Below are 72,089 nucleotides of genomic sequence, written 5' to 3' on the forward strand. Positions count from 1 at the left end.
TTCTGGTCCTGTAACCTTTAGTCCACAGGCACAAGAACTTAAAGAGCAAGAGGAAGTGAAAGGAAAATTAGGGCAAGCAAACAGATAAAAGAAATCACTCATGAGGAAGAATCAGCAGAAAACTCCAGGCAACATGAAGAACCAGTCTAGAACAACCCCACCAAGGGACCATGAGGTAGCTACTGCAGATGATTCCACCAGTATAGAAATGTTAGGAATGACAGAAAGGGAATTTAGAATACACATGTTGAAAACAATGAAAGAAATGATGGAAACAATGAAGGAAATTGCTAATAAAGTGGAAAATAACCAAAAGGAAATCCAAAAACAGAATCAAATAAGAGATGAACGATATGAAGAATATAAAAAGGATATAGCAGACCTGAAGGAACTGAAACAGTCAATTAGGGAACTTAAAGATGCAATGGAAAGTATCAGCAACAGGTTAGACCATGCAGAAGAAAGAATTTCAGAGGTAGAAGACAAAGTTCTTGAGATAACTCAGACAGTAAAAGAGGCAGAAAAGAAGAGAGAGAAAGCAGAACGTTCACTGTCAGAATTATGGGACTTTATGAAGCGTTCCAACATACGAGTTATAGGAATTCCAGAAGGGGAAGAAGAATGCCCCAGAGGAATGGAAGCCATACTAGAGAATATTATAAAAGAAAATTTCCCAAACATCACCAAAGATTCTGACACACTGCTTTCAGAGGGATATCGGACCCCGGGTCGCCTCAACTCTAACCGAGCTTCTCCAAGACACATTGTGATGAACCTGTCCAAAGTCAAGACAAAAGAAAAGATTCTGCAAGCTGCCAGGAGTAAGCGCCAGTTGACCTACAGGGGCAAATCCATCAGAGTTACCACAGACTTCTCTAATGAAACTTTCCAAGCAAGAAGACAATGGTCATCTACCTTTAATCTACTTAAACAGAACAATTTTCAGCCCAGAATTCTGTACCCTGCTAAGCTAAGCTTCAAAATTGACGGAGAAATCAAATCATTTACGGATATACAAACATTGAGGAAATTCGCCACAACAAGACCAGCTCTACAGGAAATACTTCAACCTGTTCTGCACACTGACCACCACAATGGATCAGCAGCAAAGTAAGAACTCAGAAATGAAAGGACAGAGCCTAACCTCCACACTGATGCAAAAGATAAAACTAAGCAATGGACTCTCACCAAATAAGACGAATAGAATACTACCACACTTATCCATTATCTCAATAAATGTTAATGGCTTGAATTCCCCACTGAAGAGACATAGATTGGCTGACTGGATTAAAAAACACAAGCCATCCATTTGCTGTCTGCAAGAAACACACCTGGCTTCAAAAGACAAATTAAAGCTCCGAGTCAAGGGTTGGAAGACAATTTTTCAGGCAAATGGAATTCAAAAGAAAAGAGGAGTTGCAATCTTATTTTCAGATACATGTGGATTTAAAGCAACTAAAGTCAAAAAAGACAAAGATGGTCACTTTATATTGGTCAAGGGAAAACTACAACAAGAAGACATTTCAATTCTAAATATTTATGCACCCAATTTAAATGCTCCCAGATTCTTGAAGCAGACCTTACTCAGTCTGAGCAATATGATATCTGATAATACCATCATAACAGGGGACTTTAACACACCTCTTACAGAGCTGGACAGATCCTCTAAACAGAAATTAAACAAAGATGTAAGAGATTTAAATGAGACCCTAGACCAACTATGCTTGATAGACGTATATAGAACACTCCACCCCAAAGACAAAGAATATACATTCTTCTCATCACCCCATGGAACATTCTCCAAAATTGATCATATCCTGGGACACAAAACAAATATCAACAGAATCAAAAGAATTGAAATTTTACCTTGTATCTTTTCAGACCATAAGGCACTAAAGATGGAACTCAACTCTAACAAAAATGCTCAATCCCACCCAAAGGCATGGAAATTAAACAATCTTCTGTTGAATAACAGATGGGTGAAGGAAGAAATAAAACAGGAAATCATTAACTTCCTTGAGCATAACAACAATGAAGACACAAGCTACCAAAACCTGTGGGATACTGCAAAAGCAGTTTTGAGAGGAAAATTCATCGCTTTAGATGCCTACATTCGAAAAACAGAAAGAGAGCACATCAACAATCTCACAAGAGATCTTATGGAATTGGAAAAAGAAGAACAATCTAAGCCTAAACCCAGTAGAAGAAAAGAAATATTCAAAATCAAATCAGAGATCAATGAAATTGAAAACAAAAGAATCATTCAGAAAATTAATGAAACAAGGAGTTGGTTTTTTGAAAAAATAAATAAAATAGATAAACCATTGGCCAGACTAACTAGAAATAGAAAAGTAAAATCTCTAATAACCTCAATCAGAAACGATAAAGGGGAAATAACAACTGATCCCACAGAGATACAAGAGATCATCTCTGAATACTACCAGAAACTCTATGCCCAGAAATTTGACAATGTGAAGGAAATGGACCAATATTTGGAATCACACCCTCTCCCTAGACTTAGCCAGGAAGAAATAGACCTCCTGAACAGACCAATTTCAAGCACTGAGATCAAAGAAACAATAAAAAAGCTTCCAACTAAAAAATGCCCTGGTCCAGATGGCTTCACTCCAGAATTCTATCAAACCTTCAAGGAAGAGCTTATTCCTGTACTGCAGAAATTATTCCAAAAAATTGAGGAAGAAGGAATCTTCCCCAACACATTCTATGAAGCAAACATCACCCTGATACCAAAACCAGGAAAAGACCCAAGCAAAAAGAAGAATTTCAGACCAATCTCACTCACGAATATAGATGGAAAAATTCTCAACAAAATCCTAGCCAATAGATTACAGCTTATCATCAAAAAAGTCATTCATCATGATCAAGTAGGCTTCATCCCAGGGATGCAAGGCTGGTTTAACATATGCAAGTCCATAAATGTTATCCACCATATTAACAGAGGCAAAAATAAAGATCACATGATCCTCTCAATAGATGCAGAAAAAGCATTTGATAAAATCCAGCATCCTTTTCTAATTAGAACACTGAAGAGTATAGGCATAGGTGGCACATTTCTAAAACTGATTGAAGCTATCTATGACAAACCCACAGCCAATATTTTACTGAATGGAGTAAAACTCAAAGCTTTTCCTCTTAGAACTGGAACCAGACAAGGTTGTCCTCTGTCACCTTTACTATTCAACATAGTGCTGGAAGTTCTAGCCAATACAATTAGGCAAGACAAGGAAATAAAGGGAATCCAAATGGGAGCAGAGGAGGTCAAACTCTCCCTCTTTGCTGATGACATGATCTTATACTTAGAGAACCCCAAAGAGTCAACCACAAGACTCCTAGAAGTCATCAGAAAATACAGTAATGTTTCAGGATATAAAATCAATGTCCACAAGTCAGTAGCCTTTGTATACACCAATAACAGTCAAGATGAGAAGCTAATTAAGGACACAACTCCCTTCACCATAGTTTCAAAGAAAATGAAATACCTAGGAATATACCTAACGAAGGAGGTGAAGGACCTCTATAAAGAAAACTATGAAATCCTCAGAAAGGAAATAGCAGAGGATATTAACAAATGGAAGAACATACCATGCTCATGGATGGGAAGAATCAACATTGTTAAAATGTCTATACTTCCCAAAGCAATCTACCTATTCAATGCCATTCCTATCAAAGTACCTACATCGTACTTTCAAGATTTGGAAAAAATGATTCTGCGTTTTGTATGGAACCGGAAAAAACCCCGTATAGCTAAGGCAGTTCTTAGTAACAAAAATAAAGCTGGGGGCATCAGCATACCAGATTTTAGTCTGTACTACAAAGCCATAGTGCTCAAGACAGCATGGTACTGGCACGAAAACAGAGACATAGACACTTGGAATCGAATTGAACACCAAGAAATGAAACTAACATCTTACAACCACCTAATCTTTGATAAACCAAACAAGAACATACCTTGGGGGAAAGACTCCCTATTCAATAAATGGTGTTGGGAGAACTGGATGTCTACATGTAAAAGACTGAAACTGGACCCACACCTTTCCCCACTCACAAAAATTGATTCAAGATGGATAAAGGACTTAAATTTAAGGCATGAAACAATAAAAATCCTCAAAGAAAGCGTAGGAAAAACACTGGAAGATATTGGCCTGGGGGAAGACTTCATGAAGAAGACTGCCATAACAATGGCAACAACAACAAAAATAAACAAATGGGACTTCATTAAACTGAAAAGCTTCTGTACAGCTAAGGAGACAATAACCAAAGCAAAGAGACAACCTACACAATGGGAAAGGATATTTGCATATTTTCAATCAGACAAAAGCTTGATAACCAGGATCTATAGAGAACTCAAATTAATCCACATGAAAAAAGCCAACAATCCCTTATATCAATGGGCAAGAGACATGAATAGAACTTTCTCTAAAGACGACAGACGAATGGCTAACAAACACATGAAAAAATGTTCATCATCTCTATACATTAGAGAAATGCAAATCAAAACAACCCTGAGATATCATCTAACCCCAGTGAGAATGGCCCACATCACAAAATCTCAAAACTGCAGATGCTGGCGTGGATGTGGAGAGAAGGGAACACTTTTACACTGCTGGTGGGACTGCAAACTAGTACAACCTTTCTGGAAGGAAGTATGGAGAAACCTCAAAGCACTCAACCTAGACCTCCCATTCGATCCTGCAATCCCATTACTGGGCATCTACCCAGAAGGAAAAAAATCCTTTTATCATAAGGACACTTGTACTAGACTGTTTATGGCAGCTCAATTTACCATTGCCAAAATGTGGAAACAGCCTAAATGCCCACCAACCCAGGAATGGATTAACAAGCTGTGGTATATGTATACCATGGAATACTATTCAGCCATTAAAAAAAATGGAGACTTTACATCCTTCGTATTAACCTGGATGGAAGTGGAAGACATTATTCTTAGTAAAGCATCACAAAAATGGAGAAGCATGAATCCTATGTACTCAATCTTGATATGAGGACAATTAATGACAATTAAGGTTATGGGGGGGGAAGCAGAAAGAGGGAAGGAGGGAGGAGGGTGGGGCCTTAGTGTGTGTCACATTTTATGGGGGCAAGACATGATTGCAAGAGGGACTTTACCTAACAATTGCAATCAGTGTAACTGGCTTATTGTACCCTCAATGAATCCCCAACAATAAAAAAAAAAAAAAAAAATATATAAAAGAGAGCTACCATTTGGTTCAGCAGTCCCAGCACTCTCTATCTACCCCAAAGAAGAGAAATCTGAATATCAAAGGGATACATGCACTCACATGTTTATTACAGTACTACTTACAATAGCTAAGCTAGCAAATCAAAGGTAAACGTCCATCACTGGATGACTGGATGAAGAAAATGTGGTACATATACATAATAAAATACTATTCAGTCATGAAAAGTAATTAAATTATGTCATTTTAAACAACATAGATGGAACTGGAGATTGATATCTTCAGAGAAATAAGCCAGGTACAAACAAGATAAATATTGCATGTTCTCACTCACATGTGGACGCTAGAAAATTTGAACATATGGAAGTAGAGAAGGGAAAAATAGGTAACATAGACTAAAACAGGTGGGTGGCATGTGGATGAAGAGAACTGGGTTAAAAGGCACAAATGTACAATAAGATAAAATAAATTCAAAGTTTGATAATAGATTAGCATGACCATACTTAGAAAGTATATATATTGTACTCAGATGATGAACAACCTGAATACCTTGATTTGGTCAGTGTGCATTATATTACATGTATGCAACACATTTTCTCATGTACTCATATTTGCACAAAGAAAAAATATGGCTATTTATTGATCTTTAAAAAAAAGTCTAAACTATCTGGTTCGTGTTTGATTTTATTCTCCACATATTCCTGCAATGTTGAGTTTGCATTACGCGTTCTTATATCTCATGTTAATATTTTTACCAGATTTCCAACTGACTGAGAGTCATTCATTTTTATGGTAATTTACTAGAGTTGGAAAGGAACATGAGAGCATATTATTATATTTGAAATCTACTGGAGTCTCTTTTAATAACCAGCTTTATTCCCTTCTTTTAGATCATCCTTATTCCCAAATGGAATTTTGCTAGAAATAGAGTTTAATCATTTCTAATTCCCTTAAGAACTGAACAACTGAAGTAATATGGGGAGGTTTTAGATACAACTCTATTATTTCTATAATAAGTACAATTTTACCAGCTTGTTATACAAGAATGTTATTGAAGAACTATTGAGTCATTGGACTTGAATTATAGAAAATTTTCGAACAGTTGGCATATTAACAGATAAATGAAAGCCTAAATTTTCTTGTAAAAAAGTTAATTTAAAAATAGCATTGTTAATTATAAAACAACCTGCAGCTTGCATGTTATTATTATCTCAGTATTAGGAATATTTTTTAATAAAGGATCTTATAAATAGGTTATTTATCCTAGCATAGGCTTTTATTAAAAACAGGTATCTTGACCATTTGAAAGAAAATTGTCTATTCTAACCATAGAACAGTATAAAAGAGGTAAAAACTTAATTTTTAAAAAATAGTCTACTGTTCTTTCAATGTTTTATATTTGCAAAATTTTGAATGTATTTGAATAAAAATAAACTAATTTTCCTTTATAAAAGTTTAGGGATAGTGTTAATTAAAAAGAAAGAGATATAAAACATTTTGAACTCAGATTTCTCATTTTACCATTATAATACCGAGTTTACTAAATTATTAAGCTGTGTTAGCTAAGTTACTAGCACTGGTGCTTAGGAGTTAAAATTTGAAAACTACAACATGATAACAAGACTTACAACATGAGAATTTTATAGCAGAAAAATGAAAAAGTGATGACTCATCAAAAGAAGATTCTAACATACATTATATATGAAAAATGTCTAATTTCTAAATTTTATATCTTTCCAATTTTTGATATTCACTCTTCTGAAAATATGGCCCCTAATTTTCAAATTGTTTCATTGTTCACATTAAAATTTCCCACAAGTTGTGCACTCCCTTAAATCATCAAAATTAAATGACTTGGATGTTAGATTAACACTTTAATAAACCTTATATGTTACTGAGCTCAGAGCCTCCATGATTGTGACTTTGAAAGTGTAGCTGTGTGAGAATTGGCGTTGACAGAAGTAATGAAAGCTGGAAGTGGGAATTATCTAAGGGATGCCAAAACAGAGAGTTTTGATGATTTCTTTGCCAATCTACAATGTAGTAAAACTCATTCCAACTATTGCTATTCCAACTTTTACCTTCAATGAGAAATTGATTTGCACTATATTAAAATAGTTTAATTGCCAGGCACAGTGGTGGCTCATGCCTTTAATCTTAGCACACTGGGAGGCCAATGCTGGAGGATGCTTTGAGCTCAGGAGTTTAAAGACCAGCCAGAGCAACAACAAGACCCTGTCTCCACTGAAAATGTGAAGCATCCCCTCCCCCACACTACTTTACTGTGCATAAGGCTTCCCTCTGCTCTAAAAAGAGTAACCAAGAAATAAGCAGAGCTTCTGGGAAGAGAAAAATGTGAGCAAATCTGGCCTGGGTATCCTGAGAGTGGGTCATCAAATAGCAGCTCTAAGTAACTTTCAGTGTCACACAGCATTACCCACATCTTTAGGTAGTATTCTAAAGTGTTATAGGCTGTGTTGATTCAGGGTAGAGGTCAGCACACTTTTTTTTTTTATTACAAAAGGCAAGATAGTAAATAATTTAATTTTTGGTTAATTTTAAATTATGGTTTCTGACTCAACCAACTAACTTTGTTATTGTAGCATGAAAGCAACGATAGATGATATACAAATAAATACGTGTGCCTGCATTTCAGTATAACTTTATAAGAACGTGGTAGGGCTGAAAGGCTATAGTGTACCATCCCTTGGTTTGGAATGAAGCTTGTTCAGTGCTTAGGACAGAATGGCAAAGAACATTTGACCCCAGATTCTAATGCACCATTTTCTGTTTGTGGCCAGGAGAACTGCAGGAGACGGTCAGTGGAGGTGCGATGTAGTGGTCAGTCCAGGGAGGCCACAGGAGGTCAAAGGAAGCTTCAGTCTCTGAGGACTCCCTAAAACCTACCAGAGGAGGTAGAAACCAACTGTTGACATTAAAATTCTAAATTTAGATATCATTTAGAATTTAAAAAACATATTCCTTTTCTAGGGTATATAATATGCCACAATCCTTGTTTAGTTCTACTAAACCAAAATATTCTGAGATATTTTAATATTTTCACTTCCCTGCAATCTGAAATGCCTTTACATTGTACATGTATGATGATCTAATTGGTGTATTTCATTTGGAGTTACTGACAATCATTATCATTGATCTATGTGATCAGCCAGACTGTTCAGTTAATAAAATGATCCACAAATATTTACACTGTTGCTCTGATGTGCTTAGCATAAGGCAAGGCGTGCAGGACGGTTCAAAGCAGAAGCTCCAAATTTGACTGAAGCAGTTGGTAGTGGGGGAGAGGAGGTATCATGTTGGTGTGTATGTTATTTTATGATTTTCCCATGAGCTGTCTAGGATCCTGCTACTTCTGTTATGAGTAAAAGGCTGCTCCTGCATCCCTGTCCCACTCAGGGCTGGTCACAATGCTGGAGGAGATTGAACTGAACCTGGACAGCCAGACCTTAGTGATTCCTACAGAAATCTGCTGGGGCAGCAGTTGTTGCCTTTGGCCTTACCCTTTTCTCACTTTGCTAAAATCTTGCCTGTTAACATTTTACTTTCTCTTGGTTTGGGAACTTGACTTTTACCTCAAATAACTGAACTTTACTCTTTAAATAAGAGTCATTGGTGGGGTCCTAACATTTTGCTATTGGACTAAAGCATTCAGTTGACCAGTGAATGACCTTTTGAAAACAGCCACTTCCTAGGAAGGGGACTACTGTCCCTGGATAACTGCCTCTCTTCCTTATTTTGTGTTGAAAGAGGATTTATAAGATGGACTGATGTGAGATTTCTATTTCTGATTTCCTACAAAATAAATTAATTTAAAATATTCAAACTCAGAATCATATTTTTGAAATAGAAAGGCTTTTAAAGACTGTCAAGTCCATCTTTTAGAAATGAATTGATAGTAATAATGATTTCAGATTTTTAAAATAATCATACTGAAAGGATACAATAATTTTGTTTGTTATGGGCCCTCTCATAGCCCTGGAAAATTTTCATTACAGGAGCCAAAGGATCCACTAAAATATAGTCAGGATTTTAAAGGTCATAAAACACACTAAGAAAATTCAGTATATGCTCAACGAAGAGTTTATAATTGGTAGTGGTAGGGATTCTGATTTTCATCTTTTAATATTATTCTATAAAGCATGAAGATAAAAATAGGGCAAAATCATGCAATTTCAATTTTAGTGCACGTTAATGACAGTAGTTTCCAAAATGTTATATATGCTGATAAAAGGAAATAAAATTTCCAAGTACTTGAAATTCAGGACTGTATCATTAAAGTATTTTGTAGCTCATAAATTATAGTTTTCTACAATTAGAATATGCACTTTGCTATTTTTATTTTCATTTTTTTTACCACCTACATGTTATCATTTTTAATAAAGCCAAGTATGTTACATATTCTCAATAATTTTATGTTAAGATATGGTCTTTAAAAAAAATTCTCCCTAATCCAGATTTTTAATCAACTTTTTTATTTCTAAAAAGGAAAGCTACATTACATCTCATTATGTTGAAAGTTCATAAACTTGTGTAGAATGAGAGCAGATCCCCTCCTTCAGCTTTTACATCTATGGCTTCCCCACACAGTAGCAATGCTAAGGAGTACATAGCCATACGTTATGGAAATTTCTGTTAAAATCACTCTTTGTTCCTATTATCGCATGGAAACCACAAGTTGTAGCAAAATCCAATGGGTAATGAAACCACAAATTTCATTTTGACACCATAAAACCACAAATTTCATTTGACACCATTATTTTTAGCACACATTTCATAATTAATTCATTAATTTGTCTGCTGACCTTTTGGGCATCTTTGTTTATTACCAGTGACTGTGCTCACTTTCAGATCTCAGTAGCTATAATGTGATGCTATTGAGTACCTCTGTGATATACTTGTTGACAGCAAGAAATATTTTTCTTAGAGATATATGAAACTAATTTAGAGGTTATAAGTCATGTTATTTTCTTTTGCACTGTAAAAAAAAATAGAAATGAACACCAGAAGACTCTCTAGAAACACATTAGAGAATGATACTGAAACAAAACATTCATTTTTGTCTTCTGGCTTATTGTTTTCTTTAATTTATTTCCCACTGCTTTGAAATGAAGAATAATGGCCTCCAGAAAATGACTACCTACCAATTCTAGGAAGTTGTGAACCTGGTACCTTACAGGGAAAACTGACCCGACTGATTCGTCTGAATTATCTCACGTAGGGCTAATATAATCACCACGGTACTCCACATTTTAGAACAGTGTTTTTCAATCTTTTTTTATCTCATGGCACACTTGAACCTACAGTTAAACTTCCGTGCCACACTTAAATTATGTTGATCAAGAAAAAAAAAAAGGAATAAATTTACTGTGCTTTAAACTTCTTTTAAAAATAATTTAATTAATAATCTTTAAAAATTTTCGTGGCATGGGCGGCGCCTGTGGCTCAGTGAGTAGGGCGCCGGCCCCATATGCCGAGGGTGGCGGGTTCAAACCCAGCCCCGGCCAAACTGCAAAATAAAAAAAATAGCCGGGCATTGTGGTGGGCGCCTGTAGTCCCAGCTGCTTGGGAGGCTGAGGCAAGAGAATCGCTTGGGCCCAGGAGTTGGAGGTTGCTGTGAGCTGTGTGACGCCACGGCACTCTACCCGAGGGCGCTACAGTGAGACTCTGTCTCTACAAAAAAAAAAAAAAAAAAAAAAAAATTTTCGTGGCAAACCAAAGATCCTGTCATGGCTCACTAGTTCAAAAAATCACTGCCTTAGAACCTCAAACTCCATCTGGGCTATTTTCAGGGGAGATGTAACTATGGAAGAATCGCCAAACAGATACCATACTGGTAGCATTGAAGATGAAGGAAAGGGTCACAAACCAAGAATCTTGGGTAGACTTCTGAAGCTAGAGAAGGCGAGGAAAGAGATTTTTCCCTTAAGCCTCCTAGAAGGAATATTGTCTATCTATTACTTTGATATTATCCCAGAAAGACATATGTTGAACTGCTGACCTACACAAATATATGATAATAAATTTTATACTATTTTAAGCCACCATGTTTGTGGCAATTTGTTAGAGAAGCAAAGAAGAAACGAAAAACTGCTCGTGGTTGTTTTCTTCTTAATCATCCAATTATCGCTTTGACCTTGGAAGGTATTCAAAGACTTTACAGTTCTTCATCTTTTAGTCCAGGGGTGTCCCATCCCACTACCCATGGGCCACCTGTGGTCTAGGATAGCTATGGATGTGGTTCAACACAAAACTGTAAACTTGCTTACAACATGAGATATTTCTGTAGCTTTTTGGTGGAACTAGATTGTGCAGTTCTCCAGCATGATGACAATGTCATGTAACATGAGGACACATGTGCTCTTGCTGTTTGAACACATGCCTGGCTGCAGTTTTAGCCAAATTGACGTGCTTGTGGTGACTTGGTAAGGCAGTGATTATCAATAATATTTTACCCTACCACTGCAATGTTAGGTGTTTAATATTATTTAGAAGTCAGGTAAGCATTCTCATTTGACTATTAAGAGTACTTCCATACCTCCGCAGCACCTTACACATTACCTTACACGTCACCCACCATGCTTTACAATTGGCCTTCCACCTCATCCTGCTTGGGCAGGTGAGATGTGGAAGGACCCAAAGATTGCTTTCTGTTTTCCTATCAACGAATTTTCATAATAAAAGTAAATATAGTCCTATTTATATTATAATTATTTCTTTAATCCCAGCATGGCTTCTACATCTCATAACAAAACAGAACTGCCAAAAAAGATGAATTATGGATGAAGGAAGGTTGTTCAGTGAAAAGTAAACAGATGACTACCTTTTTGTTGAGGCAAATAGTAAGGCATTCTGCTTAACTAGTAGGGAATTTGTGCAAATTTTCAAAGACTGTAATTTGAAAAGGCATTAAATTCAAAAACACACTGTCAAATTTGATGCCTATGAAGGATTATTTTGTAAGGACAAAATAGCAAACTGAAAAAATGTCTGTCTTCTAAATGAAATTTTTAGAAAAAGTTACTACTCAGATAGATTCCATTGTAAAATCTAGTTATGTTGTAGCATATTTAATAGCAAAAAAACCAAAAAGAAACCCAAATCATTTTACTGATGGTAAGTTTACTAAGCAATGTATGAAAAGCAACACAGATATAATTTTCCCTGAAAACAAGGGGCATCTTTCTAAAATCAGTCTGTCTCACAAGACTATAACCAGACAACTTGAAGAAACTGAAAAATCTGTCAAAAGAAGTTTGGAGAGTAAAGCTGCTAGTTTTAAATATTATAGTTTGGTGATAGATGACAGCATTGGTGCCACAAATACAACTGAATTTGCCACTTTTATTAGAGGTATTGATGACAAATATAACATTACTGAAGAAATGGCTTCTTTAGTGCCATTAGAAGACACAACTGAATTAAGAGATGTATATGATGTAGTTAAAAATATGTTAAAATTATTTTTGTCAACATATCTGGCATAGTTCCTTGGCAATGGTAGGTAAGAGAGGGATCTGTCAAATTAATAGAAGATGATAAAATTGCCACCCAGACCTCACATTTGATGAGGTACCATTGCATAGTACATCAAGAAAATTTATGAACAAAAACATTAAAATGGATAATGCCATGCAAATCATTATTAAGATTGTGAATTTCATAAGGGCCAAGGGATTGAATCACTACCAATTCTAGGAATTTCTTAAAAGTATTGGTGTTAATCATGGCAGGTTCTGTTTAAGTCTCTTGACTACTTATAAATGGGTTGTTTGCTGTTTTCTTGTTGATTATTAATTTGAGTTCTCTATAAATTCTAGTTACCAGGACTTTGTCAGATTCATAACATGTTAAAATTGTCTCCAATTCCAAAGGCTGACTATTTGCTTTGGCTGTGGTAGTCTTAGCAGTGCAAAAGCTTATCTTGATCAAATCCCAATTATTTAGTTTTGGTGTTGCTACAATTGCTGGGTGGGGGGAGTGTTCCTCATAAAGATTTTTCCCAGGCCAATATTTTCAAGTGTTTTCTCCACACTCACTTCAAGAATATATATGTATATATATATATATATTTGCTGGGTAAAGTCTCTCTATCAATAGTGTCCCACCCCCAAGAGGTGTGTCACACACAGTGGCCCCACACCCCTCACTCTTTCTTTCTCGCCCCATCCTCCCCACCATGTACTAACATCAATTGTCCTCATATAGAATTGAGTAAATTGGATTCTTGCTTCTCCATTTTTGTGATGCTTTACTAAGAAGAGTATGGAGAATCCTCAAAGAACTCTTCTAGAATTTTTATTTTTTCGTGTCTTAAGTTTAAATCTTTTATCCAGTGAAAATCAATTTTTGTTAGTGGTGATAGATGTGAGTCCAGTTTCAGTCTTCTACCTTTGGCTAACCAGTTTTCCCAGCACAATTTGTTAAATCAGTATTCATTTCCCCAGTGTATGCTTCTGTTTGGTTTATCAAAGGTCAGATGGCTATATATGGCTGAGTTCATCTATCTAGTCTCTATTCTATTCCATTGATTTAAATCTCTATTTTTGTGCCATTACCATGCTGTTTTGATCACTATAAACTTGTAGCATAACCTAAAGTTTGGTAGCATAGTGCCTCCATATTTGTTTTTATTTCTTAAAATTACATTGCTATTTGAAGATTTTTCTGCTCCCACATGAAATGAAGTCCTATTTTTTCAAGTTCTTCAAAGTATGACCTTGCTGTTTTGATGGAGATTGCATTAAATCTATAGATTGATTTGGGTAGTGTGGTCATTTTAACGATGTTGATTGTTCCTAGCCATGAGCGTGGTGTGTTTTTCCATTTTTTAGCATCTTCTGCTATTTCTTTTTTTTTTTTTTTTTATTGTTGAGGATTCATTGAGGGTACAATAAGCCAGGTTACACTGATTGCAATTGTTAGGTAAAGTCCCTCTTGCAATCATGTCTTGCCCCTATAAAGTGTGACACACACTTTATTAGTGTGTGTAGTAATAGTAGATAATAGTAGATAATAGTAGATATAGTGTAGATAATAGTTATATATATATAATGTAGATAATAGTATATATTATATATATATAATGTAGATAATAGTCTCTATTCTATTCCATTGATTTAAATCTCTATTTTTGTGCCATTACCATGCTGTTTTGATCACTATAAACTTGTAGCATAACCTAAAGTTTGGTAGCATAGTGCCTCCATATTTGTTTTTATTTCTTAAAATTACATTGCTATTTGAAGATTTTTCTGCTCCCACATGAAATGAAGTCCTATTTTTTCAAGTTCTTCAAAGTATGACCTTGCTGTTTTGATGGAGATTGCATTAAATCTATAGATTGATTTGGGTAGTGTGGTCATTTTAACGATGTTGATTGTTCCTAGCCATGAGCGTGGTGTGTTTTTCCATTTTTTAGCATCTTCTGCTATTTCTTTTTTTTTTTTTTTTTATTGTTGAGGATTCATTGAGGGTACAATAAGCCAGGTTACACTGATTGCAATTGTTAGGTAAAGTCCCTCTTGCAATCATGTCTTGCCCCTATAAAGTGTGACACACACCAAGGCCCCACCCACCTCCCTCCTTCCTTCTTTCTGTTTCTCCCCCCATAACCATAATTGTCATTAATTGTCCTCATATCAAAATTGAGTACATAGGATTCATGCTTCTCCATTCTTGTGATGCTTTACTAAGAATAATGTCTTCCACGTCCATCCAGGTTAATATGAAGGATGTAAAGTCTCCATTTTTTTTAATGGCTGAATAGTATTCCATGGTATACATATACCACAGCTTGTTAATCCATTCCTGGGTTGGTGGGCATTTAGGCTGTTTCCGCATTTTGGCAATGGTAAATTGAGCTGCCATAAACAGTCTAGTACAAGTGTCCTTATGATAAAAGGATTTCTTTCCTTCTGAGTAGATGCCCAGTAATGGGATTGCAGGATCAAATCGGAGGTCTAGCTTGAGTGCTTTGAGGTTTCTCCATACTTCCTTCCAGAAAGGTTGTACTAGTTTGCAGTCCCACCAGCAGTGTAAAAGTGTTCCCTTCTCTCCACATCCACGCCAGCATCTGCAGTTTTGAGATTTTGTGATGTGGGCCATTCTCACTGGGGTTAGATGATATCTCAGGGTTGTTTTGATTTGCATTTCTCTAATATATAGAGATGATGAACATTTTTTCATGTGTTTGTTAGCCATTCGTCTGTCGTCTTTAGAGAAAGTTCTATTCATGTCTCTTGCCCATTGATATATGGGATTGTTGGCTTTTTTCATGTGGATTAATTTGAGTTCTCTATAGATCCTGGTTATCAAGCTTTTGTCTGATTGAAAATATGCAAATAACCTTTCCCATTGTGTAGGTTGTCTCTTTGCTTTGGTTATTGTCTCCTTAGCTGTACAGAAGCTTTTCAGTTTAATGAAGTCCGATTTGTTTATTTTTGTTGTTGTTGCAATTGCCATGGCAGTCTTCTTCATGAAGTCTTTCCCCAGGCCAATATCTTCCAGTGTTTTTCCTATGCTTTCTTGGAGGATTTTTATTGTTTCATGCCTTAAGTTTAAGTCCTTTATCCATCTTGAATCAATTTTTGTGAGTGGGGAAAGGTGTGAGTCCAGTTTCAGTCTTTTACATGTAGACATCCAGTTCTCCCAACACCATTTATTGAATAGGGAGTCTTTCCCCCAAGGTATGTTCTTGTTTGGTTTATCAAAGATTAGGTGGTTGTAAAATGTTAGTTTCATTTCTTGGTTTTCAATTCGATTCCAAGTGTCTATGTCTCTGCTTTTGTGCCAGTACCATGCTGTCTTGAGCACTATGGCTTTGTAGTACAGACTAAAATCTGGTATGCTGATGCCCCCAGCTTTATTTTTGTTACAGAGAACTGCCTTAGCTGTACGGGGTTTTTTCCGGTTCCATACAAAACGCAGAATCATTTTTTCCAAATCTTGAAAGTACGATGTTGGTATTTTGATAGGAATGGCATTGAATAGGTAGATTGCTTTGGGAAGTATAGACATTTTAACAATGTTGATTCTTCCCATCCATGAGCATGGTATGTTCTTCCATTTGTTAATAGCCTCTGCTATTTCCTTTCTGAGGATTTCATAGTTTTCTTTATAGAGGTCCTTCACCTCCTTCGTTAGGTATATTCCTAGGTATTTCATTTTCTTTGAGACTATGGTGAGGGAGTTGTGTCCTTAATTAACTTCTCATCTTGACTCTTATTGGTGTACACAAAGGCTACTGACTTGTGGACATTGATTTTATATCCTGAAACATTACTGTATTTTTTGATGACTTCTAGGAGTCTTGTGGTTGAGTCTTTGGGGTTCTCTAAGTATAAGATCCTGTCGTCAGCAAAGAGGGAGAGTTTGACCTCCTCTGCTCCCATTTGGATTCCCTTTATTTCCTTGTCTTGCCTAATTGTATTGGCTAGAACTTCCAGCACTACGTTGAATAGTAAAGGTGACAGAGGACAACCTTGTCTGGTTCCAGTTGTAAGGGGAAAAGCTTTGAGTTTTACTCCATTCAGTAAAATATTGGCTGTGGGTTTGTCATAGATAGCTTCAATCAGTTTTAGAAATGTGCCACCTATGCCTATATTCTTCAGTGTTCTAATTAGTAAAGGATGCTGGATTTATCAAATGATTTTTCTGCATCTATTGAGAGGATCATGTGATCTTTATTTTTGCCTATGTTAATATGGTGGATAACGTTTATGGACTTGCGTATGTTAAACCAGCCTTGCATCCCTGGGATGAAGCCTACTTGATCATGATGAATGACTTTTTTGATGATAAGCTGTAATCTGTTGGCTAGGATTTTGTTGAGAATTTTTGCGTCTATGTTCATGAGTGAGATTGGTCTGAAATTCTCCTTTTTGTTTGGGTCTTTTCCTGGTTTTGGTATCAGGGTGATGTTTGCTTCATAGAATGTGTTGGGGAAGATTCCTTCTTCCTCAATTTTTTGGAATAATTTCTGCAGTACAGGAATAAGCTCTTCCTTGAAAGGTTTGATAGAATTCTGGAGTGAAGCCATCGGACCAGGGCATTTTTTGGTTGGAAGATTTTTTTATTGTTTCTTTGATCTCAGTGCTTGAAATTGGTCTGTTCAGGAGCTCTATTTCTTCCTGGCTGAGTCTAGGGAGAGGGTGTGATTCCAAATATTGATCCATTTCTTTCACATTGTCAAATTTCTGGGCATAGAGTTTCTGGTAGTATTCAGAGATGATCTCTTATATCTCTGTGGGATCAGTTGTTATGTCCCCTTTATCATTTCTGATTGAGGTTACTAGAGATTTTACTTTTCTATTCCTCATTAGTCTGGCCAATGGTTTATCTATTTTATTTATTTTTTCAAAAAACCAACTCTTCATTTCATTAATTTTCTGAATGATTCTTTTGTTTTCAATTTCATTGATCTCTTATTAGATTTTGGATATTTCTTTTCTTCTACTGAGTTAAGGCTTAGATTGTTCTTCTTTTTCCAATTCCATAAGATCTCTTGTGAGATTGTTGATGCGCTCTCTTCCTGTTTTTCGAATGTAGGCATCTAAAGCGATGAATTTTCCTCTCAAAACTGCTTTTGCAGTATCCCACAAGTTTTGGTAGCTTGTGTCTTCATTGTTGTTATGCTCAAGGAAGTTAATGATTTCCTGTTTTATTTCTTCCTTCACCCATCTGTTATTCAACAGAAGATTGTTTAATTTTCATGCCTTTGGGTGGGGTCGAGCATTTTTGTTAGAGTTGAGTTCCACCTTTAGAGCCTTATGGTCTGAGAAGATACAAGGTAAAATTTCAATTCTTTTGATTCTGTTGATATTTGTTTTGTGTCCCAGGATATGATCAATTTTGGAGAATGTTGCATGGGGTGATGAGAAGAGTGTATCTCTTTATCTTTGGGATGGAGTGTTCTATATGCGTCTATCAAGCACAGTTGTTCTAGGGTCTCATTTAAGTCTCTTATATCCTTGTTTAATTTCTGTTTAGAGGATCTGTCCAGCTCTGTAAGAGGAGTGTTAAGGTCCCCTGTTATTATGGTATTATCAGATATCATATTGCTCAGACTGAGTAAGGTCTGTTTCAAGAATCTGGGAGCATATAAATTGGGTGCATAGATATTTAGAATTGAAATGTCTTCTTGTTGTATTTTTCCCTTGACCAATATAAAGTGACCATCTTTGTCTTTTTTGACACTAGTTGCTTTAAATCCACATGTATCTGAAAATAAGAAAGCAACTCCTCCTTTCTTCCGAATTCCATTTGCCTGAAAATTGTCTTCCAACCCTTGACTCAGAGCTTTAATTTGTCTTTTGAAACCAGGTGTGTTTCTTGCAGACAGCGAATGGATGGCTTGTGTTTTTTAATCCAGTCAACCAATCTATGTCTCTTCAGTGGGGAATTCAAGCCATTAACATTTATTGAGATAATTGATAAGTGTGGTAGTATTCTATTCGTCTTATTTGGTGAGAGTCCATTGCTTAGTTTTATCTTTTGCATCAGTGTAGAGGTTTGGTTCTGTCCTTTAATTTCTGAGTTCTTACTTTGCTGCTGATGCATTGTGGTGGTCAGTGTGCAGAACAGGTTGAAGTATTTCCTGTAGAGCTGGTCTTGTTGTGGCGAATTTCCTCAATGTTTGTATATCCGTAAATTATTTGATTTCTCCATCAATTTTGAAGCTTAGCTTAGCAGGGTACAGAATTCTGGGCTGGAAATTGTTCTGTTTAAGTAGATTAAAGGTAGATGACCATTGTCTTCTTGCTTGGAAAGTTTCATTAGAGAAGTCTGCAGTAACTCTGATGGATTTGCCCCTGTAGGTCAACTGGCGCTTACTCCTGGCAGCTTGCAGAATCTTTTCTTTTGTCTTGACTTTGGACAGGTTCATCACAATGTGTCTTGGAGAAGCTCGGTTAGAGTTGAGGCGACCTGGGGTCCGATAGCCCTCTGAAAGCAGTGTTTCAGAATCTTTGGTGATATTTGGGAAATTTTCTTTTATAATATTCTCTAGTATGGCTCCCATTCCTCTGTGGCATTCTTCTTCTCCTTCTGGAATTCCTATAACTCGTATGTTGGAACGCTTCATAAAGTCCCATAATTCTGACAGTGAATGTTCTGCTTTCTCTCTCTTCTTTTCTGCCTCTTTTACTATCTGAGTTATCTCAAAAACTTTGTCTTCTACCTCTGAAATTCTTTCTAATGATGCTGATACTTTCCATTGCATCTCTAAGTTCCCTGATTGACTGTTTCATTTCCTTCAGCTCTGCTATATCCTTTTTATATTCTTCATATCGTTCATCTCTGATTTGATTCTGTTTTTGGATTTCCTTTTGGTTATTTGCCACTTTATTAGCAGTTTCCTTCATTGTTTCCATCATTTCTTTCATTGTTTTCAACATGTGTATTCTAAATTCCCTTTCTGTCTTTCCTAACATTTCTGTATAGGTGGAATCCTCTGCAGTAGCTACCTCATGGTCCCTTGGTGGGCTTGTTCTGGACTGGTTCTTCATGTTGCCTGGAGTTTTCTCCTGATTCTTCCTCATGAGTGATTTCTTTTATCTGTTTCCTTGCCCTAATTTTCCTTTCACTTCCTCTTGCCCTTTAAGTTCTCGTGCCTGTGGACTAAGGGTTACAGGACCAGAAGGGTGAGAAGGTTTAAGAGCAAAAAAGGGATGAAAAAAAGGAGGACCGAGTGATAAGGAAAAAAAAAAAAGAAAAATAGAGAAAGGAGAGGGGGTGGGTAAAAGGAATATTGACAAAAAGAAGAGAGGCACAGAAAGAGGGAGACAGAGCAATATAGGTGTACAGTAGGGTACTTTGATACAACCTTAAAAAATAAAACACCTTCTGGGGGTGCCCAGTTGGGTGGTTCCCTTGAGGTCAGCAGCTCTTTGCTAACCTGATCATACACAGTACCCCATCTCCACCAAGTAGAGAGGAAAGACAAAAATGCTATAAATCAAACCAAAACAAGCAAACAGAAAACTTTACGGGATAAAATTGGCTGGAAAAAACAAATAATAGCGGTAGAAACTCTGACAAAAATGAAGTTCTAATTATTGAAATAGGCAGCAATGGGAAATTATAATTAAACTAGAGAAATTGAGAAAGAAAAAGGTTCTGTTTGGAAAAGGTTGAACTTAAAAAACAAAACAACAATCCACAACATCAAAATAAACAAAAAAACCCAACCAACCAAACAAACAAACAAACAAAAAACAACCAAAAACAAAGCAGTATGTATAGGTTATTGAATATTGTCTGGGCAACACGTGGTCTTCTGGGGTATGAGATGTTAATCACAGTTCTGATACGACTGGAGGCTGCTAGTTTTTCAAACCCCAGCAGGTAGACACCCTAAATCTCTCTTCAGCCCACTTAAAAGGCACTTTGAACTTGTTCATTTACTGAGCAGAAGATTTCTCAGGGAAGTTCTTGTGGCTGGAATCACTGCTGAAGTGGCTATCCACTTACCCTGTGTGTCAAAACTGGTCTCCCTCTGCCCCCGAGGGTTAGGGCTGCAAGGCGGCTCAGACCCCGCCCTTAGGCTACTTGGTCGCTGGGTTACCGGCTCCCACCCAATTCCAGTTCTGCGACCCTGAGGGCGGAGCTTGCCGGGGCAGATCGCTCACAATGTCTGCCTGTGACCCAGAGCCAAACACTATTAGCTCCGTCTGGCTCAGCGGCTCAGACTGGGGCCCTAGACAAAGGCCAAAGTTCTCCGCACTCCCGCTCAGGCTCTCCCCAAGGCAGTTCAGCTGAGTGCCAAGTCCAAAGACACCAAAACAGTTCACAGTTAAGGCCTTTCTGGTTTGCAGTCTCGCTGCTACTGAACTTACAGTTGCGGGCGGGTTTAGACGGATTGAACACACATGACCACTTGCCGGTTTTCCACTGTTTCAGTCCTCCTCTTGGGTCCAGAAGTCTCTCGCTGACTCCCTGTATCCTCTCAGGGGTGATGATAGGCAGATCCCACCAGCCAGAGATGCCTGGAGTCCTATCTCTCCAGACTCACGGTGCCCAGATGCAAGGAAGCTGTTACTCGGCTGCCATCTTGCTCCACCTCCTTCTGCTATTTCTTTTCTCGAGGTTCTCTTTATAAAGATCTTTAACATCCTTTGCTATATATATTCCCAGATATTTCATCTTCTTTGGCACTACTGTACATGGAAGAGGGTCTTTGATTTTATTATTGGTTTGACCATAGTTGCAATATACAAAGGCTACTAATTTGGGGGTATTGATTTTGTATCTCAAGGCTCTGATCTATTCTTTAATCACTTCTAAGAGGTTTGTAATTGAGTCCCTGAGATTTTCAGGTATAAGATCATTTCATCTGTAAAGAGTGAAAGTTTGACCTCCTTAGTCCCCATTTGAATACCTTTGATCTCCTTCTCTTGCTGATTGTGATGGCTAGGACTTCCAACACTATATTGAATAGTGGTAGTGACAGTGGGCATCTTTGTCTCGTTCCAGATCTAAGTGGAATGGTTTCAATTTTACTCCATTCAATATGATATTGACTGTGGGTTTGCTTCACATGGGAAATATCTCACCTAAGCCTATTTTCTTGAGTTTTTTTATCATGAAAGAATGCTAGGTATTATCAAATGCCCAGAAATTTAAGAACAAAGCTTAGCTTCCACAAGGGTGAAGGGGATAAAAACAAGCTCTGACCTTCTGGAAAACATGAGCGAAACTTCATCATGCCTATCAGTTCTCTCAATTAATGGGAATGAGTTGAATTCTCCTCTAAAAAGGCACGGGCTGGCTGATTAGATACAAAAACTCAGGCCAGATACCTGTTGACTCAAGAAACTCACCTTACCCCAAAGGATAAGACAAAACTCAGAATGTAGGGATGGGCAATTGTAATCCAGGCAAATGGAATGCAGAAAAAGCTGGGGTTGCAATCTTATTTGCAGATACAATTGGATTTAAACAACAAAAATTAAAAAAATACAACGATGGACACTATATATTTGCCAAAAGAAGTACACAACATGAAGAGATTCAACAATTAATATTTATTCACCCTACTAGAATGCTCCTTGATTTAAAAAACAAACCATAACTGATATGATAAATATGATATCTTCCTGCACTACAATAGTTGGAGATTTTAACACCCCACTGGCAGTTTTGGACAGATCCTCTTAGCAGAAACTAAATAAATAATGGACTTAAACATGGCCATAGAACAAATGGACTTAATAGACATATATAGGACATTTTAGAAAACTAAATAAACCAAGAAAACTAAATACACATTCTTCTTATCAGCCCATGGATTATCCTCCAAAATTGATCATATCTTAGGATATAAATCTAACCTCAACAAATTTAAAAGAATAGAAATTATTTTTTGTATCTTCTTGGACCATGATATTATTAAAGTTGAACTCAACAGCAATAGAAATCTTCATACTCAAAGTCATGTAAACTAAATAACCTTATGCTGAATGATAGCTTGGTCATAAATTTTTCCTACTTTTGAACTGCATGATTATCTGTAATCATGGCTCAATCTTTCTGTTACATTCAATATTTTTAAAATGTAAAATAAAATGTGATAGTCATATTGTTGTTTGAACATAGAGACATTGTTCCTCTTGGGAGAAAACATTGGTAGGTTATTGTTATCCAGAATGATGACAGCCATGGGCATTTTTATAGTGTACTAATATGACCTAGAAGGTTCAGAAACAATGAAAAAACCATAATAAAACATATTCTGGGATCAGAATGTAAGTATTGTTTTCTGATATCCATCCTATTAATAAATTAAAATTGATTCTTATAGGAATCAAATGATTTTAAATGATGCAAGTAATTTACTGAACAAAACTCTGCTTCAGGATAGACTTCCAACCTTCACAAAATCTTGAAAATGTAATGTCAATGTCTATTACATTCAAATAAAGAGCTAATTAAAATAATGTTGCACTGACAAAGTAAAGTTAGTGCTTTAATTTTCCTGGATACTATTAACATTGGAGATTATTAAAACTAAAAGACTTTCAGAAATATAATTTATTTTCATCCTTTAAAGTCATCACTTTCTTTTTATATTCCTCTGATGTTGGGTTCTGAATGAAGGCAGACACTTTTTTTCTTATCTCATTTATTTTCTGTTTTTTATGCAGTGTATAAAATTGTGTGTTTATACACAAAGCTGTAAAAATGTTTAAATAAATAGCATTTCCATAGTAATGTTTAAAAATATTACAGGAACATTTTTTCAAACTGTTTAAAAGATATTCATTGATTTCTTCCTTTACTTTGCCTAAAAAATTATAATATACCAAATAACAAGAAATAAAAATATTTATGATAACAAGCCACCTAGAGTTTGAAATATAATAAAATGCACTTAAGATAAAATAGAAACAAACCTCAATTTTCTCATTGTCAAAAAGAAAAAGCAAATTTAAAATATTTTAGCTCTACTTCTCTGACCTTCAATTTCTTCCACCATAGGAACAAAAGTCTGGGAGTCTAGGCTACTCATTATTCTATAACCTGTTGTTCATTCGTCAATGGAGATCCAGATCCATACAACTCTGTGGAAATTTCTGCGTTATAACTGTGGTTATGCACTGGCATTGCTGGATTATTTGCACACTTGTAATACATTTCATTACCTAGAAGTAGATAAAAACTGGGATGGTGGCAGAAAAGTCTAATAGTAGAATGTGTTAGAACTATTCTTTTTAGATAGTACTACAAGATCTGACAATTAAGTTTGCAGACTCATCCTAGGAAAAGTGCTACATATCTCATTGCTGAATATCATTATGGTCACCTTCAGACTATGTGCCTTGTGGAGCTATGCACTGATGCTAGCACCTAGTCCGCTCTTCAAAGCAATTTTGGAACTCTCTTTCTGGAATAATCATCAGAGTTATTGTCTCATGACACACAAAGACAGACAACAACAATAAGGAACACCACTCAGCAAGAGACTGACATGTGTCAATGTGAGCACAGCTGTGAGGTTATGAAACTTTACAGTTATTTGTACAGTGCTACCAATGCAAGTGCACAACCTCGTATAGAAGATAATCAACTACAATATTTCTTCTTGAAATTCTTTAACAGCTTCTCCTCCATTTAGAATAAAATATCAACTTGTATTATGACATAACAGAAAATACTATGAAGTGGCCTCAACAGCAGTCTCTAAGGTCATCTCATATCCCTTCTTTTCTTTTGTGAAAATTCACCTTTGCTTCAGCCTCATTTGCTTTTTTTCAGTTCTTAAAATATTGCAAGTGGGCGGTGCCTGTGGCTCAAAGGAGTAGGGCTCCGGCCCATATGCCGGAGGTGGCTGGTTCAAACCCAGTCCTGGCCAAAAACTGCAAAATAAATTTAAAAAAATATATTGCAAGCTCTATCTTGACTCCTGTTTATAAAAATATGCTCCCATTCCAAGAGAGTACTACTCTCAGTCTTTTCTTAGTTGCTTCATCCTTGATACCTCAGCCTGAATGACATCTCTTTGAGTGATCTCCATGACTTTTCCATCTGATTCTGGTTCTCTCTCTCCTTTTGCAGAATTTTGAAACTTTACTCATCTTTTCTACTTGTTTATGCATATTTACTTTTCAATTTTGTCTTCTAAAGATCATAGCTGTCTTATTCATTGTCACATTCCTTGTGCCTACCATAATTCCTGGCACAATATGTGGTGGAACCTAGACACTTGAAAATATGTTTTGAGTGAGTTAACAAACAGTGTTATCTTATCTAGTTCATAAATGGTAGATTCTGTGCTCTGAACTTTGCCTACCTATGGAGTGTATGGTATTTGAATTCTATCAGTGTATTCTCAATTGATCTCGAGTCTCACAGTGAGATAATTCAAAAACATCATTAAAAACTGAGAAGTAGTATAATGGCAATGGTGTCCCCGAGGCAAAGTTAAGAAGAAATATGAATAGCTTCTCTACAAGTAACTCATCCCTTTTTAAATATTTTCCCATTTTTTAAAATGCTGAAGAAAATGTCACCGTGTTATTCATACATATGCCTGAAGTTACATTTTGTCAAGGTGCAAATTTAATTTAAAAGTCAGAAATATCCAACAGAGTCATTTTGTCATTTACATTGATTTAATCTGAAGAAAGGATTAGAAAGTTTGATTTATTTTCTATATTAGTTTAAGTTTAAATTGACTGTAGTTTTTAGTCCAGATTCTGTCATATGTCGCAAAACAGTGTGCAAATACCCTCATTTTATTACTTGGAATTTACTCAGATTTTCAAAGAAAGGGAGCTACATGGATATATGGACTGAGGATTAGAAATCATTTTAAGTGATGTACCTATGCTGTAAAGAAAAAATAAACCTAATGGAATCATATGTCTTGGAAAGGGAGGGTTATTGATGTGGTATTTCTCAGTTGGGGGAGTCTGGCATAATCTTTCAAACAAATCACTTACCAGACTTCCACTAAGATGAAAGAAACTGCATTTGAGCCTAAGGGAAATTTTTTACAGCTTTTCATAGAACTTTTTCCATGATGTGCACCATTCGATATTTTGCTTTCTTTATCCATAGTGGTATAGCTGCCAAGGAAATTTTTCTCTTCCTATTTTGTCCATTCCATATCCATTTAATCAAGTGTCTTCTTAGCAATTGGTTACATCTAATCCTATTTCTTCTTTCCCACTGTTTTTTTTTTTCTTTTCTAATAAGGGCATAGCTTTGAGGAAACTTTATTAATCATAATACCTATGATTAATACTTCATAGGTATTAATCATTATAAACTATAAATAAAAATTGCCAGGATTTTATAAATAATCTATCCTAAATATATATTGTTTTTTTTTTTTCAACACAATTTTGGGAACTGAACCTCTGTATTTACATTTAAAGGGGAAAATGTGCAATGCTTTGTATTCACCACAGACAATGTCAAACATATCCATTTATGCTCTGCCAATTTATTCTTGGGTTATACATAATGCTTTCCATATTTTCCACCTTTTTATAATTTATTCTAAAGTACATATGCAAACTGTGCTATAACCTTTGAAGTAGGAAATTTGTCTCTAGGTAATACTCTCATTCTGTCAGAGTCATCCAGCTAAGTGATATTGATGGGACTTTAATGATAGAAATTAATTACAAGGTTGAGTTGTTTCTCACCATTGTGTGCCACCGTGTTGTCACATTGCTTTCAGCGTCAGTGCTCCCTGCCACTTGTCTTTCAGGAAAGTTTTGCTTATAATTGAAGCATGTGCATGTTTATCTTGGTTTGAACATAAGTGTATGCATGATAGAGAAAATTCCATTTCGTTGATCACAGCTTGTGATGACTATTCAGCTCTTCAGATTGCATTTATTTCCCAAGGTCTATTTCTTCCTTCCAGGAAATATTTCATTGAAAGGAACATTTAAAACACCCAAAGCAGGTGACCTAGAGCTGTTACTAGCCATACACATAACAGAGTAAAGAGAATATAAAGCTCATTAACTTTGAATATTATATTTATAATATGGTATATTCAAATGGACCTATATTCAAGTAGAAAATATTTCTACAATTAATCTGTGATCAGAGAAATTGTATTATAATTTGGTCATCCTTTAACAGCAAAGAATGTTGAAGTATCTATGAGCAAGGATAGGTGAGGGGTTAATAATAATAAAAAAAGAATAAGAGAATAGCCTATGTATCAGGATCTTTGTAAAATGTGTTAAACAAAAAATTCAACTATTAAAATAATTGAAATGTAGGTGATATTTACTTTTTTTATTTTAAAACCAGGGAAGGCATAATAAAATCAAAGGTGAACAAGACTTAGAAAGAATCTCAGAAGACATCTACAAAAAAGAGAGTGTTCTTTTTTTACCAGGGATCAAGGTGAGAAATAACATTTTATTTTGTTATGTGTGCACATAAACCTACAAACACATGCAAAGATGCAGACGTGGCTACTGAAACATATCTCAAGAACCATAATTATACTTACTACATGCTATGTACTCTGACCTATTTTTTTTTTCTTTTTTGTTTTTAGAGATTTATTCTTGCTGGACTAGAGTGATCATACCTCAATGAGGGTGACTCCTGGGCTCAAATGATCCTACTTTCTCAGCCTCCCAGGTTACTGAGATTAAAGGCATTCACAATGTGCTTGGCCTATTTTTTTTTTTTTAATTTATAAATTTTACCAGGCCTGGTGGTGCATGCCTGTAATCTCAGCTGCATAGAAGGTAAAAGAGAGATGATCTCTTGAGCTTAGGAGTTTGAGGGACCAGCCTGGGTAACATAATGAGACACCATTTCTAAAATAAAGAAATTAACATGTTTTAATTTTTTACAGAAGTTTTTGATTCATAGAAATATGGAACATAAAGTACAAAGAGTTTCCATACACCCCCTGATTGCACACAGGTGAAACCTCTCCCACTGTCAACATCTGCACCAATGGTACATTTGTTACCACTGAAGGACCTACAATGAGACCACAGTTTACATTACAGTTCACTCTCCGTGTTGTACACCCTGAGGGTTTTGACAAATATAACGACATATTATATTCCCATTGTAGTATTATGGTATTGTATGGAATTGTCTCAACTACCCTAAAAGTCCTCAGTGTTCTGCCTCTTTATACTCACTACCTCTTGGCAACCACTTATCTTTTTATTACCTACATAGTTTTGACTTTTCCAGAACATTACATAGTATGAATTATAAAGCATATAGCCTTTTCAGATTGGCTTCGTTCCCTTAATAACGTGAACTTATGTTTCCTCCCTGTCTTTCCATGGCTTGAGAGCTCATTACTTTTTAGCACTGAGTAATATTGTATTGTTTGGATGTACCACAGTTTATGTATCCACCACTCAAGGACATCTTGGTTGCTTCTGTGATTTGTGAATTATGAGTAAGGCTAGTATAAACATTTGTATGTAGGTTTTGGTATGGATGTAAATTTTCCATTCATTTGGGTAGATACCAACGAGTATAACTATTAGATCATATTGTAAGAGTACTTTCAGTTTTGTAAGGAAGTGTCATTTATCTTTCAAAATGGCTGTGCCATTTTGTATTCCTACCAGCAATACATCAGAGTTCATGCTGTCCCACATCCAAGCAGAGTTTGGTGGTCTCAGGATTTTCACCACTCTAATAAATGTGTAGTGATATCTTATTGCTGTTTAAATTGGCAATTTCATAATTAGATATATAGTTGAACATCCCCTCATATTTGCTGTCTGTATATCTACTTCAGTGAGGTGTCAGATCAAGTTTTCTCCCCATTTTTAAACTGGATTTTTTTTTTAAATTTTGAGTTAATGTGAGGGTATTAATAATTAGGTTACAATGTTTGCATTTGTTAGGCAGAGTCCCTCTTGTGGTTGTGTCCTGCATCCAAGGGGTGTGCCATATACCCTCAACAATGTCACCATTAAGTGGGAGCACATCAATTCCCCTATCCCTCCTCTCTTCTTCTTCCTCCCTCCTCCTCCCCCCAACTTGAACTGAATTGAGTTTTTCTCTTATGTGGGTGTGTATTAGATTGATTACTGGCTTCATATTAGTATTGAGTACCTTAAGTACTTGCTTTTGCATTCTTGTGATACTTTACTAAGAAGAATTGTGTCAATTCCATCCAGGTTAATACAAAAGATGTAACCACCATCTTTTTTATGGCTGAATAGTACTCCATGGTATACATATACCACAGTCTGTTAATCTATTCCTGGGTTGATGAACATTTAGGCTGTTTCCACATCTTGGTGATTGTAAATTGAGATGCGGTAAAGTATCTAGTGCAAACGTTCTTATGATAATATGATTTTCTTCTTTTTGGTAGATGCCTAGTAATGGGATTACAGGATCAAAGGGGAGATCTGATTTGACTTATTTGAGAATTTTACATACTTCTTTCCAAAGAGGCCGCATTAGCTTGCTGTCCCACCAACAGTAAGTAAAAGTGTTTTCCTCTCTCCACATCTGTGCCAGCATTTGCAAATTTGGGACTTTGTGTGTATTTTGAATAACAAGTAAATGATAATTTTTTGGCACATATGTTCTCCTAGTCTGTGTCTTGCTTTTTCATTGAAATTACCATTCACAAACCAGCAGTTTTTAATTTTAATTAAATACTTTTTTTTTTGAGATAGAGTCTCATTCTGCTGCCTCAGGCTGGAGTGCCAAGATGTCAACCTAGCTCATAGTAACCTCAAATCTTGGGTTTAAGTGATCCTCTTGCCTCAGCCTCCCAAGTAGTTTGGATTATAGGTGCCTGCCACAACATAAAGTTAATGTTTATAGTTTAGTTGAGACAGGGTATTGGTTTGCTCATGCTAGTCTCAACCTCCTGAGTTCAAGGCTCCCACAGTGTTAGGATTGCAGGCATGAGCCATCACACCTCACCTAATTAAGTAAACTTTGTCTATGATTTTTGACATAGATTTTCCCTTTGGTGTTCAAAAAAGTCATAACCACACTCAAGGTCATCTGTTTTTTCTCTGTTATGTCCTAGAAATTTTACAGTTTTGCATTTTATATTGGGGTCTATAATTCATTTTGAGTTAAATTTTATGATGGATTCGAAGTCTTTGTCTAGATACCCTCTTTTTTTCACATGGATGTCCAGTTGTTCCAACACCATTTGTTGAAAGACCATTTTTTTCTGAATTGTATTTCTTTTGCTTCTTTGTCAAAGATCAGTTTATTTATATTAGTCTATTTCTAGGCTTTCTGTTCTGTTCCATTCATCTATTTTTCTGTTCTCTCACCAATACCATGCTTCCTTGATTACTGTAGCTTTACAGTAAGCCTTAAACTTAAGAATCTCAGTCCTCTGGTTTTCTTCTTCGCCTTTAATATTTTGTTGGCTATTCTGTGTCTTTTACTTCTTTATATAAAGATAAAATTGAGAAGAACTGATATCTTGACAATATTGAGTCTTCCTGTCTTTCTATCCATTTATTTAGTGCTTCCTTGATATCTTTCATTAGTTTAATAATAATTAGTGTAATAATATCTTACACATATTTTGTTATATTTATCCCTAAATATTTCATCTTTTGAGGGCAAGTGATAATATGTCTGTAATTAAAAGTACACTTATTCATTACTGCCATATAAAAAAGTGATTTTTGTACTACATATTTAACCTTGTATCATACAGCCTTGCTATGATCTTATAAGTTTCAAGAGTTGATTAGTTTATTCTTTGATATTTTCAACATAGATGTTTTTGTTATCTGTCAATGAAGACAGTTTTATTTTTTCTTTCCCAATGTGTATACCTTTTTATTTCATTTTCTTGTCTTATTGCTTTGGCAAGGATTTCCAGAAAGATGTTGAAAAAGATCAGTAAGAGGAGATATCCTTGACTTATTCTTCATCTTATCATCTTAGTGGGAAAGGTTTTTGTGTATTACTATTAAGTATTATGTTATCCAGAGGGTTTTTTTTTTTTGTAGGCATTCCTTATCAAATTGAGGATGTTTGCTTCTATTTTTAGTTTACTAAGAGTTCTTATCAAGAATAGGTATTGGATTTTATTAAATGCTTTTAATCATCTGTTAACAAAGTTGTCTGAATTTTCTTCATTGGCCTGTTGATGTGATGGATTACATTAATTGGTTTTTACATGTTGAGCCAGTTTGGCATACCTGGGATAAATCTCACTTTTGCATGGTGTAGAATTCTTTTTATACATTGGTATAAAATGTATAAATTTTAAACATTGATTTAATTTGATTTGCTTGAGGATTTTTGCACCTATGTCTATGAGAAATATTGTTCTGTATTTTTTTTTTTTCTTTCCTCATAATGTCCTTGTCTGATTTTGGATTTGGGATACTGCTGGCCTCATACAATGAATTAGGAAGTAGTCATTTTGCTTCTTTCTTCTGGGAGAGATTGTAGAGAATTAGGATAATTCCTTCATACCATGTTTGATAGATAGCCAGTGAACTCATCTGGACCTGGTGCTGTTTTAGAAGGTTATTAACTATTGATTCAATTTCTTTAATAGATGTAGGTATATTTAAATTGTGTATTTCTTCTTGTATGCATTTTTGCAGATTGTGTTTTAAAAGATTTGGTACTTTTTATCTAGGTTATCAAATGTATGAGCACAGAGTTGTTCATAATATTCCTTTATTATCTTTTCAATATCCATAGTATATGTGAAGATCTGTGGTGATATTCCTTCTTTCATTTTAAATATTAGCAATTTATCCCTTCTCATATTTTTTCTTAGATGGCCTAACTGAAGATTTATAGCTTTTATTAATCTTCTCAAAACAATCAATTTTTGATTTTGTTGAGGAAATGAAGATGTCTAGCTCCAGCCCCCTTTAATATTTCTCTGTTGATTTCCTATTTCCAATTTTATTGATTTCTTATTTAAGTTTTAGTCTTTCTTTTTGCTTAAATTTTATTGAATTTGCTCTTCTTTTTCTAGTATCCTAAGATGGATTCTTAGAATATTGATTTTTTAAATGTATCCATTTAATATGTAATACTATAAATATATTTAACACTTAAGATAATTATTAGCATTGGTGGATATTCATCTATTATATTTGTTACTATTGTCTGTCTGTTACTCTTGCTCTTATTTCTAGTTTTGTCTTTCATAATTTCTAGTCTTTTGTTTTTTTCACTTGACCATTATATATGGTTCCATTTTCTCTTTAACTTAGCATTTCAAATATATACAAATATATTCATATGTATGTATGTATATATTAATGGTTGCCCTAGAGTTTGAAATATATATTTACAAATAATTCAAGTATACTTTCAAATAATGTGATGTAGCTTCATGAGTCATACAGACACTTTATAATAACAATGCTTTCCCAACTTAATACCTAAATAGAAAGGCTATTTATGCCTTTCTTTATGTACCTCCAGATTTCAATTTCATTTTACTTCTTCTGAAGAATTTCTTTTAACTATTTTTTTGCAAGGCAAGTGTTCTAGAAACAAATTTTCTCCACTTTTGTTTATTTGAAAATGTCTTTATTTCTCCTCCACTTTTGAAGGATACTTTTTTAGGAGACATATTCCAGTTTAGTGGATTTTATTTTCCTCACAAACATTAACTATTTCACTTCATTCTTGCCTGGATCATTACAGAGAAGTATGGTGCAATTCTTATCTTTGCTCCTCTATGGGTAGGTAACTCTTTCTCCTTCTGTCTTCTTTTAAAAAAATTGTTTTGTTTTATTTTGTTTATTTTCTAAAGTTTGAATATAACATGCCTAAGTGTTGTTTTTTTGTTTTTTGTTTGTTTTTTACATTTATTCTACTTGATGTTCTCTGAGCTTTCTGGGTCTGTGGTTTTGTATCTGACATTAATTTTGGGGAAATTACCAATAATTATTTCTTGAAATATTGTTTCTTTTCTATTTTCTCTTTCTGGTATTTCTATCACATGTATATTACCCTTTTTATGGTTGTGTCAAAGTATTTGAATATTTGTTCTCTTTTTTCCACTTTGTTTTATTGTTTTGGAAATTTTTATAGTCATATTCTGAAGCTCAGGTATTCTTTCCTCAGCTGTGTCCAATCTGTAGCAAGTCTACCAAAGGCATTCTTCATTTATGCTAGTGTTTTTGACTGGCAGAATTTTCTTTTGATTCTTTTTTAGAATTTCTAACTCTCTGCTTACATTACTCATATCTTCTTACAAATTGTCTACTTATTCCATTAAAACCTTTATCATATTAATCATTGTTTTTATAAATTCCTGACCTGATTATTCCAATATTCCTGCCATATTGGACACTGATTATGATGCTCATTTTATCTCTTCAAACTATGTTTCCTGTCTTTTAATAAGCCATAGGATTTTTTTGTTAAGAGTGAACAGGATGCACTGAGTAAAAAATAACCACAGTAAACAGGCCTTTAATGATGTAGTGATTGAGGGAAGGGAAGCAGTCTATATCCCATGATTAAGCCCTATTCTTTTAGTAATCATGTGTCCCTGGACTCTGAACTTCTTCCACATTTCCCATTTTCCCCCCTCTTAGATGGAACAGGATTCCTGAAAAGTGCTAGAGTTGTTTGTGTCACTTCTCCTATGTAGAATATTAGAGGGGGCTGGAGCTAGACGTCTTCATTTCCTCAAGAGGAAGGCTAGAAGTGGCTAAAGTTGGAAATTTCCTTTTCCCCAGGTCAGTCAGTCTCTGGCTCTGGTATAACTCAACGTTATGTTCTGGTAAAATAGTTTCTCCAGAGGGCTGCCTTTACTAAGCAGAATGTAATGACTTTGTGTATTTCCAAATCATTTCTTCCATCCCCCTTTTCCATTCTGGAAGCATTGGGGTATGTTCCTCCGGCATTTACTGTGAGGACCTGGTAGAGTTCCTGGAGGTAAAATTTACAAAGTGAGAGGGCCCCATATGTCTGGGTTCAATGGAGAGTTTTCTCAGGGTTGTCCACACAGGGCCCCCAACAATTAATAAATTATAGTTCAAGATTTCCTACCTTAGCACAGGTTCCTACAGAGGTTTATGCTTAGGAGTTTCTTCTTTAATAAGTTGTGAATCTCTGTATCTTCCTATCTGTCATTCCAACTTTATGTGGAGTACTTTATTCTTTTACTTTCCTTCTGTGAAATACCTAAAAAATGTTGTTGGTTTTTAGCTTCTTCAACTTTTTAGTTGTTAGGATGGAGCAGTGATTTCTAAGATCTTTACATGTTGGACTAGCCTATTTTTTTCTACTCTATTCTATTTCACCTAATAGTTTGAGAAAACACAAACTAACCCCAATCTCCTTATTTTACACATGAGGAAATGTTTACAGATAGATTGCATGATTTTCCCAAGGACAAGCAGGTTGCTGCTTGTAGCTCTCTGAGCTCCCAAGATAGCATATTTTCTATTATGCTTCAAGGAAAAGAACCCAGGGTTAAATTTTTAAATACCCAGGTTCAGGGGTAATTCTTCTGCATTCAGTTTTGCAAGCTAACTTTTCACTGGAAGTAGGCAAGAACAAAAATTTAAACAAGGATCCTGTTGTGTGACCTTGAACAAGTTAACCTGTTACCTACTTTACAGGTTTCTATATGCTCACTTTACAGTGGCTCAACCACCAATAACTAACTTTATATAGTTGCTTTAAGCTTTTTATTGACATAGCTTATGCTTTGCTAACCACACACAATGCTGCCAGTTCAAAGTGCCTGCCTTGCTGTCATCTTTGGCTGCTGTAGTTCAGTTTTTCCATCAATAGCTTAATGCCATTAAATTTAAGAGGAAAACTATTATTACAAAATAGTAATATATATGTTTGAGGAAACCTTCCAAGGTTGTTATCACATTGATCCAACAATAGTTGTGTGAAGTTTGCAGGTTAGTTCTTTTTGTTTCTTTTATAGATCACATTAGAAATGTTTTGTGATTGCCCAATTCTCATATCTAATATAGAGTGGAGCTTGGACTGAATCATGCCGTCTAAGTTCTAAACTAAGGTTCTTGCCATAGTATAGATAAAACACAATATAGAATAAGATTTGAAGGCACTTGACGCTAACTTCTATATTAGAATGAATCTCTCCTGACTGGTAATACCGGATGGCTGAAGCAGCCTTTGCACAGCTTATGGTACCTTCTCAAGGAGTAGAATGTTCATCCGTCTGTGATACAAGCTGAGAAACAAGCCAACAATTTTGCTCTGAACTTTAAATAGCTAGTGTCAAATTGTTCTTTGGGAGGAAAGCACATAATTTCTTGTGGCATTGAATGGATTTTCAATAAAGTTTTCTTTTGATTGTAAGATAACATTTAAGTGCGTGTTGTTAAGTGTGTGTTTGGAGGTTTGTTATCTGATGGCTGTGGTTGCTATTAACAATTTGAATTATCTCTTATCTCGTGAGTATCCAAGATAGCTAGTCAGAGGAGAAGTTTCCAGCTTCCAAGGCCCTAGAAGGAGCTAATGTACTAATACCTGGTTTACTCCTGGTTCTTACGATCCACTTCCTGACCAGCGCAGCCACCACTGCTACTGTCTTGAAAGCTGCTGTGCAAAGCTCTATAGCTTGAAAGAATGCAGAAGGAGGAGCTGAGCTGGGAAATTTAAGAGACCTAAGCCCAGGGCCATATTTAGGGTACTTTGGGGGTAGCCGACTGCCTCAATTTGCCTGGGATGAGGGGTTCCCCAGATGTGACACTTTCACACATGAAATTTATTAAGTATCAGAAAAACTGGTATAAATTTGTTACCCTAAGTTTTGTCCCCAAAGATCTCTAAAACTGTCCAAAATATTTCATTTTTTACGTTCCAGATCTTCGAGAACTTCAAGATTAGGTTGAATTAAGAAAAATTAGCAGGCAAACAGAACCAAAGGAGGTTAAGGAGTTAAAATTAATTTGTTTAAAATTGTGGGTATGTCCCTGAAAGTTATCTTTTATAACATGGAAGGAAATGGTAGTTTGAGGTAAGATGCAGGGAGGGATCAAAATAGAAGTAATCAGGGTCATGGGGCATTTTGTAAGAAAGGAAGACTTTCCTTATTTAGCTTTCTACAGTAGAAGTATAGGAACTGTATGGGGGAATAGGTCAGGAAAGAAGTTGGGGCTCTGGAGAGAAAGCGAATAGGGGCTTAGAAAAGACATTGAAGGGATTAAACTAAAAAATAACCCCAGCCTGTATTGATAGATACAGGTCAATCCTCCACCCAGGGTCAGTAAGGAAACCTTCTACAGAGAGCACATGTAGTACACATGCTGTCTTTCTAGCCTACATTCCTCCTCTCTTATTCATCCCATGAATTCCAGCTCTCAAGACTCTGACCCAAGATTAGTCGATTGGGTATCAGCCACTATTTAAGCCTCTGGGGACTTAACCATGAACAAAACAGACACAATGTTCTTCCTTCATGGAGTTTATAATCTAAGGCAGGGGAGAAAAAATCAACAAAGCAATATTGGCAAATTTTGCATTATATTAGACAGTTATAAATGTCTTAATGAAAGATGAAAATGTTTGGCGGCACCTGTGGCTCAAAGGAGTAGGGCACCAGCCCCATATGCCGGAAGTGGAGGGTTCAAACCCAACCCTGGCCAAAAACTGCAAAAAGAAAGATGAAGCAGGGAAAGAAGGTAGAAAATAAGAATCTTTCATGTTAATGAAGAGCTCACTAAAAAAGTAAAATTTAGGAAAAAAATACATAAAAAAGAACACTTTAGAAATCAGGAGTACTAGGTGGATATTATTCCGGAGATTTACTTTCTGTAATCCCAGTTGATATGTGCAAAGGAAAGCTTTGCCTCCAAATCAATAAATAATAAAGGATGAACACTAAACACGGTTGCAAAAAGTTAAAGAGGCTGACAGAAGAAGGATCAAGCTTTCCTATGCTTGTAAGACGATATTACTGCCATTTTATTTCATTTTCATTTGTTTGCTTGGAATTGACCAGAGAAATACTAGAATCTGCACCTTCCTCGTACCCTCAGGCTCTATATTTTACAAAGAAACCTCTGTAAGTAAACCAGGCCACAGCACATAAGCTATGGTTTCTCCTGACACAATTCATCGCCTACTTTTGTTTCAGTTTCAATGCAAACTAGATATCCTTCAAGCCAAGTAATAGGAGCTCACAGCCTGAGGCATTGAATTGCATTGAATATAAAAGCTCTTATTTAAAAATAACTTATTTAAACATTCTGTTATAGCTGCATGGAATTTATCTATCAGAGAGGTGAGTAGGTCTTATACCAGTAACCTGTGGTTTTCCCACACACCCCATAAACCACTGACAAATACAATAAGTTATGTGTGAAACTTAGCATGTTTTGTTTTTCAGATATGTGATACTATAATAATACCTCCCTATCAAACGGCAAAAATGTTATTTTTTGGTAGCAGAGGTACTCTAAATACTTCTTGGTACTTAAGCTAGATTATTATTTTAGTTAATTTAATACGTACTGGTATTTGGAGCAGTTATTGTAGCACAAAAGGGTCTGTTATCTGAAGCAAGCTACCATTCTGAGAATACAAATAACAATCCTTTTCCTGAATTATTCTTGCCACTGATCCTCTTGAGTGGATTATAGAGGTGAGGAAGCAAATCCAGTATTATATCACCAATATCCATGTGATTTAAATTACTAAAAAATTTTAAATTGGTTGGTATATTTCATAACATCAATGATTACCTATTTTGTCATCACCAAAGAAAGTACCTGGACTATGGCATCTTCTAATTTCCAGAAACCGACATTGGCTTCTCAAAGAACAGATAATTATATCTCCTCAGAGTTTCTGCATCAGAATTTTGTATAAATTTTGTATAAATTTGTATAAACAGAATACTTTAGGGCAAAAGTCTATAGGTTGATCTTTTCATATTACTTTATTTGGTGGTTCTGTCATTCAAGGCTGACTAAATTGTGAAGCCTTAAAGGACTGGCTTGGAGTTGCCCAAGTTTGGGTACCCATTGCTGAACACAAGTATTTAGTAAAATTGTTTATTGGCATGACCATTCATTTACTTACAAAGTGTTGACCTGGTGGGACTGCTTTGTCCAGCTCTATCTCAACCCTCAGTCAATAAGATTGAAAAGAAAGTCTAAGTTCTAGGACATCAATTTGATTTATAATAAATAATTTCATTCCAGTGAACACTTGATTTCTTATGACTCTTTTTGCTTTTCAAAAAATAGGGAAGAAACACTGTCATTACTACATGGATACTTATTGTTTTCATCTGTTTGTAGCCATTTACCATACTTACTTCAAAGAAGCTACATATCCCTAAAAATAGTGCCATGTAGTCATATGGCAAAAAGTATATTAGACTTTATATATCAATCTATATGTTATGTTTGTACACTTTTTTCCATGGAGTAAAACCTGGATTTCTGTGAACTACTCTTAGCCTTTCAATGACCCAGAATAATTTAAAAAATTAAGAAGGGAAACAACCAAAAAGAGATAGGAAGAAGAACCATTTTTGAGTGGAAGAAAATAACTCTTCAGTAGGAAGTAGGAGTTAAGCATACATGCCAAGCCAAATAAATAAAGCGAGGGTCTTTAAAGATGTTACCTGTCCCACTGTGAATGCTTTTTGTGAAGTCAGTAAGAGAAGAAACAGTGTCATGCCCATCCTCCCCATCCTTCAAATATCTATTGATTGCCCAGCATGTGCCTACAAATTGGATAAAATTTAGTTTTTCTTTAAAGAGTGCATGAGAAAGTGACAAACTACTATGTGAACATGCATGTATGCATGTGTGTGTATAGATACACACATACGTACACATTATGTACATAAATACTTGATTGCATGTATAGGATGTGTACAGTAATTATATATATGATATAAACAGCACAATGGCATTATATTAAATATAATATTATATTTATTATATGTATTTATTATATTATAAATTAAATTTGTCATATAAATTAAATAAGTTCAGGATACAAATACAATTGTAGTAGGATATGTGTTCTAGTAAATATCTCTATATAATAAGGCATTTTTCTATTTCTCTGTATATGGATTGTGGAAAGGGCTGGGAGAGGAGATTCTTTCAAAAGGCTTTTCAAGAGAAATCCATAAAGATGGGATGCAACTAAAGAGATAAAAGATTAAAACTCAAAGCAAGGGGGTGGTGCCTGTGGCTCAAGGAGTAGGACGCTGGCCCCATATACAGGAGGTGGTGGGTTCAAATCTGGCCCCGGTCAAAAAACTGCACCCCCCCAAAACAAAATAAAATAAAAAACCTTCAAAGCAAGGGAAGAGGAGTGGCAGAGATGAGAGCAGTGGCAGTCTGTGTGGCAGGATGTGAGTGGTGTAATCTTGTGCATCAGCAGTGGGGGTTAAAGACTGCCATCCAGTTAAAGACTCCCTATCCACAGCCTAGGGAGTGCAAAGAACTCATAATGAAGAGAAACACCCTCTCCAGATCCCTTGGCATATAGAAACCTATACCCAAGTTCAGACAGAATGGGACCTGAAGACCCCATTCTTGGCAAGAGAAAATACAGCCACAAAAAGGGGAAAATAAAAAAGTAAGTTGAGTGAGGCAGAACAAAGAAAAGTCAGCTAGTTTAACTTTAAAACAGCTGCTGCTTAATTTCTTATCTGAGCAAGTTTCCTGCTTTTCCTAGAGCTCTGGTATGTTGGGGATACAGCTTACTGACACCCTTGTTGGGTCTATAAATACTCTGAGGAATAATGGCCACAGAAGATGGCAAGGCTTGGAAAGATACATTAACTATGCTGTTTCCTGCCCAGTATACTGTCAAAGCAAAACCCCATTGTGCAGATTTGTATTTGGCTGGGGCAGAGATGAAGGGAACAGCTTGAGCTCTGAAATATGAGCAGAAGGGCTTATATCCCTTATCGCAGAGGAAGACCCTCTGTGGTGACAATGAGAAGAAAATTCCTCTCTCCCACTGATTCTTCAGAGAAGGCTGATGCCAGTGGCATTTTACTCCACAGTGAACTAGCTGAGATTAACACCTCCCTAGAAATCTATGTGTGTGACCTCTGACAGGAGGCTGCCCCCACACAGAGCTCAGGTTCAAGATTTCTCAAGACTCTTCAGATCCTTCAAGTTAATGATTATAGAAGCAATAGGAGCTGATATGCTCATTCAGAGAAACTGCTGGCATTTTGTTCCTTTCCTTGGCTTACCCTTTGAGGTAAGGAGCAAATAGTCTTCAATAAAAGATGAGTGGAACTGACACTCGGGTCCCGTGAGATCCCACCTTTGAAAATTCTATTCTATGTCTTGTCTCTTTCTTTCTCATTGTTTCTGACTTTGTATTTCTTCAGACAATTGTCTCCAGATCCACAGATCTCAATGGACCCTGCCCCCAGGGCAGGACCCCACAGTCTGGTGATGACTGTGTATGCATGCGGATGTGTATGTATGTATGTACTCGTGTGTGTGTGTGTGTGACCCTGTTTAAGGATGGAGTGGAAGTGAGGATTTTAAAGGGCATACTACCAGTTTTACATTAGGTTTTAAAGTTTTAGTGTTTAAAGTAATATTCAGTTCTATAGATGACCTTCTAGGCAGAAGGCACAACAGTCCTTTCATTGGTGATGACAGCTGATGTTGCATGGAATTATGTCAATAGATTTTCTTTTCACTGTGGCTGGTGTGATTAAACATCTTTCAAGTCACAACTTTACGTGACATATGCATTCAATCCCTCTGTTCTTTGCTATTCATAATTTCTAACTTCGTGAAATAAATCACAGACATATGTTCTTGAATTGAGGTTGTCCCAATTGACAGACCTGCATTTTTCTTAAAATTTTATCCTATCAAAACAGGTGTAAAAATCAAAGTCAGCCTCTGCAGGTAAATTGCTTAACTCTAATAGTGGGTTTAAGTCTTAAAGAAATAACCATTGTTAAAATAGAAAACCTAATTGGCAGGCAGATTACATTCCTTTCACCCATATTTTTTACCACAAAAAATTTTTGCGTTGTTTTTACTAACCTCTTTAGTTTTTAGAAATTTTAACAATACTTGAACTTTCAAGAGGTCTCATTTATTCCACTTTAAAAGCTTTCTTCTTATTTCTTTAGTTTTTATTGCATCTCTGAGAGACAGTTAGGCATTTGTCTTACCTGTTCTAAAAGAATGAAATGTTGTGTGAAGCATTTGCTGGAGGTGAAGATAAATCTCATTAGAACTGTGTTTTAGTAAAATTCTCTTCTAAACTAGTTCTCATTTCTTCTCTCTCTTCCTTTCTCTTTCTCTCTTTTTATTTTTTAATTCAGGCTTTCTGTGTTGTATAAAATCACTTTTCATAATTTTTATGTGCACATGACATTTTCCCATTGTATTAAGTTTTTGACATGGTTAACAAGTGGTTGTCCATGTTATTCTCTTAACAGTGGTTACAAGGTCAATCTGTCAGGGTATAGGAAATGTAATTTCTTCAGTTGTATGTAAGGAATAATTCCAAATATTAGCAGAACCTGTGTGACTGTCACTATAGTCACAAAAATAAACATTCTTGTTTGTATAGCCTGACAGCTAATATTTTTAGGTAGATTTTGAGAGAGTCCCATTTGAACATTTCTAAATTGTCCTTTTACCTATTCTTTGCTCTCAAGGTACATTACCCCTTTTGTTAAACAGTTAAGTTAAAGGACACTAATAATCTTGATCTGGCTTTTCCTCTTAAAAAGGCAGCCTAGACAAGTCACAACAAAATATATAAAATAGATGTTCTTTGTTTCATCAAATATAACTGATATGAGTTCTTAACCAAATGATTTATTTGTGCCTCTGGCTATATATTATTTCTATTCCATTTTTTTTGTTGTTGTTGTTGTTGGGGTGATTTTATATCTTAATTTTTCACAAATCCCAAGTGAACATTTATAAAAAATTTATTACCTGGGTGGCATGTGTGGCTTAGTGGGTAGGGCACCAGCCCCATATACTGAGGGTGGCAGGTTCAAACTGGCCTGGCCAGCTAAAGCAGCAATGGCAACTGCAACAAAATATAGCCGGGTGTTGTAGCTGGTGCCTGTAGTCCCAGCTACCCGGGAGGCTGAGGCAAGAGAATTGCTTAAGCCCAAGAGTTGGAGGTTGCTATGAGCTGTGATGCCACAGCACTCTACCGAGGGTGACATAGTGAAACTCTGTCTCAAAAAAAATTGTTTAGCACTTATAACTATTAAGCCCTAATTAAACCAAACTTCATAAAATATAATATTATTATTATAATACTATATTATTATATTATATATAATATAATTATATATTATATGCTATATATTATGTTATATTGTGTATATTATATATTATTATATTATCATATTTAAGTTCCTGTGGTGAAGCAGAAACTGTGAGATAAGGAGCCCAGGGTCCCCATATGCTCAAAGTCTATCATTGACTTCTAGTTTCTTCAATTTTTCTCTCTTTCTTTTTCTTTCTCTCTTTCTCTCTTCTTTCTTGAGACAGAATCTCACTTCATCACCCTGAGTAGAGTGCCATGGAATCACAGCTCACAGCAACCTCAAACTCTTGGGCTTAAGTGATTTTCTTGCCTCAGCTCCTGGGTAGCTGGGACTATAGGCAGCTGTCACAGTGCCTGGCTATCTTTTAGAGATGAGGTTTTACTCTCACTCAGGCTATTCTCTAACTACTGAGCTTGGGTGATCCACCTACCTAAGCCTTCCAGAGTGTTAAGATTACAGGTGTGAGCCATTGTTTCCAGTGGTTTCTTCAATATTGAATGAAGGTTTTAATGGAAAGGTCAATGCTACCATTATAAAATTCTGTTTTGAACTTCCAGGAAGAAACTTCTCTAAGCATGCGTAAGCATGTGCTGTACTTTGTCCAATGTTAGGTAGGAAAGTCATGTTCTCTATTTATCCACATGGTTAAGTTATATTTTAGCAACAAATCAAGAATGATGGATGTTGTATTTTTAGTTAGAGGATGTTTAAGGTGGTTACAATCTATAATTCTTAAGCCATGACTTATGATATCCATACAGAGTAAATAGAGGTAAACCAGAAATGGAAGAAAGTCATCAATAATAGGCCAAAAGAGAGACAATGAAAGAGACAGTCAGATATATGGTATATTGATAAAATACATAAAGGACACAGGTAAGACTCATGGATGGAGCGCATGCAGTTTTAAAGGATAAGGGCGAATGGTAGTGAAGAATTTCAGTTTGGGATAAGGCATGTTATGATGTTTGGGTCTCAACATGTAATGGAATGATTTCTGATAGCCATAGTCTCTAAAATATTTATTACAAAAATGTTCTTTCTAATCATTAAGAATAAGTGAAAATTAGCTTCTTTATTATTTTCTTCTTGATCACTTGAACTCCTGAAATATAGCTTTCAAACCTAAGCCAAGGAAGATTTTTCAGGAAAAATATATAGTAAAAGTGCGTTTGAGAAATGGTGTTTAATTTTTAAATTGATATATAATCAAAAAAATATTTAAATTTAGATATTAATATTTAGGTAATTGTTTAAATGTGTGAGCTGATATTAATGACACTGTGTGGGCTAATAGAATTTAAATGTTACCAAATAGAATACTTTAAGTCATTATGAAGAAAAGCACTATCTACGTATCTTGAACAAGGCAGTAGTCGAATAGAGTAGGACATTATCTCAAACGAAATATCTCAGAAACAGAAAGTCATATACCACATATTCTCACTGATAAATGGGAACAGAATAAGGGGTACACATGAACATAAAATCTAGAATAAAAGGCATTGATGACTCAGAAGGGTTGGAGTGTAGGGAATGAAATATTACTTAATAGATAAAATATGCATTATTTGGGTGATGGTTACACTAAAAGCCCAGGCTTCACCACTGTGCAATATATCTATGTAGCAAAACTTCACTAGTACCTCTTAAATTTATACAAAGAAAAGAGCAAAAGCTTTTTTATGTCTCTTTCTGCTAATAAGATTTACAATAATAATAAAAGTTAACTTTTTCATAGTGTTTACTTCATGCCTGATAGCCTTTGAAATGCTTCATAATATTTCATTTAGTACTCACTAAAAGAGTTAGATGCTACAGAATTTAAAAAATGAGAAATCTAGAACTCAGCTTTCTTCGGTCACACACTTGGTAAATGGTGGCTTTGAAATCAAATCATGTAGCTAACTCTAGAGCCTCTGACTCTAACTATGTCTCTCTTCTTGTTTCATAACACTTTAAAATATATATCCGCAAATGTAACTGACATATAATGGAATAGGAAAGGATTAAACAGCAACTGAAGGAGACCAGTTGGAAAATGCCTTTCTTTCCTAACCAATTAAGAAATCCCACCCTTTCCTTAACCACTACTACTGTGAATGCCAATACAGCACATGAATACCACATAGATGCATGTATTAGTCTGTTTTTGATGCTATAGCAGAATACCAAAAACTGAGTAATTTATAATAAACAGAAATGTATTTGGCTCAAAGTTATGGAGGCTGGGAAGTTCAGGAATGTGGCACTGGTATCTGGTGGGGGTCTTTTGCTGCGTCATCTCATGGAAGAAGGCAGGTGGGCAAAAGAGTGCATGTGAGACAGAGCAGGAGACTGAAGTCACAGCCTCTAGCTCTTTCAAAATTGATATTAATTCATGAGGATGGAGCCCTCATGACTTAAACACTTCCCTTTAGACCAGTCCCAGCACTGTTGCTTTGGAGATTAAGTTTCCAACACATGCTTTTTTGGCGGGGAGCATTCAAACCACATGTCATACACGTGGGATGATGTATCAGAAAGATTGAGCGTAACATTTAGTAGGTCACAGTGTCCATAAGAAGAGACAAGAAGCATCGCGTGATTAGTCACAAGGGTTCTGAAGCAAAACTGACTGCATGAAGCCACTGACTTGGGGAATCCGGAAAAGCCTCCTGAATGAAAAAGGATACAGTCCCAGTCATTCTGGTAAATACTTATGCCCTGCTCTTCACTGATAAGAACTGGAGATCGCCATCCTCTGCTCTACCATGTTCAGTATGTTTAGCACATTGCCGGTTTTTTGTACATGATGTGGGCTAAATAATTCTTGCTACATTTTTGGCTATCTTTGCAAGTATGTATTTAATTACTCATTCAAGATATTATTATGAATATAGATGGCATTGTATTCATACATATGTAAATGATATATAGCAGAAAAGGGAAAATGAAAGAGAGAAAGACAGACTGAGGGAGAGAGAGAAAGAATATGAGAGCTAACAGAAGCAATTGACTAGAATACTCTCTCTGATTATTAAAGTAGAGATTTGGGGGAGCCAGGGTAGTGGATAGGATCCACATCTCATTATAGACATATTGAACTTAATACCAACAATGGAAGTTCTGAGCCATTTAAGCAGAATTCACAAGGAAGACTTATTATTAGAAGAGGAGGACTTTAAAGACAAGTCTTAATATGATCTTCATTTGAATTCTAAGATGATTGCTTTACCAACTCACCATTTTGCCATCCATGGGCTTTGATTGGCCTTAAATAGCACTTCTGACTATTTGATATATATAGCAATTAAGATAGCTAAATATAGATATTTTGCTTTGGAACTTAAGCCAATCTTGAAAAGTTCACAGATGCTTAAAGTTAGATTTGTGAGGAATAACATTAAGTTATAACACACAAGCAGAAAGAGGCAGATCTGGAAGACCATTTGTGACCTAGTAAAATTTAATAATTATCTTCCCTTAATCCATTTCTTTAACTTCTATAATTACATATGTACGCAATTATGCCCTGTCCTTATATGTAATTTTATGCCTTTGTTAGAGGTCTGACAGTGAAGTTTGTGAAGTCCTCCTAGAAAAAGTGCTACATACCTCACTGCCAAATATCACTATGGTCACCAGATGGCCAAGGAGAGTACGTTGAAGGTGACTATAGTGATATTCAGCAATGAGGCATGTAGCAAATTTAATTGCCTGACCTCATATATCGTGGAGTACTACTCAGCCATAAAAAGATGAATTCATAACTTTTGCAACAATTTGGTTGGAAATAAAGACTATTCTCCTAAGTGAAGAATTTAATGGAAAAACAAACACCACATGCACTCACAATTAAACTGGAATGAAGAGATGAGCACATGTATACACAGAGGGAAGTAAAACTCCATGGAAATCAATCAGGGAGGAGCGGGAAGGAGAGGAAGGGGGAGAAAAACCTACCTAATGGGTAGAACACGAATGGGTAAAGAACACTATTTGGGTGATGGGCACACCTATAAGCCGGGCTCAAGCGCAGTGCAAAAGTGATTCATGTAATCTAAAACATCTGTACTATTTTAATATTGTGGGGGAAAAAGTGTAGGAATCAGTTATACAGAATATTCTTCATTTATAATAAGCACTATTCTTACTATATTAAAATATGAGAATACTTAATACAGGGGCCAACTGAATTGTAAAAACATATTTAGTTAAGATGCTTGCAGAGCTGCATCTCTGATTTATTTCCCTATCACACTGTTCTGCTCACTATACCCCAATCTCAAAAAGCCAGAGTACTTAAAATTTTAAAAGATTGTAGGACGGCAGTTCCTTGAAAGGTTGTTCATAATCAGTATTTGCAAATAGCTCTTCTTGCCTCTTCCTGGTTTTACTTACTAGTTGTACTTGTCCTTATTACCTTTTAAACTTGATTGAAACAAAGTAATGAAAAGTAATATACTACAATTTATTTCTTTCCTGTGATTTGGCTGAATTTCATATATTTGTCTAATATAATATCATCACATTATACTGAAATTATTTATTTATTTATTTCACTATTTTTTCATTGGTCTATAAGATTACTGAAGAGCAAAGAAACTGAACAGGATTGTACAATTTCTGTCTTTCATATTCACAAATATATGATGCTTAAGAAAACAGAACTACCATTATAAGGCTAGACCAAGAGGTTTCTTTTTTTTTTTTTTTCTTTTTTATTGTTGGGGATTCATTGAGGGTACAATAAGCCAGGTTACACTGATTGCAATTGTTAGGTAAAGTCCCTCTTGCAATCATGTCTTGCCCCAAAAAGTGTGACACACACCAAGGCCCCACTCCCTCCCTCTTTCCCTCTTTCTGTTTTCCCCCCCATAACCATAATTGTCATTAATTGTCCTCATATCAAAATTGAGTACATAGGATTCATGCTTCTCCATTCTTGTGATGCTTTACTAAGAATAATGTCTTCCACGTCCATCCAGGTTAATACAAAGGATGTAAAGTCTCCATTTTTTTTAATGGCTGAATAGTATTCCATGGTATACATATACCACAGCTTGTTAATCCATTCCTGGGTTGGTGGGCATTTAGGCTGTTTCCACATTTTGGCGATTGTAAATTGAGCTGCAATAAACAGTCTAGTGCAAGTGTCCTTATGGTAAAAGGATTTTTTTCCTTCTGGGTAGATGCCCAGTAATGGGATTGCAGGATCAAATGGGAGGTCTAGCTTGAGTGCTTTGAGGTTTCTCCATACTTCCTTCCAGAAAGGTTGTACTAGTTTGCAGTCCCACCAGCAGTGTAAAAGTGTTCCCTTCTCTCCACATCCACGCCAGCATCTGCACTTTTGAGATTTTGTGATGTGGGCCATTCTCACTGGGGTTAGATGATACCTCAGGGTTGTTTTGATTTGCATTTCTCTAATATATAGAGATGATGAACATTTTTTCATGTGTTTGTTAGCCATTCGTCTGTCGTCTATAGAGAAAGTTCTATTTATGTCTCTTGCCCATTGATATATGGGATTGTTGGCTTTTTTCATGTGGATTAATTTGAGTTCTCTATAGATCCTAGTTATCAAGCTTTTGTCTGATTGAAAATATGCAAATATCCTTTCCCATTATGTAGGTTGTCTCTTTGCTTTGGTTATTGTCTCCTTAGCTGTACAGAAGCTTTTCAGTTTAATGAAGTCCGATTTGTTTATTTTTGTTGTTGTTGCAATTGCCATGGCAGTCTTCTTCATGAAGTCTTTCCCCAGGCCAATATCTTCCAGTGTTTTTCCTATGCTTTCTTGGAGGATTTTTATTGTTTCATGCCTTAAGTTTAAGTCCTTTATCCATCTTGAATCAATTTTTGTGAGTGGGGAAAGGTGTGGGTCCAGTTTCAGTCTTTACATGTAGACATCCAGTTCTCCCAACACCATTTATTGAATAGGGAGTCTTTCCCCCAAGGTATGTTCTTGTTTGGTTTATCAAAGATTAGGTGGTTGTAAAATGTTAGTTTCATTTTTTGGTTTTCAATTCGATTCCAAGTGTCTATGTCTCTGTTTTTGTGCCAGTACCGTGCTGTCTTGAGCACTGTGGCTTTGTAGTACAGACTAAAATCTGGTATGCTGATGCCCCCAGCTTTATTTTTGTTACAGAGAACTGCCTTAGCTATACGGGGTTTTTTCCGGTTCCATACAAAACGCAGAATCATTTTTTCCAAATCTTGAAAGTACGATGTTGGTATTTTGATAGGAATGGCATTGAATAGGTAGATTGCTTTGGGAAGTATAGATATTTAACAATGTTGATTCTTCCCATCCATGAGCATGGTATGTTCTTCCATTTGTTAATATCCTCTGCTATTTCCTTTCTGAGGATTTCATAGTTTTCTTTATAGAGGTCCTTCACCTCCTTCGTTAGGTATATTCCTAGGTATTTCATTTCTTTGAAACTATGGTGAAGGGAGTTGTGTCCTTAATTAGCTTCTCATCTTGACTGTTATTGGTGTACACAAAGGCTACTGACTTGTGGACATTGATTTTATATCCTGAAACATTACTGTATTTTTTGATGACTTCTAGGAGTCTTGTGGTTGAGTCTTTGGGGTTCTCTAAGTATAAGATCATGTCGTCAGCAAAGAGGTAGAGTTTGACCTCCTCTGCTCCCATTTGAATTCCCTTTATTTCCTTGTCTTGCCTAATTGTATTGGCTAGAACTTCCAGCACTACGTTGAATAGTAAAGGTGACAGAGGACAACCTTGTCTGGTTCCCAGTTGTAAGGGGAAAAGCTTTCAGTTTTACTCCATTCAGTAAAATATTGGCTGTGGGTTTGTCATAGTTAGCTTCAATCAGTTTAAGAAATGTGCCACCTATGCCTATGCTCTTCAGTGTTCTAATTAGAAAAGGATGCTGGATTTTATCAAATACTTTTTCTGCATCTATTCAGAGGATCATGTGATCTTTATTTTTGCCTCTGTTAATATGGTGGATAATGTTTATGGACTTGCGTATATTAAACCATCCTTGCATCCCTGGGATGAAGCCTACTTGATCATGATAAATGACTTTTTGATGATAAGCTGTAATCTATTGGCTAGAATTTTGTTCAGAATTTTTGCGTCTATATTCATGAGTGAGATTGGTCTGAAATTCTCCTTTTTGTTTGGGTCTTTTCCTGGTTTTGGTATCAGGGTGATGTTTGCTTCATAGAATATGTTGGGGAAGATTCCTTCTTCCTCAATTTTTTGGAATAATTTCTGCAGTACAGGAATAAGCTCTTCCTTGAAGGTTGGATAGAATTCTGGTGTGAAGCCATCTGGACCAGGGCATTTTTTGGTTGGAAGATTTTTTATTGTTTCTTTGATCTCAGTGCTTGAAATTGGTCTGTTCAGGAGCTCTATTTTTTCCTGGCTGAGTCTAGGGAGAGGGTGTGATTCCAAATATTGATCCATTTCTTTCACATTGTCAAATTTCTGGGCATAGAGTTTCTGGCAGTATTTGGAGATGATCTCTTGTATCTCTGTGGGATCAGTTGTTATGTCCCCTTTATCATTTCTGATTGAAGTTACTAGAGATTTTACTTTTCTATTTCTCGTTAGTCTGGCCAATGGTTTATCTATTTTATTTATTTTTTCAAAAAACCAACTCCTTGTTTCATTAATTTTCTGAATGATTCTTTTGTTTTCAATTTCATTGATCTCTGATTTGATTTTGGATATTTCTTTTCTTCTACTGAGTTTAGGCTTAGATTGTTCTTCTTTTTCCAATTCCATAAGATCTCTTGTGAGATTGTTGATGTGCTCTCTTTCTGTTTTTCGAATGTAGGCATCTAAAGCGATGAATTTTCCTCTCAAAACTGCTTTTGCAGTATCCCACAGGTTTTGGTAGCTTGTGTCTTCATTGTTGTTATGCTCAAGGAAGTTAATGATTTTCTGTTTTATTTCTTCCTTCACCCATCTGTTATTCAACAGAAGATTGTTTAATTTCCATGCCTTTGGGTGGGGTCGAGCATTTTTGTTAGAGTTGAGTTCCACCTTTAGTGCCTGATGGTCTAAGAAGATACAAGGTAAAATTTCAATTCTTTTGATTCTGTTGATATTTGTTTTGTGTCCCAGGATATGATCAATTTTGGAGAATGTTCCATGGGGTGATGAGAAGAATGTATATTCTTTATCGTTGGGATGGAGTGTTCTATATGCGTCTATCAAGCACAGTTGTTCTAGGGTCTCATTTAAGTCTCTTATATCCTTGTTTAATAACTGTTTAGAGGATCTGTCCAGCTCTGTAAGAGAAGTGTTATGGTCCCCTGTTATTATGGTATTATCAGATATCATATTGCTCAGACTGAGTAAGGTCTGTTTCAAGAATCTGGGAGCATTTAAATTGGGTGCATAGATATTTAGAATTGAAATGTCTTCTTATTGTATTTTTCCCTTGACCAATATAAAGTGACCGTCTTTGTCCTTTTTGACTTTAGTTGCTTTAAATCCACATGTATCTGAAAATAAGATTGCAACTTCTCTTTTCTTCTGAATTTCATTTGCCTGAAAAATTGTCTTCCAGCCCTTGACCCGGAGCTTTAATTTGTCTTTTGAAGCCAGGTGTGTTTCTTGCAGACAGCAAATGGATGGCTTGTGTTTTTTAATCCAGTCAACCAATCTATGTCTCTTCAGTGGGGAATTCAAGCCATTAACATTTATTGAGATAATTGATAAGTGTGGTAGTATTCTATTCATCTTATTTTGTGAGAGTCCATTGCTTAGTTTTATCTTTTGCATCAATGTGGAGGTTAGGTTCTGTCCTTTAATTTCTGAGTTCTTACTTTGCTGCTGATCCATTGTGGTGGTCAGTGTGCAGAACAGGTTGAAGTATTTCCTGTAGAGCTGGTCTTGTTGTGGCGAATTTCCTCAATGTTTGTATATCCGTAAATTATTTGATTTCTCCATCAATTTTGAAGCTTAGCTTAGCAGGGTACAGAATTCTGGGCTGGAAATTGTTCTGTTTAAGTAGATTAAAGGTAGATGACCATTGTCTTCTTGCCTGGAAAGTTTCATTAGAGAAGTCTGCGGTCACTCTGATGGATTTGCCCCTGTAGGTCAACTGGCGCTTACTCCTGGCAGCTTGCAGAATCTTTTCTTTTGTCTTGACTTTGGACAGGTTCATCACAATGTGTCTTGGAGAAGCTCGGTTAGAGTTGAGGCGACCTGGGGTCCGATAGCCCTCTGAAAGCAGTGTGTCAGAATCCTTGGTGATATTTGGGAAATTTTCTTTTATAATATTCTCTAGTATGGCTTCCATTCCTCTGGAGCATTCTTCTTCCCCTTCTGGAATTCCTATAACTCGCATGTTGGAGCGCTTCATAAAGTCCCATAATTCTGACAGTGAACGTTCTACTTTCTCTCTCTTCCTTTCTGCCTCTTTTACTATCTGAGTTATCTGAAGAACTTTGTCTTCTACCTCTGAAATTCTTTCTTCTGCATGGTCTAACCTGTTGTTGATACTTTCCATTGCATCTTTAAGTTCCCTGATTGACTGTTTCATTTCCTTCAGCTCTGCTGTATCCTTTTTATATTCTTCATATTGTTCATCTCTGATTTGATTCTGTTTTTGGATTTCCTTTTGGTTATTTTCCACTTTATTAGCAGTTTCCTTCATTGTTTCCATCATTTCTTTCATTGTTTTCAACATGTGTATTCTAAATTCCCTTTCTGTCATTCCTAACATTTCTGTATAGGTGGAATCCTCTGCAGTAGCTACCTCATGGTCCCTTGGCGTGGTTGTTCCTGACTGGTTCTTCATGTTGCCTGGAGTTTTCTCCTGATTCTTCCTCATGAGTGATTTCTTTTATCTGTTTCCTTGCCCTAATTTTCCTTTCACTTCCTCTTGCCCTTTAAGTTCTCGTGCCTGTGGACTAAGGGTTACAGGACCAGAAGGGTGAGAAGGTTTAAGAGCAAAAAAGGGATGAAAAAAAGGAGGACCGAGTGATAAGAAAAAAAAAAAAAGAAAAATAGAGAAAGGAGAGGGGGTGGGTAAAAGGAATATTGACAAAAAGAAGAGCGGCACAGAAAGAGGGAGACAGAGCAATATTGGTGTACAGTAGGGTATTTTGATACAACCTTAAAAATAAAACCCACCTTCTGGGGTTGCCTAGTTGGGTGGTTCCCTTGAGGTCAGCAGCTCTTTGCCAACCTGATCAGACACAGTACCCCACCTCCACCAAGTAGAGAGGAAAGACAAAAATGCTATAAATTAAACCAAAACAAGCAAACAGAAAACTTTACGGGATAAAATTGGGTGGAAAACCAAATAATAGCGGTAGAAACACTGACAAAAATGAAGTTCTAATTATTGAAATAGGCAGCAATGGGAAATTATAATTAAACTAGCAAAGTTGAGAAAGAAAAACGATCTGTATGGAAAAGGTTGAACTTGAAAAAGAAAACAACAATCTACAACATCAAAATAAACAAGAAAAACAACCAAACGAAAAAAAAAAAAAAAAACCACAACCAAAAACAAAGCAGTATATATATGTTATTGAATATTGTCTGGGCAACACATGGTCTTCTGGGTATGAGATGTTAATCACAGTTCTGATACGACTGGAGGCTGCTAGTTTCTCAAACCCCAGCAGGTAGACACCCTTAATCTCTCTTTAGCCCACTTAAAAGGCTCTTTGAACTTGTTCACTTGCTGAGCAGAAGCTTTCCCAGGGAAGTGCTGTCGCTGGAATCACTGCTGAAGTGGCTATCCACTTACCCTGTGTGCCAAAACTGGTCTCCCTCTGCCCCCGAGGGTTAGGGCTGCAAGGCGTCTCAGACCCCGCCCTTAGGCTACTTGGTCGCTGGGTTACCAGTTCCCACCAAATTCTAGCTCTGCGACCCTGAGGGCGGAGCTTGCCGGGGCAGATCGCTCACAATGGCTGCCTGTGACCCAGAGCCAAACACTTTTAGCTCTGTCTGGCTCAGCGGCTCAGACTGGGGCCCTAGATAAAGGCCAAAGTTCTCCACACTCCCGCTCAGGCTCTCCCCAAGGCAGTTCAGCTGAGTGCCAAGTCCAAAGACACCAAAACTGTTCACAATAAGGCCTTTCTGGTTTGCAGTCTTGCTGCTACTGAACTTACAGTTGCGGGCGGATTTAGACGGATTGAACACACGCAACCACTTGCTGGTTTTCCACTGTTTTAGTCCTCCTCTTGGGGTCCAGAAGTCTCTCGCTGACTCCCTGTATCCTCTCAGGGGTGATGATAGGCAGATCCCACCAGCCAGAGATGCCTGGAGTCCTATCTCTCCAGACTCACGGTGCCCAGATGCAAGGAAGCTGTTACTCGGCCGCCATCTTGCTCCGCCTCCGAGCAAGAGGTTTCTTTAAACCAAATAAGCCGCAATCTATTTCAAAAATCCAAGTGAACAAGTTCAGACATAGGCATCTTATTTGAATGATACTTTAAATGATATGTGCATAGGTAGGTCCTTAAATGTGATTTATTCCTTTGTTTTTTGTCTGAAAGCACTAAAGGCTCATTTCTGTAAGGTATTCAATAATTCAAGCAAAATTTCCCACATTATTCCAGACTTGTGATGTTTTACTATATAAACAATTTTCCATTAGAGTGAATTTAGACAAGAATCTCCTTCATATTATGATTTTATTCCCCATACAGTTGTAGATTAAAAATCATTCATTTCACCTAGGTTTTTGTAGACCTCACCACTATCTGTTTACAAATGATTTTCAACTGTCATTCAATTGTAGTATCATCAGATGATTTTTTAAAATGTGATAGCAGTGTTAAATGATTATTCAAATGTCACACTGGTATCAAGATGAAAATATTTTAAGGAGTGCTTATATATTTACGTATAAGCATAGAAATAGGGGCATTCATATGATCATACTTGCAGAAGAAGTAAGAGTCAAGATGAAATAAATGCAATCAAATTCAGAAACATTAAAAAAAATCACTAAAGATAATGACAAAATAGTAAATAGCAGTATATGTGGTTATCCTAGAGATCCTAAAACCAATCTTAATTTACAGAAAATAAGCTGTTGATCTATTTTACAGAAGAGTCAAGGATAAAAATCATGGGGAGAGAGTGATAATGGACATATAAATAAAGGACAGTCCAATGGCAGCATTAGAAAAACTGTAATTTTATATGGTGCTCATGAGTAAACTAACCCGTCATAAGAAATTCTTTTTGAATACATTGTAACAGTCCACAGGGTACATTTCATGCTCAATATAGTACTGCTTTTTTCAATATATGTATTCTAAAGAGTTAAGAAAGCAGAACTGCTTTGGATCACGTATGTTTAATAGAAACAGTTGGTTATGTAAAACAGCAGTGGCTTGGATAATACAAACGTGTCTGGATTTTTCAGGTAATTAAGCATAGATGGGAATTGATGACAACTGGGATTTTCACAACTTCTCCTAATGCTCTTGATAGTAACGTATAGCTGTAAGAAAACATGGTACTTACAGCCTACATACATATGAACAGAAAAAGTGCTTTTGTTCCCCAAATACCTCCAGCATCTTATCTATCATATGGCAGATTTATGCCAGTGAGTCTTCTCTCCTCTGAGCATTCACCAGCCACTTTATGGTTAGCTCAGACCCCCGGTTCTGTTATATGGTTAGAGTTTTTGCGTCAGGTTTGTGCTGATATAATGTTCACTAGATAAGCATCATCTTCTTAATTTTAGTCTCTCAAACCATTAGTATAACGATGATTGAACTTTTCATAAAGTACGCCCCGAAATTAAAAAGACACTATACTCCTTAATACCTGTGGTGTCATGACCCTTAGAAATAAGAGATGTTAACCATGAGTGTGATTTCTGATGAACTAGGAAGAGATTTTTCGAATTCTTCTCTAAGGGCTGCTTAATTTGCAGGAATTGAGTATCTTACTGGAATCAGGATGCTTCACCGTAAACTATGGCTATAACCTTTCATCCTATCCAGGAGCTTAATTAGGTGATACTTGCTTTAACCAAAAGATTATCTTAAATCGTTTTAGTGAGATATCACTTCTGAGATAAGGTTAAAAAAAGACTATGGCTTCCATCTTGAATGTTTTCTCTCCTGCTTGCTTAACTGAGGGAGGCCAGCTTCCACCAGCTACCTCAGGGAGAAGCCCTCCTGGTAGAAACTGCAGCAGGCCTCTGGCCAACAGCTGGTGAGGACCCATAACCCCAGACCAACAGCAAGTGAGGAAACGAATCCTGCCAACAACCACAGGTTTGAGTTTAGATGACAATCTTCTCCAGTTAAGCCTTCAGATAAATAATAAGACTAAAGACATGGTTGATGACGTAACTGTAACCTCATAAGCGGTCTTGAAATGGAGATATCCAGAACAACTATACCAGAGTTTCTGATACTTAAGAGACTGTAAGGTGATAGATCTTTCTTCATTTTTTTTGAGTAAATTTTAGGGTAACTTGTTACATTGGAATAAATAGCTAATACAAATGCATATAAAACATATAAATTAACCTCTTGTGAAAAATGAATAGTCAAACTGGTTTCCGAGGGTCAAATAGACTAAACAAAAGTAAGTTTAAAATGTAATGATTTAGTTTCAGTATTAGTTTCCTGTGACAGTCATTACAAAGTATCAAAGACCCGGTGTCCTAAATAATGAAAATTTCTTTCTCACAATCATGGAGATCAGGAATCCAAGAACAATATTTCCAGGGATGGGAGGATGGTTCGGGGTCGACTCAAGCACATTGCATCTCCACCTCAGATCATCACGCATTACTGCCGTCTTCACACCCTGGGTGGCACACTGGTCCATGGCCACAGCAGGAGAGGAGTGGTTGAGCCAGTATTCACCGCCAGTCCCCACCCCTGCCTGGGCTCTGCCCCCAGTCCAGTCAGCAGCAGCATTCGAGTCTCATAAGAGCACAGACCTTACTACGAGTTAATGGAAAGGACGTAGGTTGCATGTTCCTTATGAGACTCTCATGACTGATGGTCTGAAGTGGAGAGATGATACGTAGGAATCGTCCTGAAACCACCCCACCAGCCACCCCTCTCCCCGGATTCCGCCTTCTCTCTCGCCCCCCCGCACCCCATCCCCCATCTGTGGTCTGTGCAAAAATTGTCTTTCATGAAACTGGTCCCTGGTGCCAAAACGGTTGGGGACCGCTGATCCGTTAGATTCTCAGAAGGAGCCCACAACCTAGAGCCCCCCATGGGCAGTTTACAGGGGTTCTCGCTGCGGGGAGAACCTTGCGCTGCCACTGAGCTGGCAGAAGGTGGAGCTCAGACCATGAGGCACACCAGGGGAGGGGCTGTAAATACCAGGAAGCTGCTCACAGCCTGGTGTGCAACCTGGTTCCTAACAGGGGTTGGGGGCTGTAGCCTTATAGGATAGGCAAAACATTTACTTGCAAATACTTTCCTGGCAAGACTAGATTGCATCCAAGACGTTTGTCCATGTCCTTTACAAACCGTGGGATATGTTCTTGAAAATCTTGATTTTCTAATAACTGGCAATCCTAAAAATCCCTCCCCAGAAGGGTTCACCAAGTATATGAGTGGGAAGTATATTCGGCTTGGTTTGGGAGCAATGAAATTTTAAGCCAGAGTTAGAATGTGAAAGCCCAGGGCAATCTGGTGGCGATCAGAAGCACTGTGTGGGGTGTCCCTTGGATCCTCCGCGCCCCCACCCCCCCACCCCCAGTCCATCCCTGTATCACAGTCATGTTCTATATACACTACCCGGCTCAACACATATTTCACACAAACGAGAGAGAGAGAGAGAGAGAGAGGAGAGAGAGAGAGAGAGAGGGGAGAGAGAGAGAGAGAGAGAGAGAGAGAAACTGTCAGTATCTTGGAAGATTATGATAGAAGAAGGAATGTGGGAAGGAAAGCCAGATTTTTACAAGAACTGTGGAGAGTTTTCTAGCGTATCCCTCTGAGTTTGACTAGCTCTTTGCTCTTGTTTATACTTTGACTTTCAATCTGGAGTGATTCTCTGATCAAAGAGAATATGGGGAAAGGTCATGTGAGAACTTCACAAGGAAAAGAATAATCAGCATGTTTATCTTGACCTCCACAGAAGTAAGGTCCCAACATCCTCTTAAATCAACATACCACCTAAGAACCTAGTTGTTGATCTCCATCCAGATAGTGAAGAGTCTCCATGGTATTATTTTGCTCTCAGTAGAAAAATGAAGAATTGATTAACCTAACAGTGCTTTCTCAATTTATAAGTTCACTCAACAGTTTTGCTAAGCTGTGACTTTCTTGAGAGAAAGATTAATTCGGATTTGCAACCTCCCACACATGAGCCCCACACTGGATAGGCGTGAAATCCATTTTAGAATAAGTATTTATTCAATGTCATTAAGCTGGAGAACTATTTTATTTATGCTAAAATTTTCTTTAACTTTTTCCAACCTAATCTTTCTTCCTTTTCTTTCTTTTCTTTTCTTTTCTTTTCCTTTCTTTTCCTTTCTTTTCCTTTCTTTCTTTCTTTCTTTCTTTCTTTCTTTCTTTCTTTCTTTCTTTCTTTCTTTCTTTCTTTCTTTCTTTCTTTCTTTCTTTCTTTCTTTCTTTCTTTCTTTCTCTTTCTTTCTTTCTTTCTTTCTTTCTTTCTTTCTTTCTCCTTCTCCCTCCTCCCCTCCCCTCTCCCCCTCCTTCCTTCCTTTACTTTTTAAAATTTCCTCCCAACTTTTTAATAGTAAAGACATATAGAACAGGGCACTATGCTTTAGCAAGAGTATAAACATTCTGCACTTAATGGAAAAATTACTTCATAATTTCAAATTGTGACAAACCTTTTTAGAATTTTTAATATCACATTTCCTTAAAAACATGTAGTGCTTTACTGCTGACTTGGGATCAGACTAATATCCATTCTCAAGTCCCCCCTTCTCTGCCTGTACTTCCCACTGCCCTCCATTTCTCCTGTATTAGCATTTAAGAAGTCATTCGTTATAATAGAATCCCAAGGCAGAAAGATAATTATCCTTCTAAATGAACTGCTCTTAATTAGTAAAAAATGAAATATCTAATACAGAGATGTTTATTTATTTATTTTGCATTTCAACATTTATGAATGCTGTTGCTTTAGCTCTTGGACAAGATTGTGAACATGATTCTCTTTTCCACTTAAGTGCCAGGCTCTCTATATAGGCAGTGGAGATGCATTAAAGACCTAAAACCAAGAAGAGGTCTGTCGAGGTGAGCCAATGATAGAAATCGTGTCAGGCTGGAGGGCAATAGTACACTTGCCAGTTTAATGGAGAACACGGTTAAGCATGGAGGTCAGGTTAAGTCAGGAAACACAGCCAGATGGACATATCAGAGGCTGCCGGATGCAGAACCAAGAGGTCAAATGCATAGTTGGGACTAAAGGTAAAGCTAAAAGCTATTAGCTGTTTCTACTTTGGGGAAAGCAGGACAAGAGCAAAAAGAAAGGGCTAATATGAGACTTCTGTTGGTTCAACTGTTCTGGCTACCTCAGAACTAACTCTATTTCTCTCCTCCTCTGATGAGACTGGCCCCAGGACTGAAGAAACCGCTTACAAAAGCCAGCTTGGAGAAGAAGGAAGCATTGGAATGTGCTAACTGTTTGAAGAGAGATCTATTGTTCCTAGACTGGAAAGGTGAACTTCAGTTTAGGTAGGCTCTTGACCATTGTAGTAATCATTCCACCAATCTCGGTCACATTTGTTTGTTCATTAGTTGAAGCCATGCATTAATATTTAGAAGGACTGTAACACTGATGTTTAGATCTAACGTTTTGAAACTTGATATAGTGCTGAAACCCTGTGGACTTTTGCTTCTAGTTATTGGGCTTAGAAGCAAATCACTTTTCCTGTACTCTAAGATATGGGTGATCTTGTGTGACTGACAGAATGCTTTATTTTAAAAACAATTAGTAGGAGCCAATGACTCACAATAATCTGTTTGCCTTGAGATGCAGAAAACAGCCAGAACTTGGCATTAGAAGACAGAGGTCCTTGTTCCAGGAATGGCACAAACCTGTGTGTTGCTTTTGGCATGACATGTTATCCCTTCTTTGTTTCACTGCTCTCAACTATAGGGGAAAAATCTATGAGCTCCTTTCCAACTCTATAATTTTGAATTTTATAATCATTCTCATGATGGCATTAGAAGACAAAGGTAGTATTTGTAATTGTGTTTATTCTTCCTAATGTTATGCATTAAAAATAAAATCTTAGACTAGTCCATAAAAATCTGTCTACATTTTAGTTTCCCTAAAATGATTATGTAATTTAGAGTATATCTAATTAGAAAAAATATGAAATTATAGATTTCTACCTTAATATTAACAATAGCCCCCCATTCTTTGTACAGAATTTTTTACTGATACAAAGTTGGCAGCAATTATATGATAGAACATTACAGCATTTTCAGCACAATTATTTTCACAAGAGAAGAAAAATAAAGTTGTAATAATTCTTTTCATTATAAAAATTTATTTTATGTCCTTTATTGGTTTTTCATCTCTTTGGGAAAACTAGAGAGCAACCCTGGATCTGGCAGATTATAAAAATTCTGTCAGGCTACTTGCCACATCTAAACCAGGGTTTGCCGTAAGTAATTTTCAGCTAATTGCTAATTTACCTCTAAATTATTTAGTGGTTTTGATTTTGATTCTGCAACACCTAGAGGCGGTGATCTGCACCAGAAACTACAAGCCTATAAAAATTTGATTTTAATAGCAGCCATTTACTCTTAGAAGTTAAGTAATGAAAATGCTACAAATATACATGTTAAGGAGGAGGGAAAACATTCAAGAATAATTTAGGACATCTGAGTGTAGAATTTGCTGAATGTAAATTGATTTTAGAAGAAATTTGTTTGGATGTTTTAATCCCAAAGTTCGCTATCAATTAAGCAAAATAATATTTTTAAAAAGAAGCAAAAACCTAGGAGAGTTTTACATAATTACAAAAATGATACAGATATAATTTAAATAAAATAAAGACTATTTACGTACTAAGCATCAAGCTTTGTACAAATTCCTGAAATCTAACTCTATATAGGTGGATACTAAGTTCTAGACAACAATGGTAGGGTTCAAATTATTAACTTATCAGGTATGCAAAATAATTATGAAAGCTAATATTAAGAAGCATATATTATGTGCCAGTTCTGTTTTATTACTCTATAAGTAAATTCATTTAATCCTCATACAAACTTGGGAGGCTGAGACTATAACTAGCCTTAATTGATTCTAGAAGCAACAGAAGCATAATGAGGCCCTTTGCCAGAGCTCACAATCCTACCCATAGTCTGTTTTCTTCAGATGTACATACATACGCATGTGTCCCCATTAATTTGTTGTTTTCAGAACACTAAATCTTTGTTATTTTGTTTTCTTTTGGGGGAGTTAATTTAAAAATTTATTTCAAAATGTTACAGGGATAACAAATGTTTTGGTTACATGCATTACTTTTGTACAGTTTGAGTCAAGTTATAATTGTGTCTATCTTTCAAAAACTGTATGGTCCCTGTTATGTATGAATTCACTTCTTCCCTCTTCCACCTTCTTGATATGCATTGAATTTTACTCTCACATGTACATATGCATGTTAATTATTTGGTACCATTTTAAAAGTAGGCACATGTAGTGTTTGTTTTTCCATTCTTGTGATACATCACTTAGGAGAATGGTCTCCAGTTCCATTTAATGGTCTCCAGTTCCAGGCTGTTACAAAGGGTATTAGTTCACCATTTTTTGTCTTTTTGGCTGAGTAATGCTCCATGGCATACATACACCACATTTTATTAATCCACTCATGAATTGATGGGCACTTGGGTTGTTTCCACATCCTAAATATTGTGAGTCATACTGCTATAAACATTCAAATGCAACTGTGTTTTTTATAGAATGACTTTTTTTGTCTCCTTTGGATAAATGCCTAGTAGTTGGATTTCTGGATTTCTGGATTTCTGGTCTACTTTTAGCTCTTTGATGTATCTCCAAACAACTTTCCAGAGAGATTTTACTAGTTTGCTATCCCACCAACAGTGTATTAGTTCTTTTCTCTCTGCATCCATGCCAGCATTTATGGTTTGGGACTTTGGAATAAAAGCCATTTTGAATAGAGTTAGATAATATCTCATTGTGGTTTTGATTTGCATTTCCTGATGACTAGAGACATTGAATATTTTTTCATATGCTTTTTGAACATTAGCCTATCTTCTTTTTTTTTTTTTTATAGAGACAGAGTCTCACTTTATGGCCCTCGGTGGAGTGCTGTGGCCTCACACAGCTCACAGCGACCTCCAACTCCTGGGTTTAAGCGATTTTCTTGCCTCAGCCTCCTGAGTAGCTGGGACTACAGGCACCCACCACAACGCCCAGCTATTTTTTTTGGTTGCAGTTTGGCCGGGGCCGGGTTTGAACCCGCCATCCTTGGTATATGGGGCCGGCGCCTTACCGACTGAGCCATAGGCGCCGCCCAGCCTATCTTCTTGTGAAAAGCTTCTGCACATGTCTTCTGCCCACTTTTTAAAAAAATTTCAAACTAATGAGAGTACAAATTTTTGGGTTACATTGTTCTTACTGTCAAGGATGGAATTGAAACACATTCTTCTTAGTAAAGTATCTCAAGAATGAAAAAAAAAATTCAAGGTACTCAATACTAAATGAAACCAACATATTTTGCCCACTTCTGAAAGGGATTGTTTGATGTCATCTTGCTTATTTGCATAAGTTCCTTTTAGATTATGGTTATTAGCACTTTATCAGATAGATAGCATACAAATATTTTCTCCCATTACAATGGTTGTCTATTCATTCTATTGATTGTTTCCTTGGCTGTGCAGAAGCTTTTTAAATGAATCAGGTCCCATTTATTTTGTGCTGTTGCTATGATCGTCTTTTGAATCTTGTTCATAAATTATAGTTTATATACATTTGTGAGTCAGAACACTTAATATGAATTAGAGTAGTACATCATTGGACTAATAATATTCATAATTTAATGTTGTATTGAAAAACAGGTACTTCAGAATTAGAACTCTATAGTTGTTCATATAAAATATTTATTTTGTCTTCTTTTGTTTCCCTTATTTTAATTCACTTCTTAGTTTGAGGGTCAAAAAAGAGAATGCACCATGGAATCATTCCACTTCCCTGTTTTCCTCTCTGCATAATGCTTATATGCATATAGAATTTTTTTATATGTTGTAATATCTTTATATCTCCCTCACATGATCCAAATGTCATGAATGCATTGTTTTTTGTGTTTGGAGTAATACTTCATACAAAGTTTATACTATTTCATTGATTCCCTGGACAAGTACTTTTTATTATTTGTCAGATCTGGTAAGTAGTAAGAGTAAAATGGAGGATAACATTCAATGCCTATTTTTAGGAAGACTGGTCAAGTAGCTAGGTCATTACTATTTGGTAGCATGTATGAGGAGGAAAAAGGAGACAATACCATAACCAGAGAGATGAGAGGCACTAAGAAGAAGAGCATTCATTTCACATTGTAGAGAATGAATTGCAATGAAGGATGATGGAAATATAGAAGCTGGCTAGGCAATTGTTTTTTTGTTTTTTTTTGTAGAGACAGAATCTCACTGTACCGCCCTCGGGTAGAGTGCCGTGGCATCACACGGCTCACAGCAACCTCCAACTCTTGGGCTTACACAATTCTCCTGCCTCAGCCTCCCAAGCAGCTGGGACCACAGGCGCCCGCCACAATGCCTGGCTATTTTTTGTTGCAGTTTGGCCAGGGCTGGGTTTGAACCCACCACCCTTGGCATATGGGGCTGGCGCCCTACTCACTGAGCCACAGGCGCCGCCCGGCAATTGTTAATGGTAACCTAGGAGAGAGGTATTGGTGATTACAAGAGCAGTTGCAGAGGGGATATATAATTTTCAGGATTTCATAAGATCTTATCAGTAGGATTTGGAGAGTAATTAAATATAGTGGAATGTATACATAGTAATTTCTATTTTTATGGGGTAGGCAAATGGATGAATGACAGAGAACCAGGATTTTCCCAGTATAATTTTTGGCATGTTGAGTTTGAGTTGCATAGGAGTTCAAAAAATATGTTTGTTCTTATGAAACCATTAAGGGAGAGAAGTCAGATGGAGAGGATAAGATGGCCAATGATAGGACTCTAAGAAGCACCAACCTATAAGGAACAAGAAAAAGAAGAATGGTTTTCAAAGTAAAGTAAAAGGCATACAAAGAGAGTGGAAGAAAAAAAAAATCAATGTTGCCAACATGATGCTAAGAGCCTCACCTAACCAACAAATTACTCACTGAATTCTACTGGAATTTAACTCCAGTAGTACTGGAATTAAGTGTTTGAGGTTCAAGCTACAGTAGCAATAAACAAATGTAGGCATTTTCTTTAGCTAACATACATCTTCAGAATAAAATATGTACATGTGAAATGCTAAATAGATGTCATTTATAAGCAGGCAGTGGACAAAATAAATTACTGGAACATATTCTCTGAGTAAAGTAGGAATAATCTCAGGGTAAGGTAAGTCAGTGACATTTAAAACTAATTATGTATAGGAACAATTCAAGAAATTGAGAATAACCAAAAAAACAACCAAATTCTCATGAGAATACAAAATTCATAAGGATCACTAAGCGTGTTCCTAAGAGAGTTTTTATAGTCACTTTGTTCTTCCAAGGAATGAATGTGCTAATGGATTAAAAGAAGGGGTAAGGTCAACCAGGCAACCATAGGTGGCCAACCAGGGTAAATACACATGTATTTTACTAGCCTACTAGGTTTCAGGACAGAAGTTGTTCAGCCTTACAAACATGGAGTGATCTGTATCTTAGATAGTTTTACTATTTGTTTGATAAGTTGACATTCTAGATTTTATACATAGATGTTTATGAGTTTGGTTAGTGTGAACCTACCTCCTCTAACAGATAGGCCTGTTAGTAGCATGCCAACAAAAATTGTCACCATGAGGACCAGATAGGAAACAAAGATGTATCTAATAGAATAACAAAGAGGTTCTCATCTTGTGGGAAATCTTGATGACCAGTAAGCCAGCTTTTCTCTGGGGATCCATGGCTTTGGTCTGCATTTTTCTACCTGAAAGTATACAACTATCTTAAAAGGTAAAGTTTTATCTTTTATTAGAAAATTATTTCATCAAATATTTAAACAAACAGAATTTTTATAAATAATTCTAATAGCACAGACTTTATTTTATTCAATTTTGGTATAGTAGGCATACATTTTTTTGATTAAAACAATTAAAGGATTCTTCAGTTAATGGAAGATTTGGAGTTTAATGGTCTGATATAATTATTTTAAGACACACTGTTCATCTCCCTGGGAACCAGTAGCTCATTCACTTTGTCTATCCATCTATCTATCCATCCTTTCTTTCGTCCTTCCATCCTTCCATCCTTCCATCCATCCATCTTCTATTTATGTCATCACAGGCATTAACAACTAACCCTGAAATTCACTTTTGTGTTTAAGCCACTTGTTAGCTGGATAATGGATGATCAAGCAAAAAATTATGGATAGAATGAGGAAGAAAGACAAACACATTATTGACTAGAAAAATAATTCCTATATCCTGAGTTTCTACTAAAGGTAGGGTAGGTGATAATGATCTTTAAAAGAAGGCCCACCTGCCTGACAGTTGCAACAGTTTCAACTGCAGAATAGAATTCCTGGTAAGGGTTCTCATGGTCATCTCTCTAGTTCAATTTTATATTGGAAATATGCAAAAATATTTAGCGTAAGATGGTAAAAAAAAAAAAGCTTTAAGATTAAAATCATGCTCCAAAATATAGTCCATATAAACATTTTTATGTTTTCCCTAATGATTAGTTTCAAATAACAGTTGAACATCAATGAAGAACCTAAAATTTCTGAGCTTGCCAGAGTCCATCTATTATGAGAAATTGCTTTGGAGTCGCTTTTGAATGAGAAAGCAGCTGCATTAGACCAATATTTGAGTGAATGTGCTGGAGTTTTATTTTATTTTATTTTTAAATCATTTGTCTTTTCTCTTAACCACAAGTATTCTACATTCCTTTTTGAAGTCTCCCTTTATCATTGCTTGAATTTATAGTGTTCAGATGATACCCTGAAGGAAAACTTCATCAAACATATGAGCAAAGTTCCTTTCATTACACAGAGAAATAAATGCATGTCCTGAGGATGCCTACTTCTGATGTTTTAAAATTTTAGTCTTATGAAACATTAGATTGACATGGATAAACTCTGCAATATAAGTGCATGTTTCGAATTCCAATTCCTGTTATCTCATAAAAATATTTGAATATTATATTTCTTGTCTTCTTGTGCGTTAACTTTAAATGGATTTGGGAAAGAATGGAGAGAATTGTTGAGATGGATTATGCAAGCTAATGTTTAGATGACACCAAATTTTTAATTTATTTTTCCACATGGAGGTGCTAGTATAATTTAACAGAAAAAATCTTCTAGATCTAAAACAATAATAAACATATTTATACTACATGTATACAACTACAAAATAAGCCTATAAAATATCTAATTAAAGAGGTAATTAGAAAAAGGCTTCCTGTAATAAAAATACAGTACCCTGTAAGAAAATCATACTTTTCCCTTAATTTTATTATGTAGATGCTATGATATTCACAAATTAGCTAATAATGGAAATTCTTTGATTTATTTTGGATAAATTTATGTTTTCAACAGCATTCTCAGCAAAGCACCATTACTACTTTATTAAATATACTTTTGCCTACTTGAGCTTAACAAACAAATCTAATGGTACGAAAGAATTTAATTTCAGAGCTGAATGATAATTTGTTAGGCACTGTTAATTCACATAATTCAAAGTTAATTATGTTTGTAATATTAGGAGTGTGGTAATTTTGTTCTGTTGAGCTATAGCTTTTATGAAATTTTATATTCTGATTAAGTAACCCTGACTGACATGAATCTATCACAAATTGTAATATTTGCAGGAGAAGTTTTGTGTGTACATGTGTGTGTCTAACCACATCATATTTTAGACTCTAATTCAGTCACAGTCAGTGGATTCTGTACCTATTTCATGATGACTCGTGGTTCATTCTTCTGGACATGTTCTTTCTTCTTTGTTATAATTGAAGCTGAAATGCTTCATTAGTATTTCCTACCTTTTTTTTTTCTTCATAATATAGAAGTTTGGCTTTTTTTTTTTGCTGTAATTCCATTGCACCTGGAAAAAGGTATAATAAATTGCAATTCTGAAGATCATTAAAATTAGCTTCCCCAAATGTGAATTTGTGGCTCATCTTTTCTACAGTATTGTCTCTCCTAGTCAAACTTAAAAGACAATGGTACCATTACTTTGGGTACATCACAATCAGAGACATATGGAAACCATTGTAGCTTTCAGAAAACACGGAAACATCATAACATATTCATTACTTTTTCAAAAAGGACCCCATGACAAGAGTTTTGGCATGTGTAGACATTTCACTGTATTTACAATGAACAAAGTCATCTGGGATTCATTTAATATCAGAAAAAAGCAAAAGAAAAAGAATACATTGAAAGTTGTAGAATGAAAGTTTATTGCATGTCCAAAATTTTGTGTATTATTACCTTGAGCTTTTAGTGAAAATTAGAGAATGGCATATAAATTCCAGGTGAACTGTTCAAATCTCTTTGTTCATCCTTACCATCATTTATCCATATTATCAGAACTGCTAACTGCAAAGCACTTCAACGTCACCCTTAATTTCTTTATAATTATTAAACCTTGTCTAGATACGTTATTGCCCTATTCCAGAGCTACCATGACTAACAACTTATTTAAATGGTATTCTTAGCTAAATAACAAAATTAGTCACTTTTGCTTAAAGTAGCCACCTTAACAGAACAAGATAAATGTCATAATGCTATATAATTTCCTTCAATACATTATTTACAAATTTAATGTATTAATTGAAATTTGTTGAATTGTCTTTGTTTTGTTTATTTGTGCTCATTTTTTAAATGTCATAGCAAGAAAGAGACCAAACCTGTTTCATCAAATAAACATTAAAACTGTTATTGATGAAATGCTTGTTATTTATTTTGGTTTATTATTTAAAGACTTGCCTGCTTCCATTTAGATCTTCTGATTAATTACATTCTAGGTTTTAATTTGCCTGCCTTTCATGTTGTTTAAATAGTTTTGGCAATTAGAGAAAAATGTTTAAATAAATCACTGGCAACTGAAAAATCTCTTTATAAGAACAGGTTGATGTTTGATTCCTAAATTCTGTTGAGCCACCGACTATGGACCTTTGACAGACATCTCGGGCCTTGATGGTGCTCATCTCTTTTTGCTTGGTTGTCTTAGTTATAAACCACTGTGCTTCAGGGCTGCACAGAAGACCCAGCAGACACAAGTGTCCAGGTAGCAAAGCTAAGTTCTTGGATCTGTTTTCCAAATGAGCCTTATATTTGGTGCAGTAAGCATTCTGGAAGTTAGAAATCTTGGAGAAAGGAGTGAAAAATTACTTAATTGAAAAATAATCTTTTTTTGTTTGTTTGTTTTAAAAGCAAAGCACCACCTGGGCATTTAGGGAAAAAAGGGGAGAGTCATGAATCCCATAATAATGTGGCTGAAAAGGTGAAGTTCTTCAGTTCAATAACAAATGCTTTGTGCTTGTAAAATACTAGAACTCTCCTGTCCCTTGGAACAGAAATGAAGGTTAAGTTTTTAAAAGATATCCAAGAATGGCTGCTGATGAGAAAGGAGGTTGAAGCAATAGGTTACTAAAATTCAAATACAAATTAGTAGAATAAAATTATTTCAGATGAAAAGAACTATTGTCTGAAGCATAGTTTACAGATGTTGATGTTTTTGTTTAATACATATGCTCTTTTATAGATGCAGAAACCAAGATATCCTTGGCTATTGGACTTCAAATCTACTTCACTAGCTAGCTAAAACAATGCCTTGCATTTTGAGGGTTCACAGATCTGAGCTTGTTCCCTCGATGTTTGGAACCTATCTTTCTCTCCATGAAACTCTGTTCTTCAGTGGAACTGTATTACCTGCAACGCACGAGCAAGATCCTAGGCTCCAAGTCTCCAAGGCTAATACCTTAAACCTGACATGGCTTCATAAAAATCAAAGGCCGTTTCTGAAGAACTGAGCTGATCTCAGTTATGAATCTAATTATATGATCATGCTTGTGTAATCAGCAAAATGATTAAATGATGATTGCCACATTTTTTTCTAGGAGCTTTACTTTTTAAAAATTTGTATTTTTAAATGATTTGTTTAGAGTTAGAAATCTTGGGGAAGGAGTGAAAATTACTTAATTGAAAAAAAAAATTAAACCAAAGCATCATCTGGGCATTTAGAAACAAAAGGAGATTCACGAGTCACAAAAAAAGGTGACTTCCATAAAGTAATAGCTCTCTGATACATGCATTATATATTCCCAATATTGCTTTAATTATATCAGTAATATTTTTTCCAAGTGTACTATACTATCATGCATATGATGTTAGACTATATAGATACATATATTTCCCCTTTAAATAAACTTTTAAGACAATGTAGGTAAGATTTGTAGAGTTCTATTAAAATCAACACATTCTTTTTGAAAATGGCTACCAGAAAGTAAATGATGAAGTCTTATTTACTTTATTTGTTTGCCTTATTTAGATCTTGTTTTGGGTCATCCTTAAGCAAGGCTAACCTGATCAGCCAGCTGGTGATAATTAATTTCTACTTCACCATTGGCATTGCAGATGGCAGCTGTTACCCTAGTCATCCTTCCAAACAGAAAGGATGGCAAAAAACCCTCACAGATCAATTATAAAACAAATTTATTTTACTCTCTTTTTCTTCAAGGGAAAAGAAATTCAGCTCAAAAGGCCAACACACTTTATTTCTAAAATTAAATATTTAGTGTAAATTTATCCCCAGAAATAAAATAAGAGAGAAAGTTTCTTGATATGCCCTCGATTTAAAATTTATGTTTTTTATCATGAGAACAAGACAAACTGACAAAAGTAATTTTAATCTCAAGCTCTTGATTTAAAAAAGATAAATTCTAACTTCAGGGATGTGACTGTGTTAGACACACATATATATGTACAAATATAATAGCTGATTATTTCTTTGAAGGTTTTGTACACCATGCTATAGACCTTCCTGGAAACGTTTATTACTACCTCTAGTAGTAGTATTTATTACATTGTCTAAGAATATAGTGTATGGCATTTCGAAAGAGGTCTGTTAAGATTCAGCTTGTTAAGGAGTTAACCATAACTCCTTTTACAAGAGGTTATAGGCATTCAGAAATCCAGGAGAACAAAACACTCAGATAAGTGCATTTTCTTCTCCGGCGGCATTAGCACTGGCATTATGCAGGGCAAAGATTGTTGACTTTGGTGAAACAAATACAAGACATTGTCGGGTATTACTCATGGTCCAGTTAGGCAGCAGCTGGAATTAATAGAGTCTGTTCATATAGAAGCCTGAAATCTAGCAAGACAGCTTCCTCAGAGAAAATCCTTCTCCCCTAATCTACCCTTAAAAAAAAAACAACAAAAAAAAATCTGAAGTGGAGTTTCTATGGAATTTCCCCCTGCAGTACAATTATGGAGTTTCATACTGAAAGCATTTGACTCTGTAATAATGGCACAGAAGTCTCAGCAGTTAGATAATGGCCTGAAATTTGAGATTGGGAAATGTTTTTCTAGCAATGGGTGATAATGGATAATAAACAGTGCCTTTAGATTATCTAAGACTGCTTGGGATCAATATTCTAAAACACTTCTTATACGGATGCTGTTTTTAGTGACAGAATAAGCATCACAGTTTGTGTCAATCACAGAGTGAACAGCAGAATGCAGATGTGCAAAACTGATTAAGAAATTTGAGTGTCTCAAATGCCTCCCAGCTTTATACTTCAACATGCGTTAGAAACATGTAAAAGACCCAGAAGGCATACATTCTATTAAACACTTTAAATGGGTAATTCTGTAGTTAATGATAAATTTAAAAAAATAAATTAACTTATGCTATGCTGCAGTCAAATATTTCACTGAACTTTCATCTCTGCCTTTTGTTTTTGTATACAGATGTAAAGTATACAAGTATTTCAGTTGTGCCTGAATTTCAGCAACCTATGGCTTATTTATATTTTCTATTAATATTTATAAAATTACAGCAGAAGTAGCATAATATTGATAGAGGACCACAAATTTCTTTAAGTGTTAAAAAGTGCTGATAGATTCTTAACTATTGGACATGGTTACTATATTATCTTGCACAATACAGGGGAATGCAATGTAATTGCTGACCCAATTAAATAATTATTTTTTCCTGGCATTAGATTACTGGACTGATCAATGCATGTTTTGTACTTGGTTGATACTTTTTTAAATACTGTGACACCCCTTATTTTAATGTTTTTATTTAGTTGGGAACTGAGGAATGGGAGCATACAATCTTCATCAGTAACAATAGTCTCAATAACCATAACAATATAGAATAATCCTGGAAGTCAGATTCTGAGACTGTTGAATATGATAGGTTTTTAAAACTTCTTTAACAGTCGTCTGCTCTGTTTTCAATCTTCCAATGTTTAAATCACCTTGCCCTCACTTATTGATTCTTTTTCTTTTTGTGTGGTTTTTAAAACATTCTTCTGAAACAAAGAGAATAGTGAAGACAGATTAGGAATGAAATTCCAGTCCCATTAAATCTCTCTAAGAAAATGATTATGTATCAGAATCTTGAAAAATTGTTTGGAGATCTGAGAGAAGAGGCTCCATCTGGGTGGGAGTCTTGTGGGCGGAGCCCTGACACGCTGCGTGACAACCAGTCAGCTCTCCCCTAACTTCAGTCAGATTGCCAGAGCTGCTGCGGTGCATTTCAACGTTCTGCGGAAATCTGAGAAAGATGCTTTAACGTTGGGCTTGCTTACAATTTGTCTTCGCTGTGTGGAGCTGTAACCTATGAAGAGGAGAGAGTTAACAAAAAAGCCAAATACATCAGGGACCATAGTTAATCTCTTACATGAAGTCAGATGTATGGCCACGTAACTATTGTACCCCAGAGAAGCATCATTGTAGAGACGATCTTGGAGTTTGCGATATTAATTCTTATTAATAATATGAAGACCATAACCTTTGCTTTTAAAATAGAAACTAACCCCTTGTTGAATGTGAGGATAAGATTTCAAGGAAACTTATGCTTGATTTTGCATTTAAAATATGAAACTTTGACAATAAATCAGTTAATAGATGTCCTATTTCCATTCTACATTATATTAATATTTTAGGATTTTAAAAGTACAAATGATATGATCTGTTATATAGAATATTCCAAGGACCCCATAAAAGACTCCTAGAATTAATAAATACATTCAACGATGTCTCAGGTTACAAAATCATTATAGATAAATCAGTAGAATTTCTCTATAGTAATAACAGTTAATCCGACAGTCATATCAAAGACTCAATATCATTCACAATAACTACAAAGAAACTAAAATACTTAGGAATATACTTAAACAAAGAGATGTAAGATCTCTATGAGGAGAACTATGAAACACTGAAAAACATCACAGAATGACACAAACAAATGGAAAAACATCTCATGCTCATGGATGGTTAAAGGGTCCATTCTGCCCAAAGTGTTCTACAGATACAGTGAAATCCCTATCAAAATACCAATGTCATATTTTACATATTTAGAATAAATAATTCTATGCTTCATTGAAAACATGAAGAGCCTGAATAGCCAAAGCAATCTTAAGCACAAAGAACAAATCTGGAAGTGTCACCCTACTGTACTACAAGGCTATACCAACAAAAACAGCATGATATTGGTATAAAAGTAGAGACATAGACCAACAGAACAGAATAAAGAACCTAGAAATAAAAGCCATATAACTATGACTACCTGATTTTGACAAAGCAGACAATATACACTGGGGAAAAGAAAGCCTTTCCCCAATAGTGCTGGGAAAACTAGATAACCACATTCAGAAGAAACAAACAGGACCCCTATCTTTTGCCATATACAAAAATTAATGCAAGATGGATAAAAACATAAAAACAAAAAATTCTGGAAGAAAATGTAAGAAAAACGGTTCTAGACAATAGACTAGGCCAAGAATTTATAAGTATGACCCCAAAGGCAAATATAGGAACAACAA

This window comes from Nycticebus coucang, chromosome 5 (genome assembly GCF_027406575.1).
Source record: "Nycticebus coucang isolate mNycCou1 chromosome 5, mNycCou1.pri, whole genome shotgun sequence".
Lineage (NCBI taxonomy): Eukaryota > Metazoa > Chordata > Mammalia > Primates > Lorisidae > Nycticebus > Nycticebus coucang.